General features: G+C 29.8%; 6 protein-coding genes across 8 annotated transcripts; 2 read left to right on the top strand and 4 right to left on the bottom strand.

The window, feature by feature from the left end:
* Positions 1–933: 933 nt before the first annotated feature.
* On the bottom strand, positions 934–2,306 carry LOC107943008 (probable galacturonosyltransferase-like 1). The gene has a single exon (XM_016876739.2). The coding sequence runs from the start codon at positions 2,245–2,247 to the stop codon at positions 1,174–1,176; it is 1,074 nt and encodes a 357-aa protein (XP_016732228.2). The 5' UTR covers positions 2,248–2,306; the 3' UTR covers positions 934–1,173.
* A 4,138-nt stretch (positions 2,307–6,444) lies between these two features.
* Positions 6,445–8,140, bottom strand: LOC107943001 (E3 ubiquitin ligase rnf-5). Of its 2 annotated transcripts, none has more exons than XM_016876731.2 (2): positions 7,913–8,140; positions 6,445–7,363 (listed from the first exon to the last, which is right to left on the bottom strand). In XM_016876731.2, the coding sequence occupies exon 2, from the start codon at positions 7,334–7,336 to the stop codon at positions 6,620–6,622; it is 717 nt and encodes a 238-aa protein (XP_016732220.1). In that variant the 5' UTR covers positions 7,337–7,363; positions 7,913–8,140; the 3' UTR covers positions 6,445–6,619. The 2 variants fall into 2 exon arrangements, with proteins under 2 accessions (XP_016732220.1, XP_016732221.1); XM_016876732.2 differs by lacking the exon at positions 7,913–8,140 and adding an exon at positions 7,713–7,879.
* Positions 8,141–10,952: 2,812 nt separating this feature from the next.
* Positions 10,953–12,420, top strand: LOC107943006 (elongation of fatty acids protein 3-like). The gene has a single exon (XM_016876736.2). The coding sequence runs from the start codon at positions 11,234–11,236 to the stop codon at positions 12,152–12,154; it is 921 nt and encodes a 306-aa protein (XP_016732225.2). The 5' UTR covers positions 10,953–11,233; the 3' UTR covers positions 12,155–12,420.
* Positions 12,421–17,998: 5,578 nt separating this feature from the next.
* LOC107943003 (probable 1-acyl-sn-glycerol-3-phosphate acyltransferase 4) lies at positions 17,999–22,064 on the top strand. Of its 2 annotated transcripts, none has more exons than XM_016876734.2 (4): positions 17,999–18,222; positions 20,003–20,654; positions 20,817–20,947; positions 21,543–22,064. In XM_016876734.2, the coding sequence occupies exons 2-4, from the start codon at positions 20,086–20,088 to the stop codon at positions 21,974–21,976; spliced, it is 1,134 nt and encodes a 377-aa protein (XP_016732223.1). In that variant the 5' UTR covers positions 17,999–18,222; positions 20,003–20,085; the 3' UTR covers positions 21,977–22,064. The 2 variants fall into 2 exon arrangements, with proteins under 2 accessions (XP_016732223.1, XP_040970710.1); XM_041114776.1 differs by having other exon boundaries at positions 18,007–18,222; positions 20,037–20,654.
* A 672-nt stretch (positions 22,065–22,736) lies between these two features.
* Positions 22,737–29,019, bottom strand: LOC107943007 (uncharacterized). Its single transcript, XM_041114775.1, has 17 exons — positions 28,418–29,019; positions 27,546–27,899; positions 27,315–27,455; positions 27,095–27,227; positions 26,555–26,668; positions 26,395–26,468; positions 26,238–26,312; positions 25,984–26,076; positions 25,819–25,879; positions 25,383–25,715; positions 25,133–25,259; positions 24,912–25,011; positions 24,760–24,829; positions 24,525–24,677; positions 24,292–24,387; positions 23,649–23,971; positions 22,737–23,254 (listed from the first exon to the last, which is right to left on the bottom strand). The coding sequence occupies exons 1-17, from the start codon at positions 28,496–28,498 to the stop codon at positions 22,997–22,999; spliced, it is 2,586 nt and encodes an 861-aa protein (XP_040970709.1). The 5' UTR covers positions 28,499–29,019; the 3' UTR covers positions 22,737–22,996.
* A 19,008-nt stretch (positions 29,020–48,027) lies between these two features.
* LOC121230264 (uncharacterized) lies at positions 48,028–50,848 on the bottom strand. Its single transcript, XM_041114774.1, has 6 exons — positions 50,352–50,848; positions 49,308–49,434; positions 48,817–48,956; positions 48,671–48,733; positions 48,522–48,590; positions 48,028–48,438 (listed from the first exon to the last, which is right to left on the bottom strand). Exons 1-6 carry the CDS (start codon positions 50,559–50,561, stop codon positions 48,367–48,369), a joined length of 681 nt encoding a protein of 226 aa, XP_040970708.1. The 5' UTR covers positions 50,562–50,848; the 3' UTR covers positions 48,028–48,366.
* Between the last annotated feature and the right edge of the window lie 2,058 nt (positions 50,849–52,906).

The following is a 52,906-nucleotide window of genomic DNA, read 5'->3' as shown; positions in this document are numbered from 1 at the left end:
ACTTGTTTGTCATTTTAATTATATTTATTAATAATTAAAATTATAAAATAAATGTTTAACATATCATTTTTTTATTTTTTTATTTTTATGAAAATTTGCATTTAATAATTTCATTTTAGTAAATATTATTTTTTATATTTTAAATCATTTTAATTTATCACGAAAATATTAAGTATTAAAAAATTAAAATAAATTATATTAAAAAATGTCTTTTATCTAACTATCCAAAATAATATAAAATATTATATTAATAATATTAAAATTAAAAAATAGTCATTCAAAAATTAGTATTTATTTTTATCAAATAACATAATTATATTCCGTACATATATTTACTAATTTACTACACAATATTCTAATATAAATTCAGCACTTATAAAATTTAATAATGAAAATTTAGTACTTAATTTTTCAACGTTTAAATTTTCAATTTATCAAACACACCCTTAGTCCTAAATTTGATGATTTTTTTCACCTTGGTCCTTGTACTCTTTTTTAATCCCTATTGGTTTTGGAACTTGGTAGCTTTTCCCAATCTGATATATAAACTTGAATTTCATTTCAGGTATGATGACATGGCACACCTAGATTGTGCTACATTATCACCTAATTTTTTTAAATAATTTTTTTATATTTGAGATTTATTTTAAATTTTCAAGTGATAGCATGCAACATTCTCAAGTGTTGTGTTACGACACCCTAATAAAATTCAAGTTCACGGATCAAATTAAGAAAAGTTATCAAGTTTCAAAACTAATGTAAATAGATTGAGCCTTAATATAGTTGACACGTTATTATTGTAACAATTAAGAGAATATGGGTTCAGAGTATATTTAAACACGTTATTTCTTAATTTTAACGTCTACGGAATTACTAAATTGCGAAATTAGAAAGTAAATAAATTAAATTCCGAAAAAATTTCCTAAAAAAATCTATTGGGAATTTATTTTTATTCAACAAAAATACATGAAAATTACAGCTCACCCAAAAAAACCCAGCTCTTTTGCTATACAGATTTTGATTCCAATTATCGTATATACAATAGATGAAACATTATATAATATGCACTGTATATTTTACAATAAACAACTTAAATCTCCGGGCCGGAGCTCCTACACCGTTTCTCGCCGATTCTTTCACTTTCTCAGCAACAAAACAAGTGTTCAATTCCCATCAAGAATCCAATACAAATGGAGTTTGCAAAAGATCATAAGGCGCCCATAAAGCATCCAAAGGACAAGGCCTATTAGCATCAAGCCTTGCCCATGGCTTCCCTTTACCACTCCAATGTAAAAGACTAACCGGACCGGGATGTAAATTCCGACATAAGCCTCGGAAATTGTCTCCGCCGAGGCCATGTTGGTTCCACCGATGATCGACCGGCACTATGTTCCCGGCAAAAACCAATAAAAATGGTGGCAATGAACCCAATTCATAGATCCTCATCTGCTTTTGAATTTCCATCCATTCTTCGATTTTCGTTGTGTAATCTCCGTTTCTCCATCGATCGAGGTCCATTACCATTACACCGGTGTTAAAATAGCATGGTTTACGGTTCGCGAACGTTAAAGATAACGAAGGGTTCGACCAGAATGTCGTGGTGAAGTAAGAAGTGAAGTTTGCATTGCAATATTGTGGTGCGGCTAACACCGAGTTGTCTCCGAGTGGTGTCGCGGCGAGTTTACCTATGTCGTCGACAAGGATTAAGTCCGAGTCGAGGTACACGACTCGGGTGACACATAAAGGGAGAAGGTTAGCTAAGTAGCTTCGAGCGTAATTCAAAGGACAGTCTAAAGCCGAACGAATTGACGTAGAGATAAGGCGTGAAACGGAGGCGTCGTCGAAAGGGTAGATTTGAAAGTTTAGGTAAGGGAAGGAGGAAGAGATGGTTGCATGTAGGAACGACACGTTCGCGGCAGCGGAGGTGACAAAGTGGAAGACAATGTTCTGAGGGCAAGAGGAGTGTTGAAGGACCGAAAGGATCACTGCCATCGAGCCACGAATGTAAGCCGAGTCAAGGGTGACCGCCACATGAACAGCTTGGTCCGAGCAGAAAATGGAAGATTCACCGTTCGGGTCGTCTTCGATATTAGTTATTGAAGGGCAATCCGGAGAATTATAGAATTGCGGGGCTTCCTTGAGTTGTAGCGTTACAGTGGCGGCAGTAACGGTGGCGATAACGGCAGCAATGGCGAACACATTGAAGGCTAACACATGGAGGAAATGTAAGAGTTGTGATTTAGGCATTGGGAAAATTTTGGGTTGTTGAATTCACATTCATTCTCTCTCTATATATGTATATATGTATGTATATACATGAATTATCATCATTTTAAACATGCAAAAGGGTCCACATATTGGTCCTATATCCTTTTCCCTCAATTCTCAATAAAGTTATTCTCCTCCATTTCACTCAATCAGGAAATGCATGCATTTTCTTGAAGAATAGAGTTTCCCAAAGGTAAAATTTGGGATCAAGTAAACAAATTTTAACGATTTTGATATATTTTTCAAGTTTTATGTACGAATAAAATAACATTAGAAGAACTTTTATTTTCGTTTAAGGATATTTTATGTACGAATAAAATAACATTAGAAGAACTTTTATTTCCGTTTAAGGATATGACTCAATTAAACTATAAATTTAATCGAAGTCAATTTGACTATCAAACGTGGATCATAGTTTTTTTTTATAAACAAATTCATCACATTTTTTGTTCATTGTTTATTATATCGTTAAAAATTAAGCATAGAGTTATATAAGGTTAAAATATGTAATAAGTCCCTATACTTTTTAAAAATTTAAAATTTAATCTCTGTATTTTTATTTTCAGGAATTTAATCCATTTATTTTTCAGATTTCAAATTTTAATTTTAACTATTGACACTAATAATCTTTCTTTTTTTTCAATTTATTGGCACAACATTTTGAAATAAAAAAAAATACTCACTTGGTAGCCATGTAATTAAAAAATGACATTGTAATTAACTTAAATTTAACAAACGAATTTTAATAATTAGACTTGGATTTTAAAATCTAAAAAATAAAGTGATTAAATTTCCGGAAACAAAAATATAATCACCAAATTTTAAATTTTCAAATTATATAAAAACTTATGACATATTTTAACCTTTATATAATTGTTATTTGTCAATTATATCATTAATTCTCTTACTAAGAAATTAACCCTTGGAGATATATATGTTGGACGATCACCGTCCCGGAAAAGCATGGTGGAGCGACCAGCAAAACAGTCATGCTTTGTCCCCAAGGCTCCTCTCCTTGAAAATATAAAAAGTAAACAAGTTGGTTATAAATAAAAATTCTTGCAAGTTCATCACTTAACTTTTAAAATATTTTTATTTTAGTCACTCAACCGTTAAATATCTAATAGTTATTAATTATACACACAACATCATATTCACATTCATTTTGATGAGATAACCACCTAGATAATCTACCCTCAAAAAATTTGATATTTGGCTGTTGGCAACTCATTAATCTTTTAAACTTATACCACGATTTGGTCCCTGAATTAGACCCTTCTTTATTGTTGCCTAAAAATGAGCCAAGGGCAGACAACGAACTTAGCCCCTTGGCTCAATGGTATAATTATGATTATAGTTACTCCAGAACAATTGCAATTTTGACCCTTTTCAAAAGTTTAAAATTTAATTTAAGCCATTTTAATACAAGTTTTTTATCTCTGCCCTCCCCCTCCCTTATTTATTTAGACATAACTCCTGGTTTTGCCCTTGCTTCTACCCACATTATCAACCAACACCACAAGGGGGCATAGACATATCCTTGCCCTTCACCCACTCCATGCCTCGAAGTGCTTGACCTTGAATTCCCCATGGCCACCAAGCGTATGAGATGCCAAGTCTCGCCTCTCAAAGGCAAAACGAACAGCCCTGAGACATATCACGCCAAGGAATTAGAATTAAGAAGGGCATGTCTGCTGTCACCACCACGTACAACTGTACAAGGTCCGTGCAACAGACGCAGCTCATTCATCGTAAAAATACAAAACGACCGACGACCCACTCTATAGTAGCAATACATGGAACAAGCAGGGAAAGACAAAGATCTCTAAGAGGTACAATGTCAACAACCAACTCTACAGGAACTCATTTACCAATTATGAGATTTTTATACGGATACAAAATTTACCATAATATAGCAGTTACTCTATAATTTCGACTTTTTTACCGTGTCTATATTTTACTGCAATGGATTATGATAGAATCCATTATAAATCGTAACCATACCAGTGCTACTTCGGGGTTACATAGAAAGTGGCACCAAGCTATGATTATATTAATAGAAGGTCAGAATATGCTCTAAATCTGTGTACTCTTCATGCATTCGGAATTTAATCCCTTTAATTTGCGGATTTAAAAATGCAAGTTCAATCATTAACACTATTTAAATTCTTTTGTTGAGTTTAGGTTCATTACAACATTTTTTCAGTTACATGGCTAGCATGTGAGTATTTTTTTTTTTCAAAATGCTTAAACGATGCTAGCAATTGGACATAAAGTTTAAGATTTGAAAAGAAGAGAGACAAAATCCAATAAAAAAATATAGGGACTAAATTCCAAATTTATGAAGTATAAGGTCTTATAGGGTATTTTAACCTTAATAGAAACATAACCTAAAAATTTAATGACCGTACAACTAAGCCATCCAAGCAATTTCACAAATAACCTTCAACCAGAAATTATTTAGAAGGGAAAATGAAATTACCTGACAAGGGGCCAGAGCTTTCAATCTGCACGTTCACTAGGCCCCCCATGCACCAACTCTAGGCCGAGCCAGCCATGTGCTTAAAAGCTTAGTCCGACAAAGTACAAACCATTTGGGGCACAATGAACAATAAGATTTTGAAACTGGTGGATCAAAAACACCCACGGAAGCTGATCAAATAGAGCCATTATAGTACACAACATGCCATAAAAGAATAACAAGAATTCAAGCCTACAAGTATATTGGAACAAAATAAAAGTTGATGTCAGCATCTGTCAATCCAGGATACTAAAAACATGTGATGGCTGTCTGGAAGGAGCTTCAAGACAAAAACAATATATACAGCACAATCATTTTGATCTAGCCAACTTAGAACAAAACTGTATCAAGCATGTCTTTTCACATGATAGCCGAGGACGCACAAAAGGAGGTGGTTGGCTCTTCAAAATGGCAGGGTTCTATGTTCCAACCAGCAAGTGACGACAGGGAAAATGCATGCAACATCATCAATTGATGTTAACTACTGATTCTAAATTAAATAATTCTTAGGGACAGCTTTGTTCAAAACACGAGGAAAAAAGGAGCAAGCCAAGCCAACATGTTAGCACAATGAACATTAGCTTTCAACAAAATACAAGACAACATGAAGACTAACCATAATGGGGATTAGTGATGCCATATAGCCAGGAACCAGTTTAACATACATCATTAAGGGAAAAACTCAAAAGAAAACTACCCTTCCTTTCAAATTTAATCATTAAAAAGTAAACAAATAATAAGCGGGAATCAACAACTAAAGTTGCACTCTCAATGGAACAAACAAAACCAGCAATAAATGCCATACTATGTTATGTTCCCTAGATATGGATCGAGTCACCGGACGATTTACAACTAAGTCATGTTGAAAGGAGGGATTTTCCCCCTTGTTCTTGTTTCTTGAGCGACCTATCCTGTATAAAGTTCAACTCGTCGAAGGGAGTTACCTTAGTACTCGTTAGTGACAGATCCAAATATCATAGGTTAAGTATAAATTCTGCTTATTTCATTAATAAGAAAATAACACTCTTAAATATAGATTAACAGCTTTGAAACTAGTAAAATATGATAAATAAGGAAGACTCCTAATTCATGGGGATACTGCTAATATATTGGGATTCTCCTTATTCAATAAACATTCTATTTAATCTATTTTTTGCTTATTGATTTACTTCTTGTGCCTGCCATAAGTGTTGCTAACAAAAGTGTCCCTAACATATTATCTTCCTATTACTTGTATACAATCCATAATTAGAACTAGAAGTCGGAAGAGCAACCTGGGCTGCAAAAACTCCATTCTGTAGTCTCTACCATCTGTTGACAATAATCAGTAAAAGAAAAGAGACAACCAGATGCGAACAGTTCTGGACAGAAATAAACAGAATTGGGGTATTTAACTATTGCTGCATAAATAAAATATGTTGTTCGTAAAGACTCAAATGAGAAGGGCAGGGGTAGTGAAAACAAAACTTTCAGCATGTTTACGACAAATGCATATACTAAAGCAGACACAAACAAGTCTACCTACACTCCCACTAGTTAAGCCTCTCTTGGACGCAGAACTAACCTGTGATCATGAAACTTAAATATAAAATCTATTCAAATTGCAAAAGGAAGGTGCGTAAAGTTTAGTGAACTAAAGGATATTGCAGCTCGTAGAACACAATGATGCATTTCCACGTATAGATGGCAACCATCAAATTAACAAAAATAATATATAAACAATTCCTCAAATCACCAAAAAAAAAATAAATTGCATTCTTAGATTTACACATGACATCAAATCGACACTCTGACATGATTAGCAATTTAAGCTGTGATTGTAGATTTGGTTTATTGATAGATCATTGCAAAGATAACACAAACAATGATAAACAGAAACAGCATCTTCAGATAATGGTCCTGCTGGCCTTGTGCAGTGCGATGATGATGATGGTGGTGGTGATGGTGGTGATGATATCCATGAGCATGACCACCATGATATGAATTTGAAAATCCATGCGGAAACCCAGCAGCATGACCAAACATAGCCGCATCAGGAAATCCATGCACTTGAAGGTTAAACAATGATGGAATAAGACCACCAAAGGCTGCAGACAGCGTGAAATTCCCAAACCTAGCCATTGCCATTGGCGCAAAACCTCCCAACCCTCCCATGAATCCAAAACCATTTTGGGGAAATTGATTTGGTTCTGGTGGAGGAGCCGTCTCAGGTCTCTGTCCAGCTGGACGATTCGGAATATTAACACCCGGCATAGACTTAGACCTAGGATCAGTAGATGATTTCCCCCTTCCATACAAAGGAACCAATTGTTCTTCCTCGATAAGAGCCTTGCAAATTGGACATTCACGAGAACGGGAATGAATATGAAGCCATTTGTACAAACAAGGCCAGCAGAAAAGATGCCCGCATAAAGTAACGATGGGATCTTGAGCTAATTCAAAGCAGATATTGCACTCAAAGTTACCAGCATCACCATTACCATTGTTACTAGAGCAAGATGGATTTTGGGGCGAATGGCTCGCTGATTCCCCAAACTCACTTGCCATTACTTAAGACTTCCAAAACCCAGGTTCCTATAAAAATCAAACCAGAATTAAAATAAACAATCCACTAAATATAAATTTCAACAGAAAACTTTAATTCAATGTAAGAATTAAAAAGAACTACATATTCTTTCCTAAATATTGGCTGAATTTATGTAAAGATCAAAGCCTCTATAATTAATTTAATTTGGGGGCAACTGGCTAGTTGATTCCCCAAGCTCACTTGCTATAAACATCAATTTCACCGAAATTTTTTAATTCAATGTAAGAAAAAAATAAATTAAAAAATCCCTAAAAATTGACGGATTCATGTAAAGATCAAAGCTTCCACAATTAATTTGATTTTGAGAAACTAAATAATCTCAAATTCAAATCTTACCAGATATCATATACAAGAAAACATCATCACTAATTCCAAGAAAAACATCATTCATAACGGTTAAACAAAGAGAACATTTCACTATCGTAGATCGGGATTCAATTGTAACATAATCAAATGAAAAAATAAATAAAAAATTACTAAGAAAAAGAAATAAAATACTAGAAAATTTAAAAAAATAGAGATAAATTGGAATTTACCAATCGATAAAGCAATCGCCCGAGAAAGTCAAAATCAACGAAGATAGCAGAGGTGCCTTAAAGAAACTACGGATTTTTTTTCCTTAATTTCTTTCGACCCTTCACAGTTCCATTATTTTCCTTCTAATAACATACTATTCCATTTCTTACGTTTGGGTGAAGGTTAAATTCTATTATTAGTCCTTGTACTTTACATAAATTTTGGATTTAGATTTTATATTTTAATTTAATTAATTTTAGTCTTTGTTGTTTTTTAAATTTAAAATTTTGAGTCCATACTCAAATAGTAGCATGGGACATTGGCCCTCAAAAAATGAAAAATCATTTTTTAGAAGTTTATATAAGATTAAATTACATTTTGCCCCTCCAAAATAAAAATATTTTAATTTAGTCCCTTCAAAAATGATGAAATCATGAGTTAATACATGATAAAATTACAATATGATCTCTCAAAAAAATTACAATTAAATTTTAGCCCTTGAAAAATTTCTAGATTCACCTATGGTCAAGGGCGAAGCAATAAAATTTTTTTTGAGAGCCGAAATGAAATTTTCATTTTTAATAGTATATATCTTTATAATTTTTTAAGGATTAATTAATTTTTTATAATTTTAAGGGGGACAAAGTGTAATTTTATATTTATTAATTTAAAATTTTAAATGGTCTAAATAGTAATTTTTCATTTTAAGGGTCGGGCCCCTGCCACCCCTAGATTCACCTCTGCCCATGGTATTATACTATGCATAAATTTGTGGATTTAGTTCATGTTTATTCTCTAATTGAATCGTTATTTTCCCTTATAATTTTTTCAATTTTGAAATTTTTATCTTAATACAAACAACTACCGTTAAATTCATTAATCGATTTTTTTATTAACGTCTGAAATTAATAAGCTAACATGGCATTACATATATGATAATATGTTTACCGTTTTCTATTTTAAAAGTAGCATAACTTAATGAATTTAATAGTTATCATTTTACTAGGATCAAAATTTTAATTTTTGAAAAAATACAGGGACTAAATATAATCAAATTAATATATAAGGATTAAATCCACAAATTATACATAGTACAAGGATAATATCAAAATATAACCGTGGAGGGAAATCAACCGACTCTTCGTCCGTTGATAGTGGAAAACCGGTCCTTGTCCACGTGGCGATGACCTAGTGGTTTATGTATCTAAAACTCGTTTAATGAGATGGCGAGTGTTATCAAATCAGTGGGGAACCCGCGTGGGAATCATGTGAATGCCTAAAACGGTCGCGCCTTAATTCAACTGTTATCCCGTTGACTTTTTGTTAAATTAGCGAGTAAGAAAACGGAGTCGTTGCCTTGGGATAATGGGCCCAATTTGTTTGACGTTCAAAGCCCATTTTTGCTTATTAAAAAAATCACTAAGGTTTGTCAATTTTTCAAAATAGTCCAAATTAGACCGACGGCTAAATCAAGGGAATTACCCTATTGATGCAATATTGATATTTCAAGGACTACCATATTTATTAGAAAATTGGTAAATTTTACAATTACTTACACAACTATTAGTGTGCTTTTGCATTGGTTACCAAATTAGAAAAAAAAATTTATTTTCGTCACTAATGTTATCAGTTTTTTTCTGATTTTGGTCACTCTCCGTTAAATCATTAACAAAAATGATGACATCGCCTTTTTAATTAGTATAATTCTAGAAAATTTTAAATAATAAATAAATTGATAATTCAGATATTACATTAGACATTTTATAAAAGTACAGGTATCAAATAACCCTCCAATTGATAGTTCAAATACGACATTGGACATTTTCAAAGCATAGGTACCACATTAAATATTTTATAAAAATACAAGTATCAAATGTGACATTATCCCTAATAATTTACAATGTTGGTACGAGGTATATAATACGTCTAAAATGGCAGCTTGAATATAATATTAATTATTGCCAAAGAGAGTTTCTAGAAAGTTTAATTAAGAAAAAAAATTATAATTATAATTTTTGAACCATTCAATGTTGAACCCACTACTAAATTCTAAGTCAAGTGATATTATCGGTCAAAATATTATTAATTATAATAATAATTCAAAAATTCGGATTTAATCAATTTAAACTTAAATTTCTCTCAATTTGATTTTTAAAAAAAGTTAATTTATTCGATTCAATTTGACTCGAAATTGAACTTCAAACCCGAACTAGTAATGTTTTACATTGAAAAAGTTGAAATGAGTTAGACTCAAATGTAAAATTTGACTCAACACAAAACGACAAAAAAATTAAAATTCATGTTGAGGGCTTTTTGACTCATTCGAGAGAAGTATTATAAATGTGGTTCATCCGGTTCGATTAAATAAATTATTAAAAATTTATAAAAAAAATAAAATTTCAGTTCAATTGATTCAACCGCCCAGTTCAACCAATTTTTTCCCCGATTCAACCAGACTATACTAGTTCTAAGACAATCAGTTCAATGCCCATTCTCTAGACAAGTATCTTGGTTGGTTCTCGATTGGACTAGCCAATCTGATCTGGTTCGGTTTAAACAACCTTGCCAATACTGTGAAAGCTTGAGTGCCTAAAGAGGTAGTAGGTTCAACAAAGCAAGAGCACGACCTATATTTTCAAGCACCCTACAAAGTTTCTCTCAAAAAACAAAAAATCCCTTAAAAATTCAAATTAATCTAATACAAGTTGATCTGTCCTAAAACTAATCCCCAATCGATTCTCGATCCAATTCAAACAACTTTACCAATATCGTGAGAGAAGTGAGAGCACGACGTGCATCTTCAAACACCCAACGAAACTTCTCGTGTGAAATAAAAAATCCCTTAAAAATTTCAAATTAATCCGAACTAAAACCAAATCAACTCATATAATTAACTAACTTATCCTTTTTATGTATATTATTACTAATTTTTAATTATGTTATAACAAATTATTATAAATAAAGCAAATAAAAAATAAAAAGACCTGAAAATTGCTTCTTTTTTATTTATTTATGGGACAAACCAATATTTAGTTAGTAAAATAAAGTCAATGTAAACTCAATCCTAGGTAACCTTTTCGTTGTTTCGTCGTTAAAAGAAAATTAATCAATTAATTAAAATACAAATTAAAAAAAAAACAAATTAAACTGGCAAAAAAAGAACCTCCCAAAATCTTCAACCCAGTATCTGTCTCTTTAATTGGTACAAATATCCCTGCGCCGCCCTTCAATTTTTTCTTCGTCATTTGCTTAAATTTCTTGGCAACCAAACAGAACCGAGAAAATCGAAATTTTATATTTTTTATATTTTTTGGGGATTTTTTTGAATATCTTTTCCGATCATGATGCAAAGTCTGAAATACTGGTTAGCAGAGCATCCATCAATCGTGAATTTCCGGTGGAGTCACACCCAATCATTTGGTTCAACGTGGTCATTCCTTTTCGCCGCCATCGCCGTTTACATCGTCGCCGTTATAACCCTCCACAGTTTCCTTTCCCTTATCCTCTCCAAAAGCCGACGTATCCCTCTCGGACCAATCCCAGCCATCCACAGCCTCTGTGTTTCATTAATCTCCGCCGTCATTTTCGTCGGAATCCTTTACTCCGCCGCCGCTGAGATCCGCGACACACGCTGGTTCTGGCGCCGTACAAAAACAATCTCCACACCATTTCAATGGTTCCTTTGTTTCCCACTCGGTACTCGTCCTTCCGGCCGTGTATTCTTCTGGTCATACGTCTTTTATCTCTCCCGCTTCCTCCACCTCTTCCGTACATTCTTCACCATTCTCCGTCACCGGAAATTAACCTTCTTCCACTTATTCAACCAATCAATCCTCTTATGGATGTCCTTTTTATGGCTCGAATTCTCTCAATCATTCCAAGTCCTCGCCATTCTCTTAGCCACTCTCTTATACTCCGTCGTATACGGCTACCGTTTTTGGACGGCGATCGGTCTTCCGAGTGCCTGTTTCCCTTTCGTCGTCAATTGTCAAGTCGTCCTTTTAGCCTGTAACCTAATCTCCCATTTTGGTGTCCTTTTCCTCCATTTTCTCAAAGGTGGATGTAACGGCATGGGAGCTTGGGGATTCAACTCCGTTCTAAACGGCGTCATTTTAATACTGTTCCTTAATTTCTACGTCAAAATGCATTTGAGAAAGAAGAACGTTGAAGACATTGATGGAAACAGCAATTCTTCATCATCATCATCTTCTTCTTCTTCTTCAGCTCATGGATGTTCCAGGTCTGATATAAAATTTGATTGACTTTTAGTAAAATTACAAATTAAACCCACCTTTTTTTTTAATGATTTTTGTTATATAAATCATTTAGTTTTAGGGAGATTACCAAGCAAAAAGTTCTCTTTCTTTTTTTTTTTGGCGTTTTTCTTGCTTTCTTCTGAAAAAAGAATTTGTACGTGTATACAGTATACACTAGAAAATTGTTTATAAACGAATTAATAAGAGTTAGGAGAATTAATTATATTTGTGTTTCATATATTTTTGTTCACATTACTTTGTAATTATATTTGTGTTTTCATTGATTTTCTGTCTTTTTTCATTTCTTATGGATGAATCCACAAATTTTATGATTTTTAAAAAGGATTAAATAGATTTATGTTTATTTCTTTAAGTTAAAATATAATTTTTCTTTGTACTAATTTATAATTTGATCATTTATAAATATTTATAATTGTAATTTTTCAATTTTGAGGGCCAAGGCTACCCTTAGGTCCGCCCCTAGTTCGATGTTTTAGATATGCTTCATGTCTGTACAAAGAAGAAAGATTAACAATAATATTATTTTATTGTAAATTTTATATTCTTATTTATGATTTGATTTACGTGTTTTAAATATTTTTTGTATCGGATTTGATAAGTATTTAGCTCGTATAAACTAATGGCTAGATTGACCGAAAAACTCCAATTTTAAAATTAATTTAAATTAATGGTATACTATATTTTTTAAATTTATTTTAAATGAATTAATAAGAATTGGTATTTAGCTCGTACAAACTAATGGTTAGATTGTGTTTTAAAATATGCTTCATTTCATATTTAATCTGACATTTAGCTCGTCTAAATTAATAGTTAGATTTACGTGTTTTAGATATGTTTCTTATCTAATTTAAATTGGTATTTAACTCGTATAAATTAATGGTTAAATTGTGTTTTAAAATATGTTTATATCGTATCTAAACTACTATTTAGCTCGTATAAACTAATTGCTAGATTGACAGAAGAATCTTGTTTTTTAAATTAATTTAAAATTTCACGCATAACTTCACTGGTTTATTTCAATATATTATATTTGATTCTTTGTTCGGTTCTGATGTTGCCAATCAAATATTTATAATAATTTTTTCATACGAATCTTATTATCAATTAAAATATTCGAACTCTTAAATCGAAAAACAATACATGTTTAAACATATTCAATTTTACACCATTTAGGTTGTTGCAACAACAATCGTCCAAATAATTATATTAAGAATTTCAATCAGATCAATCGTCTAAAAATATTTTTTATTTAGTTCCTATGGTCTTTTCAACTTAACTAATTTAAAATAATCAACACGATCAATTTTTTTATAATATACTGACCTACGTAATTAGACTTATTAAAAATATATATTTAAAATAAATATATTATAAAACGTATAGAAAATAATGAAAATGAAAATATATTTAATCGTCTTACATATTATATGTAAATATATTTAAAATAATTTAAAAAATATTAAACATGAAATCGTTTAGTTCAATTATAAATTTTAATGACCGATAATCAATCGATATAATCAAATAAACCAACCCTACAATCAATATAATCAAATAAGTAATTCGAGTTCGAATCGAGTTAAATTTTACAATTCGAATAACTTAAATAACATATTGGTGTAAATTCAACTTTGGTTCCTATTAGTTTTGAAAAAGAGTAAATTAAAATTAAAAAAAATTAAAAATTTGTATTTTTAAAAAAAATTAAAAATCTAAAGAATATATAAAAAATTAAAAAATTAAAAATAATAATTCGTAGGACCTAAATAAATAAACTGATTATTCAAGTTTATCATATTAAAAAAAATTCCTCTTATTTTACTTTGAAAGAGTCTTCGAAAATATATAGTTTCAAATTTATATGCTCTAACATAAAATTAATTATATTGCAACAATATTTTAATTTGACATGTTTAATTTTTTTTAATTTAGCTCAAACAGTTCCTTTTGATTTAACTCAATTCTAAAAAATATCAAATCGAATTAGAATGATAAAATAAGACTTGTCAACTTGATTAACTCAAAAAAATTTCACTCAATTCAATCGAACATTCGCCCCAAAAATCATAAAGAGTCAACCTAGTGAGCTTGTGTTCAACTCTTCATGCCTAGAGAGTTGGTCCTCGAAATCTTAAGAAATATATCTCATTATAGGTTCTTATCATATCTACTCTTTTTGACATAATGTATAGAATTACTCATAACATGTCCCTATTTTATAAACAAGAGGATAATGCGCTTTATCGCACTCGAATCCACGTCTTTCTATATTGATGATAATACATATCAATCCAATTAAGATTCAATCATTTCAATCAATATTATTTTTTTTATGTATTTATCTAGAAGCAAATTGATTTTTTTAACCCAACTAAAATTCCTTGACTACCGGTGTTCGCCGGTCAAAATTAGCAATGGAGAATATGGTAGTACAAAGAAAAGTGTTTGAATATAGGTTTTGGAAGAGACTGGTAGCTACCTAACTTATATTCTCATTTATATCTCCCAAAATCTATCATCATTTATGATTCTTGGGATTCAAAAAATCTAATGTCCACGTTAAAAGGTGCTTTAATGGTTCGAGTCTAAGCATGCACTTTATGAGTCATTTTTGTCTTATCATGTATTTAATGAGATATTTTAGTTTTATGAACTCATCGTTTTCTGAAGTTAAACTCGTGCTGTGTATAATTGGAATTGAACTTATATGCTTGAAATTCTTTTAGAAAGAGTCAAAATATTTTTAAAAGGACTGAACAAAAATTTTTCATTTTCTAAGAGAGTTAAAGGGATTAAATTGAATATTTTAATGTGATTTTAATGTAGAAGAAAACTTTACCCAATGCTTCAAATTAAATCTTTTTAAGTAGACAAATGATTACAACTATACTGAAAACTTGACACAATTTAGGAAAATATGATAGTTTTGTTTTTTCTTTTTTGAAAAAAGATTTATTTTTAATTTTTAATTTAAAAATAGTAAAAGAGATGAGTGTTGTCTTAGTTATAATTATTTTATTTTATAATTTAATAATTTTTTTAATAAATTAAGTTATTGAGTTATTAAATTTAGTCAAAGATTTACACAGACTTTTTTGAAGGTACATGCTAAAACTCACGTACTTTGGGTTTGATCTGTCGTAATTTGACGTGCTAAATTAGACTTCTCATTATACTTTATGAGCTTGTCTCTGAACAATTTATATATTTTTGCCATGTTTTTATTTAATTTTCGTTTTTGGTTTTAATAAATAAAATGTCGTCTTTTTACTACTTTTGAGACTCGAAATGGCCAAATGTGCCATCAATGACCTAATGGTTGATTGAGTGTTATAGGGAGTTATCGGAAGCCCGACTGTGAGGAAAACATTGCCTAGAAGGGGGGTATTGTGACATCAAAGCCTAAAAATCGTGATACCCTAACAATATTGAATTGAAGAGGTTCGAGACACTTTAATATATTATAATTAAAGTTTAATCTCTCAACTTACCCAATATAAAAATTTTATGATTAGATCAAACGGTTGTTCATAATTATACATTATTATTTAACTATTATAAGATTATTGGCGATATTACACTGTCGTGTATAACTATTATTATAAATATAATTATTTGATACACTGATAATAATATTTTTCAAAAAATATATTTTTAAACACAAATTATTTTTTTCCCACACATGTTTTTCCTGTTCCATTCAAGAGGTTAATCTTATACAGATAGCCAACCTTGACCCATTGCTTTTTCTTTTCCATTCAACAACAATTTTTTAAAACAAATGTGCTAATTAAATTTTAAAGAAACTTTTTTTATAGAGTTACGGATTAATCTGTGTGTCAATTTAATTAGAAAATGATTAATATATTCAATATTGAGTACTTTACTTATAAACAACAACCGAGTTACTTAGTATCAATCCCAGTATTGGTCAATCTTATACTGAATGGGTGTTATGGATTAATCCGTGTGCCAACTTAATTAGAAAATAACTAATATACCCTTTTATTAAATGGGATTTAGGTTCAAATCTCATTATATGTAGACTTTTTATTTCTTCTAGATCTTATAAAAAATATATAAAAAGACAAAAATAACATTTATTACTTTATAAAAATAATGGGTTTTTTGATAATTTCACAATTGAGTTGAGATACAGTTAATAGGTGACACTAACTTAGTCAAACTTTTAAACAATAGTATATATATATGATACATCAATTAAATTTTAGCTCAATCGACATCCTTGTTGTTGCAACAGCAATGAAAATTTGAGTTCGAGAGTATTTAAACGTGTTTTCCTTTCTGATTTACGGGTTTGTAGATAGTTTAGGCATTGTATAAATATATGCATGGGTAAACTACACTCAAAGTCACTAAACTATTAGTAAATTTATGTTTTGATCACTCAACTTCAAAATTTTACAAAATGGTCACTAAATTATTCAAAAGTTTATATTTTAAGTCACTGGGCTGTTAATTCTTTTTTTCAACGATCAATACAGTGGATTAATACCCATCAAAAAGCAAAAAAAAAACATACTTTATATCCAAGTTGATCTGAAAACCAATATCAAAGATCAGAAAAGAAAACCATTTGGATTCTAATTCGCAGATTTATAACATTCAAAGCTATTTCATGAAAAAAATTGAACTATATAATTTAAGAGGAAGGAGAGCTTCCGACTGGTGCATGTGATGCAAACACAAAAGGCTATACAACAATGATTTTAATAATCCAATAACTTAAATGAAAACTTTCGAATAATTCGTGATCATCTTGTAACTTTTAGAAATTAAATAACTAAAAATAAATTTACTAATAATTTAATGACTTCGAGTATAATTTACCCTATAAAATGAAATGGGCTTTAAATGAAGTAGGGAAGGAGGAACATATTTAATTTGCATGGGCTTAATAAATAAGATTTTAAGAATAAGGAAAGCAGTCCACATCGGATCACAAATTATAAATGTTTTTTCTATTTTCCAAGGAGAATGTTTGCGGCTTTAGTAAGCATCTTATCATTTTTCAACACTGGAAGCCCACCAACTTAGATAAGTTTAGGTTTATTTCTCTTTAACACCCTCTAATATGTTGAAAGTTGAGATTCATCCCTCTATATAGCCGACACAATGCATAAGGGTGAGTCTGTTTAGACCGGCTTAATCGATAGCTTTTGATTAAGTCGGATGTGGTCGTTAATTCGGCTTATATGTAATTAAAATTTGTTAAATCGGTTATGAGTGTTTTTATAATTGAACTAGCTGACTTAATTGATTTATATTGTGTGTATATTTTTTAATTTTAAAATATATTTGTAATACATAATAAATGTATATAATATATAAAATTTTAATCGAAACCCAAATCAATTTCTATTTGTGTTTTATTTCCCATATTTGAATGGGCTTAATCGATCAAATGACCAACCAATGTTAAGTCGGTTTGATTAGGTTGACTAAAATGTAAGCCGATGGTTAAGTTGATTAAAGTATAGGATTGATAATTAAATTAATTTTCAATTTTTTAAAACTAAACCGACCAACTTCTCTCTCGTAATCTAATTTTTCTACTTTTATAATGTTATTAATATGTCCAAATTAATAACACAGTAAGATTTAAAAATCGGTCAACCATGTTTAACCAATAATAAATTTACCACTTTACCACTGGAGATTAAATTGTGTCAAATTAAAAATAAATGATTAAATATTAAAATTTAACATAGTCGAGGGACTAAAATAACAATTAAGCCACAAATTGAAGGTGTTCCAATCTGGCAAACTTCTTCCACTAAAAATAGAACCAATAGAAGCCTTAAAAAAGTCAATGCCTCTTCCCTTCGTCTGCCTTTCAAAAGATTTGTAGTCGTTTTCTCCAAAAAAATAAAAAAAAAATTCTGCATATTCATAAATCCCATCTTTGATTGACTTTAAAGAAAAGAAATCGAAATCCAATAAATTATCTTCTTCTTTTTTTTAATTCCATTATCAATACAAGAAACTCTCCTTCGTTTATCGTCTCGTTTCTTCATTTTCAATTACACAAGGTACTATTGAATTAATGCGATTTTTTTAATTCCTTTTTCGTTGTTCTCAATTTCCCATGTTTTATTCTGAATCCAGTTATTGGATGAGAATTTTTATTTTTTGGTTATGTTTTAATCTTGGGTCCTTCTTTGCCTGTGTTGATTTCTCCAATTCTTGAAATTTTCTTTGTTTTTTATTTTATTTTTTATGAAAATGGACTAGTTTGTAATAAATACATTAAAAGAACATGATAATTAATGTACCAAGACAGGGTGTAAATGCTGTAGATTCTCTATATATGTAGTTATGTCAGTTGATGGTTACTTGACCCATAGTTGGTTTTTCAATAATTAGCCTTAGAATTGATAGAATATGAGTTTTATTGCATCTAAATACTTTGGATACAGTATATATATATATATGTATGTATGTATGTATGTAGGTTATGTCAATCAATTATTAGTTGACCCATAGTTGGTTTCTTTATAATATGCCTTAGAATTGATAGAATATGAGATTTCTTGCATCTAAATGCTGTAAATACTATATATGTGTATGTATGCATGTATAGTATATGTATATTGCAATTATGTTAATGAATGACTAGTTGACCCATAGTTGGTTTTTTATGATTTGCCTTAGAACTGACAGAATATGAGTTCTCTCGCATATAAATGCTGTAAATACTATATGTATGGATGTAGATATGTAGATATGTATGCATGTATATGTATATTGCAGTTATGTCACTGAATGATTAATTGACCCATAGATGCTTATTTATTATTTGCCTCAGAATTGATAGAATATGAGTTTTATTGCATCTAAATACTGCAAATACTATCTGTATGTATGTATGTTGCTGTTATGCCAATGAATGACAAGTTGACCCTAGTTGCTGATTTATGATTTGCCTTAGAATTGATAAAATATGAGGTTTTTTGCATCTACATGCTGTAAATACTAGACGTATATGTATACACTGCAGTTATGTCAATGAATAATTAGTTGACCCATAGTTGCTTATGTATGATTTGCCTTTCAATTGATAGAATATGGGATTGCTTGCACCTAAATGCTGTAAATACTATATATATTTGTATGTTTACATGCATGGATGTATGTATGTATGTTGCAGTTATGTCAATGAATGATTAGTTGACTCATTGTTGCTTATTTATAATTTGCCATAGAATTGATGGAATATGAGGGTTCTTGCATATAATGCCAATGACTTTGAGTACAAACCCAGGTTTTAAAGTTCCAATTTCATTGTAGATCTCCTTTTCTTTCAATGACTGCTCCTGACACTATTGCTGGTGAAAATCTTTTGCATATAAAATATGTGTACGTATATATATATTCAAGAATTTGGTTTTTCGTTTCCTTTTCTTGTCAGTCCTTTATGGTATTTGAGTGATACACTTTGTCTTTCTGGTTGTAACCATGGAAGCACTATTAGCTGTACCGAGCTGTAACTCTTGTGCAGCATTGACTCATTCCTTTGAGGATGTGAGTTACCTCGATTCTGCTCTTTGATGGGCTAAAACTCTTCATTTTTCTTGAAATAATCATATTCTGCACTCATTTCGGGCGTATGAATAAAGCGATATAACCTCCAAGGTTCCTCGAAATATTTGGAAAGATCTAACATTATCCCTGTTTCACACATACCCGTATTTGACACTCTGAATCGAGTAGTATAAGTGATTGGTTGATGGTTTTCTTGTTGTTTAGAATTGTTATGGATACGAAATTCACTTGCTATTTGTTCATTTTTTTTTTCTCTTAAAACTCTAGGGACATTAAGTGACTCTCGAGACCATTACTGCAGGCAGCTGAGACGGGGTTGAATTCTTTGAACAGCTGCCCAAAACAAAGATATGGAAGTATGCAGACCTTTGAAAACAGATGATAAATTAAAGCACCGCCCTTTGAATCCATATCGGTTTTTTAGGGGTATGATATGTTTAGTGGTGTTCCTCTCTACCGCCTTTATGTTGTTAGCATATTTAGGACCCGGGGCTGTCCTATTCCGATATCTCAGCATACACTACTCTAGAAAAGCAACATCCTTCTTCTTTGGCCTATGGCTATCCATGTGGCCTTTTCTTTTCGAAAAAATAAATGGCACCAAAGTGGTTTTCTCTGGGGACGATGTTCCTCGTAAGGAACGTATTCTAATCATCGTTAATCACAGAACCGAAGTTGATTGGATGTACCTATGGGATCTCGCGATGCGAAAAGGCTGCTTGGGCTACATCAAGTATATCCTTAAAAGCAGCTTGATGAAACTACCTGTTCTTGGTTGGGGATTTCATGTCTTGGAGTTCATTTCGGTAGATAGGAAGTGGGAAACCGATGAAACTATCCTCCATCAAATGCTTTCGACTTTTAAGAATCCTCGAGATCCTTTATGGCTTGCTCTTTTCCCCGAAGGAACTGATTTTACGTAAACTTTCTCAGTACATTCCTTTTTTAATTTCTTAGGTTCCAAGTTTGCAAATACTTGCCTGAAGAACATTGCTTGCATCTTACATTGGTTCATGCATATGATTCTTGAAACGAATTCTTTACGACAAGTACTAACATTTCGTTTTGTCATTTGTTGCAGTGAAGAAAAATGCGAGAAGAGTAAAAAATTTGCAGCTGAAGTCGGATTGCCGGTGTTGACAAATGTGCTGCTACCGAAAACAAGGGGTTTCTGCCTTTGCTTAGAAACACTTAGGGGCTCTTTTGATGCAGGTTAGTATGTTGTATGATTAATGGGTTAAATATCTGACACAGGTATAGTTAGACTTTTCTAAGTTTTTTCTTGTATTTAGAGATCCTTGGAGGTTATATCCTTATATCCATGTGTCAGAAACGGGTACTTCAAGAAAAATGAAGAGTTCGAGCAATATAATGCTTAGGAGCAAATTAGTCCCTGTACTATAGACTTTAGGCTCTGTTACTCGGATTCGTTTTTTTGGGGCATAGTTTTATATCTAACATGGGTATAGCTAGACTTTTCAAAGTTTTTTTTCCTGTATTTAGAGAACCTTGGAGGTCATGTCCTTTTATCTATGTGTTGGATACGAGTACTTCAAGAAAAATGAAGAACTCGAGCAACATAAAGCTTCTTAGAAAATTAGTCCTTGTACATTTAATTTTGAAGCAAATTATTCCTTATATCATGTTTTAAAGTGACTTCAAAAGAAAAGCGAACAATTTAGTTCTTATCGTGTTTTAAAAACACCGAATTTCGGATTTTTTTCCACATCACTTTAAAACTCAAGTGAACATTTTTGGCCTTTGTTTGTACATAATATATCTTGATATACCCTTGATTGATTTGCAGTTTACGATTTGACTATCGCATACAAGCGCCAATGCCCCTTCTTCCTTGACAACGTATTCGGCGTCGATCCATCGGAGGTTCACATCCACATACAACGTATCCCCATCAACAACATCCCAACCTCCGATGCCGAGGCCGCTGCATGGTTAACCAATAGGTTCAAAGTGAAAGACGAACTGCTCTCGGATTTCAAATCTCAGGGCCAATTCCCTGATCAAAAACCCGAAGAACAACTCTCTACATTGCAATCCTTGCTAAATTTTACAGTGATCATTGCCTTAACAACCATATTCACTTACCTAACATTTTCTTACAAGCTGTGTATGGTATATGTAAGCTTAGCTTGTCTATATCTTGCTTACATTACTCGTTGTAAAATTTTCCCTATGCCTCTTGAATTTTTGCCTTTTGTTAAGGGAAAAAAAGATGATTAATTTTTTGGGAGGGATTATTACTAGACATTTTTAATTGCAAGTTACAATAAAAAAAGAAAAAAAATTGCCTTTGAAGTTTGAACATAAATGCATTGCGTTGAATTTATGTTTTGGTTTAGTTGTTTTTGGTCTAATTTTAGTATTAGTCCTTGTATTATATGTAAATTTAGTTCTTATACTCTTATTTGGTTAATTTTAATTCTTTATATTTTTCGAATTTCAAAATTTCAATCCTACTTAAACAATAGTAGTTAAATATGTTGGATTAAAATTTGATATTAATAGATATACTATGAATTTAATTTTTTTTCTCCAATTTTTTATATTTGTCAAATTTGAAATTGAAGTCCGACTTAAACCGTAGTCATTAAATCCATAACTATGGTAACATGATTTTTTTAATAATATTTGAAAGTAACATGTTGACATGATTTTTTTTAATCCAATTCCATTTTGTTAACCGATATTCTAACCGGTTTCCGATCCAACTAGTAGTAAAACCAACATATCAAAAACTTAAAAAATATAAATTATATTTACCAAAAAGATATTTGTGAAATTTTTGAATATTTATCCAACACTAATAAAACGAAACGACAAGGAACAATGTAAAATGGCTACAAATATCTACTAACACGTGTTTTCAAGAGACGAAAATTTATGAAAACCTCGTCCATCTTAAACCATACAAACATGAACAAGTAATATATATATATATATATATATATAAGATAAAAGCATGAACAAATATACAGAAAAATATGGGAATTTTTTTTTTTTAATTTCCTTTCAAAGGCCTTCGGCCATACATGGATCATTGGCTCAACAGAGCATTTTTTTTTCCTTTCTTTTTGGTGCTTTCTAATACATTTTTCAATTTTCTCTACATCAAATCAAGCCCTATTTTTCTAATTGAATTTGGGGCCGAACACAATGAAATTCTATGCCTAGGGCACATACCATTAAGTGCCACTTTTCCTACACTGAAAAACCCTAAAAAAAGGGGTAGCTTTGGATATGCTAAAACTGCTTATATTTTACAGACAATCCTTTCAAACCCGTATTTCTTGAAAAGAAACTAGTTCGAAACCGATTATACCACGAAACCTTGGTCTCGCCGAAGCCGGTACATTGGCCGTCACCTTCCTCTTCGCTACTAAAGAGAGTTTGGTCCAAGCAGTCTAGTGATGCTCCGCATGCTAAATTATACGATTGACATGCCGAATGGCATACACGTAGTCTGTTGTCCCAATCGTTATCGCATTTTTGGATCGAGATCTGGTTAAGGAAAACAAATAAGAGATGAGAACCTGAAACTGAAATGGAGATAAGATAACAATCCTAAAGGTATCATGTAGGCCTCTGTATTAAAAGTCAAATTGCATTTTGCTCCCTCTACTAAAAAAAATGGGTCAAATTAGTTTTTGTTAAAAATTTCATCTATTTCCACTATTAAAAATTAGAGCAAGTTTTTAACAGTAAAAATAGATGAAATTTTTAACAGAAAAATTAATTTGTTTTTTGATCTAACGTATATGAGCTAATTTGTCTAGAGGAAACAAAATGCAATCTGATTTCTAATATAAGAGACTCCACGGTACTTTTACCAATAACAACTAGTGAAAAAAGCAAATGCTTGGAAATAGAAGAGCTAGGGGGTGAGCTACTTTACCCAGCAGGCCAGTCGCTTGGCAGCTGCATCGCAGTAGCTGCTCCCAAAGACATTATTAAACAACTTGCGAGCACCGCTAGGGAATAAACGGTGGTAATTAGGCATGACAACAACTTCTTCTAGCTGTTGTAATATACTTGCCTCGCTTGGGGCGCAATGTTGCCCGGATAACTCCCTCTCTAATACATCTTTGCATACCGAAAGACTCGAGAGAAGAGTCGAGCTGTTCTGGCACGTGTAGCCTGCATAGTCAGAGCAGCGGAACTCACAAACTCCATTGTCACAGACACCACCGTGGAGACTGCATTGTTCATCGCAAACGGCTGGTGTATAATTCCAAAGTAAAATGGTAAGAAAGCGGAAACATGAAAGGGAAATATGGCATTAATTAACTGCATTTATCCCAACATTTTTTATAACGAAATGAAAACCTCGAGAGGAGTCTATGAGTGTCTTAAGCATATTGAAACAGCACTCGAAGCTGCATTTCGTTTTTCTTGAAAGAGGAGGAAATAATAGAAAGAACAGATCTCATATATGCATGCTTAACCATGCGGGAAAAGATGCTTCAAAAGGAGTCGGTGCAAAGAAACTAGAAGAAAAATGGCAGAGTATCTATAGTCAAAACAAGTAAACATATTACCTGTGGAGCAGTCAATGCCAGTACGACTGTTTTCACATTCGCATACCCCATTTGGCAGGCACTTTCCACGCCCATTACAATTGCTGGGGCAAGACCCTGAATATTATATAACACAAAGACCAGAAAAATAACATCAGTTTATTTAAAAGAATTAGCTTGGAAGAGATTGGACATACCGTGTTTTATCTTATACATAACCAAATAATAAAACCAATAAGGATCGTGGAGCTCACTTTTACTGCAATCATGACCATGAAACCCCAAAAAGCAATGACATTTTCCGTTGACACAGTCACCGTTAAAGTTACAAGAATTTGGACATTGCCCGGACATGGAAACAGTGCCAGTGCTACAGAGTTCGTGGTAAGCAGTACAAATCAGTTCACCTACAGATAGAAACATCGAATGAAATTATTAGTGTATATATATTAGATCCTACTGACTGAAAAGTAGGGTCATCGAATTTACCATTAAAACCAGGGAACTGAACCGGTCCACCAGATTTAGGACACACTTTCCAAATACCATCCACAGCAACCTAAAAGAACAATTTATTAACACCAGCCTTAACTTTTACTGTTAGAAATTGAAGTCTTTGCTTCACAAGCACCAATACTTACCTCTAATGAGTTATTTACACATCTGTGCTGGTAACAACCGTTTCCTTGGGTCACGGAACCCCGCACAAAACCAGTACGTACTAATGATGAAGCCATGCACCTACATATTCACGAAAAGAATACTCATCAGCCATTGTTTCAAAAGTTCTAACTATATCGAAGATAAAACGGAAAAGTTTAAATGGAGCCCCCACTTAAGCTTTTTTGGGGTTAAAACTCACCTGGAGTTACTCCCTCTCACTTCACCTAACATTCTATCTGGGGCCCTTGCACTATTAGTATCGGTACAAGATCCATCAGAATAAGCCACAAAGTAAGTGCAATAATCAGCCAACGAAGATTGACCACCTGCAAAAGTCACTAACAAAGTTCATGGACTCACAGGGACAAGTTGCATGCAGAAAAACCGAAAATACACCAATTTTTCGATCCCTGTAGATAAGGAATCCAAGTAGCAAACACAGAACATACCCTTGTTTGCTTGAGGAAAATACCGAGCCCATTGAGGTAGGTCACCACTATAATTTACAATAGGGCAGTAACCCTCAGCTTCCCGGTTATATGTACAGCCAGATAAATTGGTTGTATTGCAATGATATGCTCCCTTCCAGAGATTGCAAGGAGAAGTAACGAAATCCGTTCCTTGGTTACGACCCCAATCGAGACGATCCGCCATGCTATAGTTAGCTTGATACCATCCACTATCCTCCAACAACGCCAGTGTCATTTTTGAAACTACTGATCTTGTATCCACTGATCCTGTCATTATCTCATTCATCAAAAGCCTTTTTTCCCAATGAGATCCTGCAGCCAAGTCATCACTCGAAACATTAAGGACCAAACTACTATGGACCAATGCCTTGAAAGACAAGGGAGAGGCAACAATAACGGAGACAGAATCAAATACCTGATGTGCCACGTCCTCCCCCATCTTCTAGCTCTAAGCCAGTAAAATTTTCTGAGAATGCCTGTCAATTAAACTATCATCAACTATTTGTTCAATCTTTTTCGTTGTGTTTTTATCAATAATCTAAAGCCATGAAACTCCGGTCAACAAAGAAGTTAACAATACCCCATAGTGATGTCGTGAATGCATGACAACACGTGGAAGCACTACACGAGTTACCATCCTACCAAGCTTTTCATCCATGGTTTGTACAGTAACCTGCAAATGCACAAAGAGATAACCATGTGATAGTGAGGCTCTAAAACTTTTCATAAAATACAGAGATGACGTATACATACAAATTACAAAATACTAAGCGTGTTACGGAAGTCCGATTTCAAAGGCAATGAACAAGTTCACAGTACATTCCATGCAATTACCTGACTTCGCCTCCGTTTTCTCTCATCCCTAAAATGAGCAAAAGCATGCGGGTCAAAGCCAAGAACATGCATAACCTGGATTAAAACAACCGTGGTGTTTAGGACACACAATTTCCTTCTATACTCTTCCAAATCCATAAAATTAACACCATCAAACCTCGTGGATAAGTGTAGCTGAAAGTAAAGTCTCTGCTTCAGCTGTTAAATGTCGAGGAGCTACATTCACATGACCTACAAAACAGAAGTACACCATTGCTTTTGATTTTAGATTTCTACTGCACACAACAGCAACATATGAAGGGCCAACAAGAAATTACCAGCAATTGCACGGCCCCATTGGTCACGCTCACATGCTACAGCCCATGCTAAAGTGTTGCCAGTGGTAGGTCTCGTAGTAACAAGAAGGACCAAGTCTGCACCGGCAACACCATCTGCAGGGAAAGATAACAGTAACAAAAGAATGAACCCGATAGGAAAATGCTCATGGAGGCCAATATCATGTAAAAGTACCATAGAGGCCCTTGTAATGGAAGTCAAATTGCATTTTGCTCCCTCTACTAAAAAATGGGCAAATTAGTCACTGTACATTAGATCAAAGAGCAAACTAGTTCTCTGTTGAAAATTTCATCCGTTTCCACTATTAAAAACTGGTCCTGTATGTCAGAATGAACGTGTAACTGTCTGGTTATTGGATGAAATTTTTAACAGAAATGACCAGTTTGATCTTTGATCTAACATATAGGGACTAAGTTGCCCATTTTTTGAGTATAAAGGGCAAAATACAATCTCACTCCTAGTACAGAGTCCTCCATGATACTTTTAACTTAATATCAAGTTATGGAACTGCAAACAGATACCTTCAACATATTCACGAGGAAGCTGTACGCCCCCGTCTTGTCCACACGCAGAATATCCACTCAATCTCAAGTTCCCTCTCACAGGCTCTACAGCCAAGGCTCTCTTGAACCAGTCAGCTGTCTGCCCTAAAGCCTTCATTAAATTTCTTTCGAAAGTTAGCTTCAGCCCAACCCTAACACAAAAAAAGAAAATTAATTTATAGAATGTATAAACTCAAACCTTACGAAGGCGTCGACGTTTGTCCTCCCCAGATATATCATCCAAAGTACAATTATACCAACAATCACCATAGATTGGAGGATCACCATGAGGATTACATGAGGGTGTCCCAGTTGGAGAACTCAAAGGCGGCTCCCCAAGCTGGTAAACAACAAAAAACCCGAAATTAGACCCACAATCATAACCATAACTACAATGCTAAAGACATCACAAGGACACAATAACACCGACCTTCACAATGTCACCTACTCCTCGACAATCTCTATCCGGCGAGTGACCAACAGCATCGTAATTTAAAAATATTCTTATCGGTTGTTTAACATCCTTTGAATGCTTGAGCAACTCAGGAATCCCAAGCAAAGACCTTCCTTTGTGATGTCCAATACCAGGGTGCTCATAAACTTGAGGGGTAACCGAATAAACCTTTCGACCCGGTCGCCTCCTCTCTTCAACTATCTGGTCATGAATACATGAATGTGAAACAATGTTTTCACTACTTCCCCGTCCTCGGCTTTCCCATTGCAGATCGTTTCGCTCCTGAAGCTTACCGGTAGCAGCTTCGAACCATAACAATATCAATAAAATCTGCAGTACAGATTAAAATAAAGCTCAAACAAGAAACCCCGTAAAACTAACACCAAAAAGGCAAAAGAAGAAAGAAAACTATATGCAACAATGGATCTAATAAAAACCAAACTAAAAGTAGCAAATACTTTGATTAAATTTTTTCAAATCATGGCCTTCACCCCCTAAAAAGTTTCAAATTCAAATAATTCAAAAGCAATAATTTTCAAATTTCTAAATACTAATTCGACTAAAAGTCCAAAACGAAAACCCTTAATGAACAGCTTCCAAAAAGGAAAGAAATCCCCCCAAAAAAAAGGTTACAAAAAGTATAAAAAAAAGCAATAAATATAAATAGAACTATAAAGAACCCCCAATCAATCACATCCTTAAATGAAGAAAATTTTTAAAAAAACAGAAAATTTCTAATTTTCTCAGTAACCCCAAGAATTCCACAACTTGTTTTTATTTTTACAATTAAAAACCCATAAATCATGCTAGCAATTTTTATACAATTTACAGTGAAATCGAAGCTTTACCTGCAATAAAACAGCAGCAAATCGAAGCTTAAAATCAAATCTGGTTATGGTTCTTAAACCAAACCGGATTATAACCTCCATGAACCGTTCAAAAAGTAAAGCATTAAACTCTCATAATAATAATTCCCATCAAATCTCTGTCGATTCTCCAATCGGTTCTAAAATCCAGAAAAACAGCTCTTTTCTCCACATTTCTACTCCCAAAATTAAAAGCCCAAAATGACTTTTTTTTTTTAAATTCCAAAATTTGCAGAGCTTCTTTCGATTTGAAGAAGCCCAAGCAAATATATATGGGGGAAAATATAATGGGATCTAAATATCTTCAAGCTTGTTTTTTCTAAATAGAAAATTGGGTTTTTTTTCTTCAAACAGTAAATTAATTACCACTGCTAAAAAGGACGAAATTTTCTAAAGCTTTTTCCTTTTATCTTTTTTTTTTTCTGGGTTTTCTCAAAGAGAGAGATGAGAAACAGTCACAGTGAACAAAATTGAAAGAGAGATTAAATGGGTATACAGAGGAGATTATAGCAAAATAATAGTAATAATAATAAACAACATAAAATCCAAAGACTGGTGGGGTGGGTAAAACTACATATATATATATATAATATTTAAATATGTATTTATGTATTATATATTGCTTACTTTTTCTCCTACAGGAGAAGGTGATAATCGAGGTAAAAATGGTTTAATTCTACTATTACTCCCTGTTCTTTTAATATTTATTGAAATGTAGTTTTTAACTTAAATTTTGGTTTAATGCTTAATTTGGTATATGAGTTTGACACATTTTTCTAATGTGGTACCTATGTTATTTTTTTATCCTGAATGGTACAGGGGCGAAGCCAGAAATTTTTTTTAAGGGGCCCAAAATTAAATTGTAATTTTTACAATAATAAAAATATAATTTTACCATTTTAATAGTCTATATTTTTATAATTTTTAAATCTCTGCCAGCCCCTCTAGCTATGCCCTTCGTATGGTACTTGTATTTGACAATAGTTATACATTTTGGTACATTTTAGGGTTAAATTTTGGTTTTAGAGTTAATTTGATAAAATTTTATAATTAATTAATAATATTAACAATTAACTTTTATCGAATTAACACTAAAAACAAAATTAAGTCACACTCAGTTATTCAATTAAAAAACCATGAAAAATTTAAACTTTATAATATCAGCAATTAACTTTCATCAAATTAACCCTAAAACCCAAATTTAATATTAAAAAGTTAGCATCGTTACCTTTGGGTATCAAAATATATAACTTTTGTCAAATATAAGTATCATATTAGACCAAAAAATAGCACAAATACCATATTAAAAAAATGTCAAACTCAAGTACCAAAAAATATATTAAACCTTAATTTTTCATAATTTAGTCTCTTAATTTCTTTGGTTTGAAAATTAAAATCCCATTAATGTATTGTTCATTAAATTTGAATATGATATTTTAATATTAAATTAAAAGTTAAAAAAAACTAAATTATTTATTTATATCTGTATCGTACTATATTATAAATTAATGCAAAATAAATAAATAAATAAATTCTACAATTTTATTTACATAAAATAAATTTTAGATTTAGGTGAATCCCTAAAAAAAATCTTCCTCCTCAGATCTGTATTGATGATCACTTACAATTGGAATATATAATAATTAATTCCATAATTTTTACATATCCAATTTATTTAATTCAACTTTAATTTATATAACATGAATTTATGTGAATCACGTACAATTTGTATTTTTTTTTTAGATCCCTATTCAACATTTAATTTTTTTTTTCAAAGGTCCTTATCCTATATATTTAATTTTTATAAGAATATGTTATGTGTTTTTTTTTGCATTTTTAAATTTCATCAAAATTTATTAATTTTGACGTGACATATGAAGAAAATTAAATATATCAAATTGATAAATTTTGACAGAAATTAAAATTTTTAAATAAAAAATATTTTTTTAACTTTTAAATAAAATTTTAAATTAGATGTGCATGATTTGAGTAAGGCATTTTATAGAAACGCTCCTTCTAATTATATATCTAAACTATCGAGGTTATATATTAATCAAGTCATTCTGTAACTAAAATCATTAATTTAACTGCTGAACGACACGCCAAATCTTAGATGGCATGATTTAAAAATAAATTTTTAAATAAAAGAAACTTTTAAAAATCTTATATAAAACCTTTGAAAATCTCAAAACCAAATTATTTACAATACTTATTTTTCTTTAAAATTTTTGACATGTTATTTAACATTTGAGTTAATATTTTTAATAATAGAAGGATTAGTGGCGAAGCTAAAAAAAATTTTTAGAGAGGTCGAAATTAAATTGTAACTTTTACATAGTGAAAATGTAATTCACTATTTTAATAGCTTATATATTTATAATTTTTAAAGGATTAAATAAAATTTTTATCATTTTTAAGGGGTCAAAGTGTAATTTTACCTTTATTAACTTAAATTTTTAAAAAATTAAAAGGTTCAAATGAAAATTTTTCCATTTTAGGGAAGGGTGAGACCTCTGCGATGCCCCCCAACTACACCCTTAAGAAGGACTCAATTTATACAAAGTTGATACTTTGAGGATGTACTTAAAATGTTTTGAAGTTTAATGACCAATTTAGAACGAAAAACATAGTTTGGAGATGTCCAATACAATTAATTCTTTGTTTTAATTATTTATTAATTCGAAATATGAGTTTTCACAAATTAAATATATATATGATTTTGTATTTTATGGAATTTTTTTGGTACATATATTTTATGAATAATAATTCATCAATGTTATTTTTTAAAATTAAAATAATAATTTAACTATATTCCATTATTCCCCAGTGTATAAATTCAAACATAAAGAAAGAATCAAAATATTATTTCATTAAAAAATTCAAATAGGATAAATTATTAAAATCGTTTTCATTCAATAATTAAAAAATATATTGTCAAACAGAGGTTAGTAGAAATCTTTTATTAAAATCCAAAAGCTTGCATGGAATCTTTCAAAACAATTTAAAATTTTTTATTTTAATTTCACAAATAAAATTAAAAAATAATCAAATATTTTTTACTTATTTTTACATATCAATTAAGTTGCCATTTTTAAAATTCATTTATAAAATTTAAAAAAATCATCATTAATATATCAAATAATTATTTAAAATAGCAAAAATTAATAATGATAAAATTACACTTTAATCCTTCAAAAATTTTACTTTTTAAAATAATAGCTTTTATATTAATAAATGATAAAACGTTAAATTGAACATTATTAATTTATATTGAATTTTATAAGACGGTCGGATCGAAATTAATATCAGTGGACCCTACTGTAATCAACGACTGCGATGTCACTTATTCATAGGACACTTTGGTCCCACGATTAAAGTCAAATTTAACATAGACTTTTTTATTAAATATGTAATTCGGATACACAAATTTTGGTTAATTTGATGTAATTATATGAATGGAATTTAAATTTTAATATTTATTTATTTTATATTGAATAAATATAATTATTAGTATATGTAATGTGTAAACGTAAAAATGTGTTATATCGAGAGTTGTTTTAGAGATTTATGATAAAAGATTTATTATGTTTTTATTTGATATAAGTCTCGGATCGATTTTTAAACAATCATTATCCTTTTTTCCCTTATAATATATATGATTAAAATATGCTCAAAGGCATTATAGCCTTTACTTTTCATATTTTAAAATTTAGATTTAATTACTAACATCGTTAAAAATTTTTTGTTAAATTAATTGGGTTGATATTTTGCAATAAAAAACACTTACTCGATAACTATGTAACAAAAAAAAAGTTGATTTTGTAGTGAACATAAATTTAACATAATAAATTTAAGGTTAAAATATGTAATAAGTCCTTATACTCATCTAAAATTTAAAATTTAATCCTTCTACTTTTCAATTTTTAAAGTTCAGTTCAACTGTTAGCATTGTTAACTTTTTTATTAAATTCCAATTAATTACAACGTTGATTTTTAATTATATGATTACCAAGTGAGTATTTTTTTATATTTTAAAATGTCACACTAACAAATTTAACTGTGTTAACAGTTGGACTTGGATTTTGAAATTTGAAACATAAATGAACTAAATTCTAAATCTTCAAAAGGTACATGAACTTATGGTATATTTTAAAGCAATTGGACTTATATTTTTTAATCCGAAAAAATAGATGGACAAAATTCTTCGAAATAAAAAAATAAGAGGAGTAAATTTTAAATAAACAAAAAGTAGAGGGGCTTAAAGCATATTTTAACCCATATATAAGATTGGGCAAACTGGGTTGTAAAAGAGGGAGGATTTGGGATAACTTGGAGGAGTGAAATTGAACATTAAAAAAAAGAAAGAATGATTAATTAAGTAGGAAGCAAAAGCAAAGCAAACATTTTAGGTTTCATTTGGTTTTCAACAATGAAAAGGGCAACTTTTTGAGTACCTTAGTTCTCATGTCACATAAAATTGAAACAAATTTGATTTTAAGAGGTTTTGTTTGGACATTACGTGAACTACAATTTTGGTTTCAAAAACGATTCCTATTTTTGTTTGTCAAAAAGGTAACCCCAACAAAATCTCAATCAAGAAAAAAAGACTAAAGATCCAAGAATATCTCCCCCCAAAGATATACTAAACTAAGACATATATATATTCAAATAGGCGGTCGAACTGATTAAAATACCGATTTAGCGGTCTGATCGATTCGATTAAAAATTTATTAAAAAATAAAAAGACCCAATTTAACTAATTCAAAGCCATTCTCCAGATCAATATCTCAGTTAATTTGATCAAATTCAAACACCATTGATATATAATGGTTTTGGATCATTTTGGTTCGAATTATGAGTAAAGCGGTAAAGGGGGGAATTTGTTTAAAAAGGGTGGAATTGAATTATAATTTTTTTGTGAGGTCAATGTTTAATTTTATTTTGTATTAACTTATAATTTCATGTTTTTTAAGGGACTAAATCTTTTTTTATTTTTCTAGAGGTCAAGATGTAATTTTATCATACATTAATTTTTAAAAATTTTATTTACTAGGGATTTAAAAGGTAAATTTTCCATTTCGAGGTGCTAAGACCCTTGCTTGCTCCCTTTGAATTTGCCTCTAGTTCAAATCAAATTCGGGTTTGGGTAATGTTAGATTTTGAGTTGTTTTAGATTTGAGTCAATTGGGTTTCAGGGTCAGTTTTTTTTTTCAAGTCTAGGTATTAAGGTTCGTATCATTTTGGGTTCTGGTCACTTTAGGTTTGAGTCATATTTCACGTAATTTGTTCGGATCATATTGATTTTTAATTCAAATCATTCCAGATTTGAGTCAATTTCTAATTTGAGTAGAACAAATTCCAATTTTTTATTTTTTATTATTAAATTATATCATCGAACTTCTTTTATTGTTATCACTGAACAAAATTACTTATGCCATCTTTCGTTTAAGTATTTGCAATCAATAGCCTAGGGGTGAAGGTAGGAAAAAAATTTAAGTACCAAAATTTAAATTATAAAGTTTCAAAGAGGCCAATAAATAATTTTATCATTAAATTAGTTTATATTTTTTTTTTAAATTTTTCATAAGAGGCGATATATATCAACCTTGTTATAAGAATTACTAGCACAAATGACTTAATTGATAATAATATTAATAATAATAATAATTCAATGATATAATTTAAAGACATGAAAGTTGATGCTAAATTCAAAGACCTAAAATGTAAATTTTCCTTTTTATATATTAAAAATCATATTTTTTAATTATATCCAAATATCTATCAAATAAATATCTCAAGTATAAATATTTGGATGACACAATAATATGATAATTAATGAAAAAAAAAAGTTGGTTAGATTGCGGTGTTTCCCCTAACCAATTGTTAAAAAAAATTGAAATTAAAAAAAAAGTAGTTATTAGTTTAGGGTTTATTACAACATAAAAAACAATCTAGAAATTATTTTATGAACCCTTCCTATCACTTTAATAACATTTCAGTAATTTTTTCATGTCCTTCACACATAATTTTAGTTTTTTTTTCTCGAACCTAAATTATGAACTCGAACCCTAAATCCTGCACCTGTTCAGGGTTTAGGATAAAAAAAATTATCAATATTATGTGTTAATGATATGAAAAAAATTATTAAAATATTATTAAATAATTAAAAAAATCATAAATGATGTAATAAGAAATATCCATAAAATATTTCTCAAATCAATCATATCATTGTCTTTTCTAATGGGTTTGCTCACCAACTTTTGTTAGAATACAGTTCATCCACCTTATCAACAAAATAATAATAATAATAATAATAATAATTAAGCTTTTAAATTTTGTTTATTTGGTGATTTACCTAACTATAAGTTTAAGAAATTGCCCAATTTTTTTTTATTTCAGTCTCATTAAAAAATTCCCTAATTTGAAAAACAAATTTTTAATTAAATGATTGAGTAACAAACTAATAAAAAAATAACACTAAAATTTGTAGATACAAACCCATGTCTAAAAAACTATTTGAATATGCAAACTTCACAGGCAGTTTTGAGCTGTGGACGAAATTGTAATTAAAAAAATCTAATTGGGCCATATCCATAAAATGGACCATTAATTGATGTAGAAAAAATGTAAAATTTATATTAATTAATTAAAAAATCTAGACTTAAATTCAACTGACCCATTTTTTATTAGATTTAATATATAATAAGTCCTTGTACTCTTTACAAATTTAGAATTTAATCTTAGTTTTCAAATTTCAAAATTCAAATCTAGGAGTTAACATTATTTTTTTAATTAAATTTGTTGGTGTGATATTTTAAAATAAAAAAATACTCACTTGGTAGCTATGTAACTAAAAAAAATGGCGTTGTAATAAATCTGAAATTAACAAAATAATTTCAACAGTGTTAACAATTAGACTCAAATTTAAAATCTAAAAAGTAGAGGGACTCAATTCTAAATTTACAAAGAATAAAGAGACTTGTGGTGTATTTTAATATTTTTATTATAAAAAGTTATGTTAAATTCGTTTTTTTTAGTTTATAACTTCAATTAATACATATTAAATATAGCCAAAGCCAAATTAGAATAAATTTTGGAAAGTGAGAATGATAACTCACACTTGGTTTTTGTAAAGTGAGAGTCGAACATAGGACATTAAGGCCTCGAGGCCTCAGTCATTACCAACAGTGCCAAGGCCTTATTGATAGCTCGAATTCAGATTAACCAAAACCCAAATTGACATGAATGAGAAATGACTCAACCCCGAACTCGGAATATCTCAAACCAAAATGATTAGAAAATTTTTAAACACGAATTGACATAATCCAAATAAACCTAACTTAAAAACCAACCCGACTTATATAAAAAAACAAATGAGCAAATTAATCCCTATCAATTTCGAAAGTGAGCAGCTAAGTTTTTTCCAACAATTTATCATACTTTTAATTATATAATAATAAATTTAGCTCTCAATATTTACACATTCTATCGATTTGATAATAATCCTAAAAGATTCTGTTATTTAAATTTTAATTGGAATTCTAAAAAATTCAACCTTTTAAATTTTGTTTATTTGGTCATCAACCTAACTATAACTTCAAGAAACTGTCCAGTTGTTTAATTCATTAAAAAAAACCCCAATTTTGAAAAATAATTGTTGATTAAATGATTGAGTTACAAACTTAGAAACAAACGACAACGAAATTTATAGATAAAACCCATAAGTAAAAAACTATTGAATATGCAAACTTCACAGGCAGTTTTGAACTGGGGACGATTGACCTTTATTGGCATTTAATTATTGAGTATGATAAAGATTATGTGACCTAAATTTCGTAATTTGTTGAAGAAATAAATATTGTAATAAAATAAAGGGATCTGTTGGGGCGAGAGGTCAATGGCAGTATTTCTACTATTTGACTTTGATTAGAATAGAGATTTTTAATCCTTAAATAAATGTAGTCGAAACTCCTATTGTATCATTTTACCGTCATTATCGACGTTTATTATAACAAAGCAATTAAAAAAAATTGAATCCAAATTCGATCCAATCTAATTTAAATTATAAAAAAAAAATTAACATTTTATTTTTTTAAACTCAAAATTAAATTAGATTATTCCTTTTTATACAACAAGAGAGGATTACCCAAAAATTAAAATCATAACCTAATATTAATTAAAAAATTAATTACAAATATATAATTATTAAAATTCCTTAAAAATCATAATAATAAAAAACAATCATCATCAGTAATAAAGTACACGTGAATTACCACATAAACAGTCATATAAGTATTGTTAAAACTTTAACATTTCATTATGCTATTCTATCCAAAAAAAAAAAATTTTAACTAAAATTTAAAGGCTAAGAGTCACGGTTAAGCATAAAAGAGTTAAAGTGACCAAATAAATAAATATTAAGGGTTAAATTATAATTATACTTTTTTATATGAAAAATTAAATTAAAAATTTAAATACAAATATTTTATTAATGTAATCATGATTCCTTAAACTTTTTTTTTTCTTCTGTTACCTTAAGAACACCAAACAAGTTGAATTATAATATGAAATAGGTAGGGAGAACATGTTTGTTGAAGGTCAAAACATATAAGTCAACATCTTTCGGTGTTGACAAAATAATCTAGTTTCTTTTAAATAATATTTTATTGGGGTATTTCAATTTTGACTTGCTACCTAGTAATTATCTAAATCTCTCTTCAATAAATAGATGAGCCGATAATACGCTTTAACGCACTTAAACTCACGTCCTTCTACATTAATAACAATACTCATACTAATCGAGCTAAAACTTAATCGGCTAACAATTATATTTCATGTTCTATTAGGTAAGTCCAACTTTAAGCTTGTACTTTATTATTGACACTAAAATTCTTTTAATTTATGAACTTTATAATTTTTTTTGAAAATTTTGAAATATGAATAGGCTCTCACGCGAGTTGTCACACATCAAGAGGAAAGGTGGGAGAGGGCTCAAATTAAAAATTTACTTTTTTACCCTTTAAATATGTATAATGTTATATATTAATAAAAGTAAAATTGTACTTTGGCGCCCAAAAATGATAAGGTCTTAATTTAGTCATTTAAAAATTTATAAAGAAATTAGCTAATACAATGGTGAAATTGTATTTTAACATTTATCACTTAATTTCGATCCCCCATAAAACTTTCTAGCTGTTGCCCCTACACAGTAACACGACTAAAGTAACTCAAACTCAAACCACATTTAGGGCAATGAACATCCTAACTATCAAGCTAGCACGGGTTGAATAAAATTATACATCGAGAATTCATAAATATAAACCTTATATTGAAAAATAAAAGTTTACTATGCTTTTGATGCAAATTAAATATCATTAACATGATCATATGTCATAATCCATCAACCCCATGCTTTATTAACAAAGGCAAATCAGGCCTAAAAGCATTGAAATCAAGATCTTTCTGGTTCGGTTTGTTATAAATTAAAGAAATTGATTAAAGTAAGAATATTATTTTTTAAATAACAATATATATTTAATCCCTAATATTTATATATTTATTATTTTCGCCCCAATTCCTTTTTTATTACTTTAGCCTTCAATTTTTAAATTTCAATTAAATTGTCATTTTTTTCAACGTAAAGTTAAAATTATTAAAATTTTAATGGCACTAACGTGGCAATCTATATGACAATTTACGTGTATTTGATTAATGACATAGATTTTGTAATTTTTTTTAAATTTTTTTAATACTGTAACCAATTTAATTTTTTAAGAAATATATGTGAATTGCCACGCGAGTGCCATCTCAGCGGCGTTAAAATTTTAATGGTTCAATCAACTCTTACATCTAAAAAAAGAAATTTGACTAAATTATGAAGGAATGCAAAAGTGACAAAAGTTAAAAGGCTAAATTTATTATTATATTTTAATTTTAAAGACATTTTGGTATTTAATAGCGCTCATGATTCGACTAAATTTAGAATCGAGGCAAGTTAGACCCCAATGATAGGCAAGATAGAGCCTAAGGAACACCCAAAGCTTTAGAAAAATTTAAAATTTTAATTAGACCCCTCAAAATTTTTAGAAATTCTAATTAAGCCATTCAAAAGGTTTAAATTTTAATTAGATCCTCCAATTTTTTTGAAAATCTTCATTAATATTCTAAAAAAAGTTTAAATTTTAATTAAACCCTTAATATTTTTAAAATTTTTAAGTAGGCCCCATCCCAAACTTAATGGCACGTTTCGCCACTAAGTCATAGTTCCACTAAATTCAAAATCGAGCTGGGTCAAACCCTAAGCATTAAGCAAAACTCTCTCAACAATATTTTCTCTACTCATAGAATTCAAACTCGAAATCTTGCTTAAAAAAATATCGTACTCGTTTCTTCACTCACTACCCAAGAGATCACATTAAGCAAATGTAAAAATCTCTTTTCAATCTTCCCTATTGAAATTCTATTCAAATGGGGTTGCTTTGATTACCATGGGTAGCACTTGCAATTTGTCATTTCCTTTAAAATGTTTGGTATGCCTTAAAAAAGTTGTATCATGCCAAAAAAGTTCCCCAGATTTGAGCCATTTTTATGCTCTGCTTTTCTCCTTTTTTTAAGTTTCTCTTTGATAATGTGCTTTTTTTCTTTGTACTTTTTAGCTTTGAATGTGTTAGGTTACCTATCACCATTTGAGATTTGCCTACGGATCTTTTCGGCTAACAAGTGAAATAGCAAAGCCAATGGTCTAAACATAGCTTCATAATTGGTTCATAGGATCCATATTTGGAATTCCATAATTCAATTTTCTAACAAGGATTAAAGTAAGACCAAATTAGATTAGAAAATTCATAGTAAAATTTGACCTTTTAATTATATATTCAAATCCTGTTGTTGGTTTTTGTGTCTACGTAAATTGTGAATTTAGTCTCTGTATTTTAATTTGGTCAATCAGTCAATGTACTTTTCGAGTTATGAAAATTCAGTCCTAATTCAAACGGTAATTGTTAAATCTGTTTGGTTAAATTTTACTATTAGTCTGACAATATGCATACAGTTGTATATTTAGTCCATGTTCTCCAATTAGATTTTCAGATTTCAAATTTTCAATATCAACACAAATAACAACCATTGAATCAATTAATAGGTTTTTTTCTAGCAAGTTGACCTGGCATTACACACACAATTGAAAATACCATAACGCAATTGTTACAATGAACGTCGATAATGACAGTAGAATCACCGCAAAGCAACAAGAAAGAAAGATAAGAATACACAGATTTTACGTGAAAAATCCTTATTGAGAAAAATCACGAGCAGAGGAGGAGAAATTCACTATGTTGAAAAACACACGCTACAAGAGAAGTTCGACTACATCTATTTAAGGGTTAAACAACCCTGTTATAATCAATGTTTAGTCATATACGGATTCTCAATCCTTCGCCCCCATAGGTCCTCCTATTTTGCCTCTCTATTTTATTTCTTTGACAAATGACGAGATTTGGGACTAAAATTTAACAACAATCATTTGATCAGGACTAAAATTTTAAAATTCAAAAAGTATATAAACTAAAAATGACTAAAATTAAGTATAGGACTAAATCCGGACTTTACGTAAAGTATAGGAACTAATCACAGAATTTAACCTATATATTATTAATACGAGGAAAAATTTTATGAGGGATTGGGATTGAGCCTTTAGAAATAGATAATGGTGGATGGGGTACCACACCCACAATGCTACATGCCAAACTAAAACCGGAAAAAAGCTGCATGAAATTATTTAAAAGCAAGATAGGGCCATTCAATAAATTCAACATGGTGCTGTACCTGATTGTTTCCTATTTATTTTTTGGTCCATAAAATTTTACAGATTATGAAAATTAATCCTTCTAGGATTCGTTACCATTCCTTTTACTAATATTGTCTCCATAATCTAAATTCAAGTGTTTTCCCCTTAAAATGCAATGTACCTCGATTACTGTACCCCATACTTATTTAAGTTTTATATACATTCCCCACCAAACCCAATTAAAAAAAGAAAATAAAATGGTTAAAACATGCCACAAATTCTTGTACTCGTCGTAAATTTGGAATTAAGTCATTGTACTTTTATTTCTAGGAATTTAGTTACTCTAATTTTCATATTTTAGAATTCAAGTCGAACTGTTAACACTGTTAAAATTATTTTCTTAAATATAAGCTCATTACAAGGTTATTTTTTTAAATTACATTGTTACTAAATGAGCTTCTTCTTTTTTTTAAAAGGTCATACCAACCACATTAACAAAAAAAAACTTAACAGCGATAGCACTTGGACTTGAATTTTGGAATTTGAAAAATATAAAGATTAAATTCCAAATTTGTGAAGAGAACAGGGACTTATAGTATATTTTAACCTAAATAAATCACAAACATTTATGAAACCTCACCATATTTACAAAGGAGCAGCACCACATTGGCTAGTGAACTTAAGAGGGATACAAGTGGGTCTAACCTAACCGGGATGCTGCCATATATTTCTAGTCTTGGCCCACATGGAAAACGGGTGGTCCCAATTGTGATGGGATGACAATTCTCACTTTTGAGATAGCTTTTTCCAAATTTGTTTCATTTTTTCTTGCAATTCTTGACAACCCCAAGTGTCATTTTTCATATCTTTTCAATTTGAGCCAAAAATGAATTATAATTTTAGGTGAATTGGTCATTAGATTATTAATAAGTTTACGTTTTGGTCACTCAATTTTAAAAAGTTACAAAATGATCACTGAGCTATTCGAAAGTTTTCATTTAGGTCACTGAACTATTTGAAAGTTTTTGTTTTAAGTCATTGGACTGTTAAGTTTTTTTTTAGGTCAAACTAGTGAGCTTCAAGCAATAATTCGATGGATCGATACAATGGATCAATACTAATTGATGAATAAAAGAGCATACCTTTGATCCAAGTCGATATTGGTTTGTAGATTCATGACTTTCAAAGCTATTTCATGAAAAAAAATACTAAATTGTAGAAGAGAAGGGGAAGTAGAGCTTTCAATTGGTGTAGGCAGTGCGAATAAAGAAGGTCATACAAATAGTTTAGTGACAATTTTGTGACTTTTTGAGTTTGAGTGACCAAAATGTAAACTTACTAATAATTTAGTGACCTTTAGTGTAATTTACCCTACAATTTTTAAGGGGGCTAGATGCAAATTTATCATGGCATTAACTTATAACTTTATGATTTCTAGAAGGACTAAACCACAATTTTTTTTAACCATTTTGGAAGGCCAATGACCTACTTCTGGCACAGTTTATCTCCTATTGCTTAAAAATGTCATTTATTGTTTAATAGGTTTAATATTTTAAAAGTTCTTATAATTTTGCAAATAAAATCTTTTATTTGAAATTGAACGGGAAATGAAAAAAATAATTTTCAAGTCATTTTTAAATAATAAATGTTAACTTTATTACAATTTAGTCATATTTAATTTTTTTTATAGTACAAAGTTAAATCGATTTATTTAATAATAGATGGGCCGATTTGATTAGTCCCTTTAATAAAGGGACTACAATCACCCTTCTTAACCACCTTTGGAGAATAAACCCAATCTTGTGAAAGACTTAATCAAACATATTTCACTAGTATGGGACCATGAACTACTCCAATTTCTTCTCACCATGCCAGTACTGGTATGTACCAATATCAAGACAAAAACAATATGTCCACTAAAATAGTACTTATCATCTTGATAGAAAAGCCCTCTTGTAATACTTCTTTGACGCTCTATTCGGTTTTTAATGAACAAATGAAATTTGAGATCAATTTAAAATCTGAGCAATAATTCAAGGATTAATAGTGAATTTAACCATTTCCTTTAATTACATGAATATCAAAATTAAATTAGTGTAATTGCATCCTTTCAAACTTTGCATGGCCAATATCCTATTTTACCAAATAAAGCCGATTCATGCAACCTACAGATTTAAAAGAGTTTAATGCTGTATTTTTTTGGTCCACTAGGCTCATAAATTAGCCTTTTTCATCCCTGGCAAGAAATTCAAAAGGTAACTAAATTATTAATCAGTTTACATTTTTGTCACTTTACTTTAAAAAGTTACAAAATGATCATTGAACTATTTAAAAGTTTTTATTTAAATCATTGAATTATTTAAAAGTTTTTTTTTATTTAAGTCATTGGGTTTTTATTTTTATTTTTTAATTTGGCTATCGATTTCCAAGCAATGATTCGACAATCAATACCCACCAACGAGTAAAAGAACATACCTTAGATACGAGTCAATTTGACGATCAATGTTGGAGATTAGAGAAGAAAGGTGTTTGGATTTTGATTTGTAGATTTGTGACGTTCAAAGCTATTTCATGAAAAAAAAAACTAAACTATAGAAAAGAAGGAGGAGAGCTTTCGATTAGTGCAGGCAGTCTGAAAAAAGAAAGCTATACAACAATGATTTTAACAACCCAATGACTTAAATTAAAACATTCGAATAGTTTAGTGACTATTTTGTAACTTTTTAAATTAAGTGACTAAAACGTAACTTACTAATAATTTAGTAACCTTAGGTACAATTTACCCAAAAATTCAAATACATTTCATTTAAAAAAAAGGGTAACTCAAAAAACACAAAACCAAAGAATCTATTTATGGAAATTATTTGTACACGACTAATAACATTTTTAAACTCCACAAATAATATTAGAGAGTTACACGTATTTTATAGGGATATAATAAAATATTTAAAATATATATTTAAAAAATAAAAAATAAATATCAATTTTTAAAACTATTTGTAGAATAAAAAATACACTATCAATATACTAAATATTCGATCTTCTATTTATAATTGAATTTATAATTGGAGACAATGCTTTAAACCCAGAAACCAAATGGGTATTTCTTACAAAAAAAGATAAAAGAAAAAACATAAAAGAAAATACAACAAGAAGCTCTTTGCCGACATTATTACAGCAAAGTTACATTTTTGTGTTGTTATAAATGTAAAAAATTTTCTTTCTTGGCTATATAAGACATAGACAATTTGGATTCCAGGTCCTACATAAAAAATAAATAAATAAAATAAAGGTTAATTCATTATATTGTAATGTGGAAATTCTCACATTACAAGAGAACATGGATGCCATCTAGCTGCCATTAGATTAGAATAATCTAATCAAGTGGTCAAATCATCCAATGGTTATAAATGGCTGTTGAAATGATGTTAATAAAACAAAATTATTAGGTTACAAGAATCCAAATAAATTTATTTTATGCATAATTAAGAGATATTAAATAATTTAGCCTGTTTCACATCTGTTTCTTTTTCCTTTTTTCAAAATTTTTTATATTGGTGAAAATTTTGGTCTCTATATCGATTGATGTATGAATAATGTTAAAAATATATAATTATTAATATTTTTAAAATTGGTACTGATTGAACATTTGTTAGATTAAATAAGATTTTAAGTTCAAGTCTTGTGAATAGAAAAAAACAACATTGAAAAAGCTTTAATCGAAATCTATTATAACTATCGGACACTGAAAACTCTCAAATAAGAGTTGGTTGCACCAAGCATCCCTAAACTATGATCCATATTTTAAATCAGCCTTCAAAATTTAAAATGTTCTAATTATATTCTCAAACTATTAATGCTATATCAAACAAGTTCTTTCGTTATTAAAATCGTTAATTTAACTGCTAAAAATAAAATATGATTTAGTGTGTCATTTAACAGATGAATTAACGATTTTAATAATAGAAAGACCAAATTCATATAACTAAGACATAGAGATGTAATTAAAATAATTTAAAATAGAAGATAACCCCTCAAATAATTATATTGATAAAATACTTTCAAGTTTGAAAATGTCGTGACATGTGGCTGAAAAATCCACTTTGAGAAATAATTAAAAATCAATAAAAAGCATGCAAATAGAGGAATTATTTTGATGTTTTGTTCTAATACTCCACTAATAAAGTTTACTAAATTTAGGAATTTTGTTGGGCAAATTAGTGGGATAATATTTGCTTTTGGATTTTTTTAAAATTTTTTTGTATATATATATATATATGCATACAAATGAAAGTGGAGTGGGTATTAGGTTTGCTCCCAGAACCTTTAATAACAAAATTTATGATTATACCCAATTTTAGATTTAAACCAATTCAACTAATTATTTAAAAGAAAAATTGAAATTTTAGTCGATAAAGTATTGGCTAAAATGATAAAATCAAGGTTATGAGAATTTCAAGATTTTAGTTTCGAGTCCTACCCTTATAAATATGAGGATTTTCCTTTAAATTTAGTTAAATTCAAATTAACTAAGTACTTTTGATGTTAGTTTTGATTATAATTGTTGATATAATTGTAAAGAACAAAAAAAGCTAAAAAATTTAAGTAAATCGGACGATCATATTAATTGAATCGAAAATCAATCGAGGTTCCCGTCCGAAGAGGGACTTTGTGCCCTCTCTCCACTATATTTAATGAAATAAATGAGCCCAATTATTTTGATCTAACTCTCATTATAATCCTATATCCAAATACATCTTTTGGACCAAAATAGTTTTATAGGATAATTGGGCTATACAGCCCAGTAAAAGTGATGCATTTAAGTTTTTTATGTTAAAATATGCTCTAAGCTCATGTACTCTTTGTATATTTAGAATTTAGTCCCTCTACTTTTAAGATTTAAAAATTTAAGTCCAATTGTTAACATCGTTAAAATTCTTATGTTAAATTCAGATTCATTACAGCATTTTTTTGGTACATGGCTACTAAGTGTGTATTTTTTTCATTTCAAAATGTTACAATAGTGAATTTAACTAAATAATTACAATAATGTTCACAATTGGACTCGAATCTTGAAATACGAAAAGTATATAAACTCGGAGCAATTTTTTTTAGTTAAAAAAATATTATAATTTATGAAAATCTTTAAAAGTGTTTGAAGGATTAAAACAAAAACAAAACAAGCTAAAAAAAAAAGGACCAATTTTGTGTAAAAATGGGGTAATGCTTTCAATTTTCAGTTGGGGCAATGGGTCTTCAGGTTGTTGTTGTGTGGGCACATTGTCGATTTATAGCAATTCAAGCTTATTGGATGGTAAAATTTGAATCGCTTTCTTGATTTTGTATTAATTCAATCTAAATGATGAGGTTTTTTTTTTAATGGATCTACGTGACAAAGTGGGACAATTGTAATAAAATTACTATTTTATCCCTTAAAGCATGAATTTTAATTTAATGTATAATTTGACGAATATATTTTGATTTAGTACAATTAGACACATGAAACTTTAGTTCATTTCTATACGTTTAAATAAATCAAGAAATCAAATCAATTTTATGTTGAATAAATATAATTATATGTGTATGCAGTATATCAACATAAAATGATGATATATCAATAATTATATTAATAATTTACGAGAACTGAATCAGATAAAAAATTACATGTATAAAATAGCAAAAAATCAAAGTTCATGTATAGTTTTGAGATTTATCTCTAAAATATTTTATTCATACTAAGGATATGTTTGATAAACTATTGAATTTTTTATTTCATTGAAATTCAATGAAATTTTCCGATGTTAATATTATAAATGTGTCTAATAATCATATATTTTTTACTTAATATAAAATTTTAATAAAAAAATTATAAAATAAGTAAGTAGATAATCACTTATCACTGTCGAGCAAAAATAAACGAGGCAACCAGGCTCCAGCTCGAATAAAAAGTAGATTGGCACATGGGGGCATGGGACCATTTAATTATTTTAAATTAAGGTTAGTACACTTAGTAATGTTAGTAGTTTCCTTTTGTTTACAAATAGGGAAAAGTAGACAAATTATCAGCCACACAACTATCCTACAAGTGCACAAATTCACCCATCTTTATTACAATGTCTGAATTTTCTTGCCCTTAAATGTACTGTTGGTGGTGGTGGGGACACTCAACTTTCAAACTTCATGACTTTATTTTAATTTTTTTTCAATTTAGTCCTTGAATTTTGATTCCATTGATAACATGATATTATACCGCATCATTACCTTTTTTTCTAAAATAAAATTATATAGAATCTAAAAAATACAAAGTAATGACAAAGAAAATTTTAAAACGGGGCACATTACTAGAGTATCACGATATAATATTTTAATGAAATTCAAATTTAGGGATTAAATTAAAAAAAAAAGCCAAACTCTATAACTAATGTGGATCAAAATGGAAAAAAAAGATACCAAACTCTTTTTTTTCTTCTTAATTCTTAGTATATTTTTTAGAGATTAGTAAATATAGATTAGAGCATTGAACTCGATGAGTTCCAATTCGACTTGATTTGATAACGACAGATTTTATTTTAATTCGATTTTAATCAAACCTACACTGTATTATCTCGAAATATTTATCAAAATATCTTATATTAACTTATAATTAGTTTTAAAATAAAATCAAGTTTGAAATCAAATCAAAACGAAAAATATACTAATTAAATCAAATTCGAATCAAATAAAAAATCGTCCAATTCCCATTGCCATCTCTTGATAATAGCTACATATTGAGTGCTTTTATTAGACTTTGAGAAAAGGCTATAAAAAAAATTATTGTATTGGTAGCTGTAATGAACCAAAAGGGGCATCTATAATTGAGGGCTATGGATGAATATGTTGGACCCTCTTACAATCCTAATTGCATTGAATTTTCTTCTTTTTTTTTAAATCATTAGCTAAATAATTAAAATTAAAATTTTTGATTTATCTCAAATACGAATTTTGATATTTTTATATTTTAAAGAATTTTTAAAAAAATATTTTTATTATTGTAGGCTAATAATGACGTTTCCATCATTACGAGAGCAAGGGCTTGAAAAAAATTTCTTCGTATTAAGGTGATTTTATTCACTTTGATGGTATGGCTATCAATGTATTGGCTTGAATTCTCTTTTACTTCAAAGAGGAAATTAAGCTTTTTTTTTTTAATTTTCATCTATTTTTACTTTTAAAAGTTGACGTAAATAAAATAATTAGATAATTACATGTGCATCTAATGTTGACATACATAAATCAATTTTAAACAATAAAAATAGATGAAATTTTAACAAAACAACATGTTTGCTCCGAAGTTTAATTTAAAGGACTGATTTGCTTATTTTATATAATAAAAAGGACAAAATGTAATTCAACTCTTAACTATTATTGGATCTTCTTGTGTTACTCGAGTACTTGTTGTTCTCGTGTTTTGATTACTTTTACTCATAACCCTCTAAAGTTTTATCAAAAGGGGAAAAAATAAGAAAAGACAAAGGCAGGGCCACAAGTTGATATTGATATCTTAACTACTTGAAAATTTTATGTTTTGATTAGTTAATTTTAGAAACTTTTCGGAATAGTTAAAGTGACTTAAACGAAAATTTTCGAATAATTCATTGCTCATTTTATTAACTTTTTATTTAAAACTGAGTGACCAAAATGTAAAGTTAGACCCTAAGTGTAATTGACCCAAATTAATCCGACTCAAAACCAACCCGACCCTCTGGCAAAGTGTATATAATATATGTATATATATAATATTATATACATATATAAGTAGACAAAGGAATAATAAATAAGAATATATACAATTCAAGAAATCCACTTCCCCAAGTCAGAGATACATTCAAGCAAAAGCTTTTAGAAAAGAAGCCACAAAGGGGACTTCTTTAGAGGGTCTCTGTAAAACAGGTTTTGGATTATATCTACATTAAACCATTCTACCAAAATGGAACTGAACCTCTCTATTAACTTGAACTCGAATACTAAACCTACTTAATTAAGAACGAGAAGGATAAATGATCCACGAATACATATGTTACAGATATCACTAACGAATGTACCCCCGGGGGGGGGGGAAGAGGATATTACGATACTGAGTATCTGTTAGCATTGGATCGTCTGAGGTTCATTTGCAAACGGTCTTCAACCTCTTAGCAGCCTGAACGAATCCCACAATCACCTGCAGCTCATCCATTTGCTATACCGAGAAAAAGTAAATTTTTGTTAGGTAATCCAACATTGTCCCGAAAACCGTTAAATCCCAAAATACAGTTCAATTACCTGTGACATGAAATGCCTTTGAACAATATCGACTAGTTGTTCTTTCGACGGATTGGGAATGGCATCCACCTAGAAAATAGCAAAGAGAAAGGATTCATTATACACTAGCTAAAAGGCGGTGCCGTTAAAAACAAGAAGGACGGACTTACAAGATTGAAGTGTCGCCAATATCTCCATAAAGCAGCCATCTCTAGTTTGCTGAGGTCAACTTTCTATAGGCAAATATATATATAACTAACATATTTTTGCAAAACCGATAGAAAGCCAAAAACCGAGTTTTATAAATTATATATACCATAGACCCCTGGGGTGTCGAAACAGAACTCTTAGACTGCGAGTCACAGGAAAGAGACCTGCTCGTAGTTTTGTGAGAAGACCCCGTCGATTTATGCGACTTATGTCTTGATCTATGGGACTTTTGAGTGTCATCCGATGCTGGAAATCGAGAGATAAGAGCAAAAAAAAAAAAAAAAGGTAAGAATGGTGGGGCCGATAAAAAGAAGATAAAGAAATGAGACAATGGAGCTTTTTGAAAAAATAGTGAAAGTTAAAGGTGAAAGACACAATGGATCCTATGCACCAACCTCAACTACTTTTCACTAGAGAATATTATCATCCAAAAATCACAATGTAAAAAGCATTTTTAAGTGCTAAAATACTGGTTATCTTATATCACAACGTTAAGCATCATTAGACATAGCATAATGCTCGAAAAAAAACATAAAAACAAGTAAATTTAGACTCAAACGACAAAAGGGCATAAAGAGAGGCAAAAAAAAGGCTCACCCAAGTCTGATCCGTTCCATTGCATGTTCCCAAACTCAAGGTCATCATCTTCTTCGTTACCGGTGGGAGCTTCGATTACGCTGAGGGCATTTCGTTGTAGCTTTACTTCAATGCCATTTGTAAGAACCTGGGATTTTATTGATTAGATAAACAAATATCACTAATCACTTTAAGCTATAAAGTAAAATGATTAATATACTAATATGGTCCCATTAACAAATCAATTAAACATCAACATTGGGAAACTACCAAACCAAAATAAGATAGAAAATTGTATGATTATGATAGAAAATTTGGGGCAGATTTTCTTGAAAACTAAGTTAACAAAGATCAAGTTTAGAAATGATTGCAAGCTAGGTTGCTCGGAAATTCTTTAAGTTTTCGAATGGACCAGATACATTCAGCAATTACACTCAGTAACATGGATTGCAAGTTTGAATGGTTGAAGATAAGCAAATACACACACACACACACAAACACACACATATACAGCCCTTGGGAGATTGATATCCAAGCAGAACCAAGATCAGAATTAAGAACATAAAATATGGGGTTCTTAAACATTTACCAAATCAATTCCAACAAGATCTCAATAATACCCTAAACATGCAATTGAAAAATAAAAAGTAATGTAAATATGAAAATAAATTCCTCAAAATTTAATTTAATTTTTTTTAAAAAGATGATGAAATAGAAATGCTTTGAAGAAGATTAAAAAGTAAAGCAAACCCCCCCCCAAAAAAAAAATTAAGATTCATTGTACAAATGCAATGATAACATCATACATTAGCTATAAACACTTCAAAAACACCAGATCCATTGATGCACACTTACATGCAATCAAAATCCCAAATCCAAAACCTCAAAATTCAAGCAGATTTAGATAATAAAAAGCTAAATTTGCAATTCTATTCAAAATAAATCTTATACAACAGGACATGCAAAATTCAAATTCAAATTTGAATTCACATTATAAACCCCCCCCCCAAAAAAAACACACCCAAAATCCCCCAATTTCCATGAAGAATTCAAAAAAGAATTTACCAGCCAATGCCATCCACCAAGTCCAACAGCTTTCTTAACCACACCTTGAAGACCAACAAGAACCGATTTGGTACGGTTATTCCCAGTGACAACCACTTTAGTGTGACGTGGCAACACCGATAGCTCTTCTTCACTACTATCTCCATAGCTCTGTTGTAACTGAGTGAAACCACTGCCATTGACGACGGAACTCTCCATTGCTTCTATCATAATTTTTTCTCCAACTCAGTGAGTCAAATCAAGCGTGTTTTATGGGTCGAAATTACATTGGATCGAAAGATCATGCATTGGTGAATACGTATAAAGTATTTTCGTAAGCAAAAACTAAGAGAAATTAAGGGAATTTATTGGAATTTTGTTGTGTGTGTAAGAAAAAAAAACTGTCCTTTTGAAAGAGAAAAAAGGTGTTTTTTTCCTTAGTGAGAGAAAAAAAAAACAAATATGTGAGAGAGGGTGTGAATATTGGTACTTGATTATTGGTTGGTTTCATTTTTTTGGCTATTGATCCCGACGACATGAAATTGAACAATAAGAGAACGACACGTAATCGTTTCAGTGTTTTCGTTTGCTTAATCAAGGAAACGAATTGGAGAAAAAAAGGGATAATTTTAAATTCGTCCCTATAATTTAAAAAAAATAATAAATTAATCTTTTTATTTAATTTGTCAGAATTTGATCCACAGTTGGTCGTATATCTGTATTTTCTGAGTTATTTGAATATGCAAATCATCTTGGAAATTTGAATTCGTTAACTATTCAAGTATTACTATCCAAATATGAATTCAAATTAAATAATATTATCCCAGATATTCGTATTTGCAAAAACCGATGTCAACTTTTCTAATTATTTCTCGGATCTATAAATATGTAAAAATTTAAATTCAAATATGCTAAAATTCTTTTTATTTATATATAAAATCAAATTTATAAGGTGGATTTAGATATTTGAATTTTTATTCATTATTTGAATAATGAAATTCCTTATTTAATTGCATAAAAATTGCTTATTTCTACTAAATTTATGCATAAAATATGAGGATCAAATTTTAATAAATTAAAATAAAGGATTTCATTTCTTAATTTTGTAAACTATAAGGATGAAATTCAAAATTAGATAAAAGATGCCGGTTTGTTTGCAGCAGGTTTCCAATACCACTAGCGGTTTGCTTTTTGATTAGATAGCGGTTTTGTCTTTTAAGGGGGTTGACTGTTTGACTTGCTGTAAAAGATCGGAGTTTGTGGGATTCTTGAAACGACGCTATTGCCCCTATTTTCACATTTCAAACATTTGCTTTTTTTAGTTAAATTGGTTATCAGTCCCTATACTATACTTAAGTTACGAATTTAGTCCTTACAATTTAATTTGGTTATTTTTAATTTTTGTGCTTTTTAAATTTTAAAATTTCAGTCTCAAACAAATAATAATTGTTAAGTTATTAAATTATATTATTTCTAAAATCTGATTTCACAAACATTTTATCGCATGTTAATGATATATTAGCTTGTTATTTTCATATATTACTCATAAAAAAAAGTCAAATAATGGATTTAAAAGGCTGTTATTTGCGTCAAAATTGAAATTTCGAAATTTAAAATGATCCAATTGGAGAGCATAGACTAAATCTATAACTTTATACTTAGTACATAAATAATAGCAAAATTTAACCAAATAGATTTAACTGCTATTGTTTCGGTCGGGGACGAAGGTAGAAAAAATTAGGAGAGTCATAATTGATTTATGAACTGTTGAAGAGTCAGAAGGAAATTTTATCATTACACTACTTTATAATTGGTTAAAATATGCCTTAGGTCCTTTTGCTCTTTGCAATTTTAGAATTTAGTCCCTATACTTTTATTTTTAAGAATCTAATCCTCTACTTTTCAGATTTCAAAATTTAAGTCCAATTATTAACACAGTTATTTTTTTTATTAAATTTGTTAGGTGTGACAATTTGGAAAAAAAAAATACTCATTTGGTAGCAATGAAATTAAAAAATGACATTATAATGAACTTGAATTTAATAAAATAATTTTAACAGTTTTAACAATTAGACCTGAATTTTGAAATTTGAAAAGTAGAGGGACTAAATTCATAAAAAGTATAAAGACTAAATTACAAATTTACGAATAATACATAAACATATAACATGTTTTAATCTTTTTTTTTGTTTTATAATTTTTTAAAGAAATCTTTAAAAACAAATTATCTTTAGTTTTTTTTTGTGAATTAGAAGAGGACAAAACTTTAACAACAACGTAACTAACACAACTCGAACCTATGACAATAGACATCCTAATCATCGGCCCAACACAACAGTTTTATTTTATATTATTTAAGTGCAAGCCCTTTTTTATCTTTCTTTCATTCTCTTCTCTTAGTGTTCAAACAAAATGTTAATTAATGCATTAAAGCACATTTAATGAAAAATGTGAATAATTTTGTAGAAATTAAAGAAGCTAGCAATAGCATGAAACATTATTAAAGTAAAAACTATGACAGATTGTATTATTGCTTGATTTAAAAAAATTTAATTTTAATTTTATTGATCAAAATA

This window comes from Gossypium hirsutum, chromosome A06, assembly GCF_007990345.1.
Source record: "Gossypium hirsutum isolate 1008001.06 chromosome A06, Gossypium_hirsutum_v2.1, whole genome shotgun sequence".
Lineage (NCBI taxonomy): Eukaryota > Viridiplantae > Streptophyta > Magnoliopsida > Malvales > Malvaceae > Gossypium > Gossypium hirsutum.
The sequence above is the reverse complement of the archived record's forward strand: the minus strand, read 5'-3'. Positions and strand labels throughout refer to the sequence as shown.

Excerpts from the sequence above, each read along its gene's own strand:
- LOC107943008 (XM_016876739.2), bottom strand. The coding sequence starts at position 2,247 with ATGCCTAAATCACAACTCTTACATTTCCTCCATGTGTTAGCCTTCAAT.
- LOC107943001 (XM_016876731.2), bottom strand. The coding sequence starts at position 7,336 with ATGGCAAGTGAGTTTGGGGAATCAGCGAGCCATTCGCCCCAAAATCCA.
- LOC107943006 (XM_016876736.2), top strand. The coding sequence starts at position 11,234 with ATGATGCAAAGTCTGAAATACTGGTTAGCAGAGCATCCATCAATCGTG.
- LOC107943003 (XM_016876734.2), top strand. The coding sequence starts at position 20,086 with ATGGAAGTATGCAGACCTTTGAAAACAGATGATAAATTAAAGCACCGC. Across the intron at positions 20,655-20,816 it reads CCCGAAGGAACTGATTTTAC|TGAAGAAAAATGCGAGAAGA; the intron begins GTAAACTTTCTC and ends CATTTGTTGCAG. Across the intron at positions 20,948-21,542 it reads TAGGGGCTCTTTTGATGCAG|TTTACGATTTGACTATCGCA; the intron begins GTTAGTATGTTG and ends ATTGATTTGCAG.
- LOC107943007 (XM_041114775.1), bottom strand. The coding sequence starts at position 28,498 with ATGGAGGTTATAATCCGGTTTGGTTTAAGAACCATAACCAGATTTGAT. Across the intron at positions 26,469-26,554 it reads ATGGGGCCGTGCAATTGCTG|GTCATGTGAATGTAGCTCCT; the intron begins GTAATTTCTTGT and ends TCTGTTTTGTAG. Across the intron at positions 26,313-26,394 it reads CAGCTACACTTATCCACGAG|GTTATGCATGTTCTTGGCTT; the intron begins GTTTGATGGTGT and ends GTTTTAATCCAG.
- LOC121230264 (XM_041114774.1), bottom strand. The coding sequence starts at position 50,561 with ATGATAGAAGCAATGGAGAGTTCCGTCGTCAATGGCAGTGGTTTCACT. Across the intron at positions 49,435-50,351 it reads TTGGTGGATGGCATTGGCTG|GTTCTTACAAATGGCATTGA; the intron begins GTAAATTCTTTT and ends ATAAAATCCCAG. Across the intron at positions 48,591-48,670 it reads ATTGGCGACACTTCAATCTT|GTGGATGCCATTCCCAATCC; the intron begins GTAAGTCCGTCC and ends GCTATTTTCTAG.